The sequence below is a fragment of the Telopea speciosissima genome, chromosome 4, assembly GCF_018873765.1.
Source record: "Telopea speciosissima isolate NSW1024214 ecotype Mountain lineage chromosome 4, Tspe_v1, whole genome shotgun sequence".
Lineage (NCBI taxonomy): Eukaryota > Viridiplantae > Streptophyta > Magnoliopsida > Proteales > Proteaceae > Telopea > Telopea speciosissima.
Window position 1 is genome coordinate 52887865 of NC_057919.1, and position 72089 is coordinate 52959953.

Consider the following 72089-nt stretch of genomic DNA (forward strand, 5'->3'; position numbering starts at 1 on the left):
CTAATGGATAATTCTTATCTTTTATTATTCAATAAAAGATAATTCCTATGAAATTTAATTCAAAATCCTCATTAAGATAGACACTAAGTTACGTTGCTTTATTGTAAGGACAATGAGAGACATTGCATGTTTAATAGATTTACTACGGCTACTACCAAAAAATGAGATATGAGGCATCAAAACTAGATAAATATTAGCATGACTATAGAGAAGCAACCATATGCAATTTCTCCCAAAATCATCACTAGTAATCCTACCCGTTTTAATATCCCAATGTGGTTATATAGTAATAAGTATACCACTATTGAAGAAAGCCAAATCAATCTTGCTTTCTTTCCACCCTTCATATTTAAGAATGTTTGTAAGATATCAGTGATGTTCTCATCATAATCAAATTTTAACTAATAGGGAAAAGGTTCTCTGAGCAGCTGGGGGAAGGTATGCTTGCACCCTCTATGTCTGTGTCACTCTTCCTCATATGAAATGACCTTGCTACCATACAACATAGATCATATTAGGAGTTAAGGTGCATTAGACAATTAAAGAAATTTTAAGGCTTAAATATCTTCCTCACCATATCAATAAGAGGGGTGATGTTCTCTTCTTAGAAATCCCAAAGAGACTTCTCTTCCCGCTTTTGTTGAGATTGGTTTACATTTTTTATCCCTCAAATTGCCTTTTATTTTCTTTCATTCTTTTATTTGAAATAATAATTTTCCTAAATGATGAAGTTTCTATTTAGTTTAGATAAAAAAAACTTCTCAATAGCTAGAGATATTTATGTATAAAAATAAGATAAAGATTCCTAAATTATGTAAAGTCTTTTAGATCAAGTAGAAAAATATTGAGAAACACCACATTATTGAAGGCATCTTGACCTTAGTAATGGATGCCTTGGATTGGCTTACCAACTAGATTGCTTTGTGGGCATAGCCTGTTGTAAGAATTGTTGGAATTTTTATTTTATTTTATTTTTTTTTGGAGGGGGGGGGGTGGGGGGGCTAAAGGGCTGGATACTCTAGAGCTAGACATTACTGTAGTAGGTAAAATATGGTATTAAATGCTAGCACGGCACCAGCCACAACCTATCATAATCCACAATTTCTTTTGGATTCAGGCCAAGATTGGCCCCATCAGGAAATAACAAGCCTAATGATGGGTTTGGGCTTGCCATGAACCTCCTTTTGTAAAAACTGTGTCAGTAATATGAAGTAGACATCTTATATATGATATTTTATTATCATCCTAGTGTAGCATACAATTAGATTGTCTTTCATTTTGCCTTCTGACTTGCTAAAATGTTTCACAAAAAAAAAAAAAACTTGTTAAAATGATCTTTTTTGTTCTCATTCGATATAATTTGTTCTGGATTTGTTTTATAGAGTAGAAATGTGCCAAAACTTGGCAAATGCATTACAAGCTAGGCATGAGATGGAGGATGACTGTTTCGAAAGGATTATGAAGGATGAAGGAAAATATGGAAAGCTATACAATCGGATCAATGATTTACCAGGTATGTTACATGGGATTTCAATCTTTGTTATGCTTCCTTAAGGGAATAAAAATCAATCTTATACAATTGGACCTAGCCATTGACTTACCCAATCCACCTAGTTATTTCTTAGGTGAGCGTACGAATTAACCTATGAAATGGCCGAGTTTGATGGGGGATTAAATTCCTCTGCAATTCCTTCATCTTGTGGTGCCTTGTAGTTCGTGTCTGAGAGCTTGACACATGAAAGATGCTTCATCCAATGGTGCGAGCTCGATTGACCTAGTTTTTTTTTTCTTTCTTCTCGAGCTCGGCATAATTGGTGTCGCATCTTCCATGTGTCGAGCTCTCAAACCCAAACTACAAGGCACCGCAAAATAAAGTACTATAGAGGATTTTTTTTTTTCAATTTGTTGGGTGTGTCATGTGTTTTAATGGGTGCCCATTGGATTAGGCACCGTTTGACAACGTTACTAGTGTTTCTATGACGTTTCTGACTAAAAACGTATTTTAGTATTATTCTTACTAGAATAACGTTACTGGCTTCCTGAAAGGTGTTTGATAAACCTGTTCTAGAAATCCCAAATGTACCAAAACCTGCAACTAAAATTGACTTCTTCCGTCAACTCTTCACTAATCCAAACTCCAACGTCTCTTCTTCATTACCTTTCTTGATTCTCTTTCATTTTTTGGTTTTAGTGAAACCCTAGTTTTAGCATAAGCTTTTCTCATGGAGGATTGGACTAGAACTTGATCTTTTTTATTCTTGTAGACTTTTCTTTGAAGCTCTGGCAATGGCGAGTAGACCAGAGGAGGGGAAGGAGTGGGAGGAGATGTTGCGTAAAATGCTACCTCCAGGGGCTCCCTTGCTGGATGAAGAACACCTCGACTACTCGATCACTATTGAGTACCAGGGCCCTCCGGTCCCTCACGAGGTTCCCAGGGTCGAACCTATCGATGTAGATTCGCTTTCGATTCGAACTTCTTCTTTGGTCTCTGTTTTAGAGCTTCCTTCTTCTCTGGTCTCCAAGATTGTTGTTCCAGTCATGCCTGTGGCTTCCAATGTTTCTAGGTTTAATAGATTCTATAATGGAGGCACAGGTTCTGGCTCTATATCAGTTGGGAGCTGGAAGTCGTATTCGACCTCGAGAATGCAAATTGAATCTCACTCCTGCATTTTTTGTCCAAATAATGAACTTGACGAAAGAGGGGTTGTAAAATTACAGTTCCTTAGGGATTTGTAGCGCACAAGGAGAGGGAAAGAGGGGGTTTTTTCTCTGTTTCTAACCTTTTCCATAGGTTACTACTTCTCCGGACATGCACAGTCAGTTCCACCATGAACGACGTGGATCACAGTCCATGAGCACCATGAATGAGAGAGAGAGAGAGAGATTTACCTAGATGGTGGAGGGACAACAACAAAGATCTCGAGCTTGAGGTGAGGACGATGACAGAAGCAAGAGAGAGATGAACGAGAGAGAGGAGAGTTGCAGGCTGCTGCCTAGGGTTTTCGAGGGTTTGCTATGCTCGAATGGTGCCTTTCTGCCATAGGTTGAGCGAGAATTTGGACATATGGTTCGCGTATTGCAAGGTTTTATCGAGTAACAGTTTTTGATACAAGACACAAAATTGTAAAATCAAGAAAAAGTTGTTATTACAAAAATGTTATTTTGGCCAGAAATTGTTATAAATTTCGATTTTTGTTATCAAAAACACCTGAAACAAAATAGGTTTATCAAACGTTTTTTCTGTGCCATTTGTGTGCTGGGAACATTACCATCACAGAAACAAAACGTTGTCAAACGGTGCCTTAATGCAATGAATATGTTCTTCACTCACTCAATGTTAAGAAGTTGGTTTTTCTTTTAGCCTCTAAACATTAAAAAAAATAAAAAAAGCGATAATGATCAATTGTCCATGAAATTAATGATGTTTAGGGATATATTTATATTGTAGATAATCTCAGTGTAAAAAGGTTCAAAATAATGAAGCTCAAAATAATCCTAGTATTGCTTATCAATTGCACAGAACCAAATAGTAGTAATGATATTGATGGTCAATGAGGAGGTAAATCCCCCAAGCCCTTGGAATTTGATTTGAACCTTGAACCTCCTGAGGAGGTTAACACGAATAACATGCAAACTGAGAACGTGCAAAATAACAAAGAGAAGATATCATCCTGGGGGTATTCTATGAACCCCGACCAATTGTGGTTTACAACTCAAGAATAATCTTAGATTAGTGAGTCCACACACACAAGGAAGATCTAGATTTAGATTTATTGGCTGATGATGGCTTCTATTTCCTTTGCTGATGGCATTGGCGAAGGCGAAGGTGATGGGGTCTTGTGAGGGTTACTCTGCTGATGGCCATGTCGAAGTTGGATCAACTCTCAATTTATTTTTTAGCGAAAAAAGATTAATGAGTCCAGCCACGATGATGGGAAATATATAATCCTCAGCTAAAGCTGGGTTTGAATTGAAGGAAAATGGATTTGCTTGCAAGTTTCAGGTTTTCTTTTAAATGGGCATATGTTTAATTAATTTGAAGAACTTGACAATAATATTGGAAGTAGTTCCTTCTCTTTCTTAGCATCTCTATCAGGTTGATTTACTTGAAATCCACAACCTTATTTCATTCCTTCTAGTTATAGCTAAGACTGGCAGTTGACTACAATGGAAAAAATTTCGCTGTTACACCTGTAGTAGGAATTTTTCTGGTAGAAGGCTGGCAGCCTAAATGGAATAATTCACTTTCCCTTTGGGTTCATAAATACCCTCCTAGGTTTTAGTATTTTCTAAAATAATACCCTTTAAGATCCCATTTCCTTGGCTGCCACCCTCCTGCTACAAGTGTAGCAGCAAAATTTCGTCCAATAACTAAATAACCCAGTGTGGGCAGAATGGGTACAACAAAACTCTTGCAACTAGCCCAACTAGAGATGAGGCCAGTAGATCATAGTAGCATTCCATATTCTTGAATTACTATGATGCAGATACACTGATTACATCGGAGGGCGAACTTACAGGCAGACGCTTAAGAAAGAACAAACCACCCTTCCATACCTTTCCGACGAAATCATCCTCACCAACATCCTTCATAGGGCACAAGCTCAAACCAATTTTAATGGTTTTAGGCTTGGATGCAAACTTTGGTCTAAGAAAATCTCTGAACCACTTTTTATTGAGAAATAACTTCATCATTCTGAACCTGGCTTGATCATAGAAAAGGTCACAGAAGACTTTGAGACTGTTACACAGTTAATAGAGGTCACAGAGGATGGAAACTTTGTGGTTTAGTGCTTTTACAGGATGTGTGGAATGAACCACTTATTGTAGAATTTTATGTCACCATTCCTATCACATGAAATGGGAAAAGCTTCCACTACATATCGAATCAGAAAGTATCAAATCCGGGTTGGCGTTTGATTCGTCCACAAAGAAATTCCAAGTGGCATGTATATATTCCTGGAATATGAGCAGCAACAGCAGATCCATTAAATGTGAGATTCTAACCCTGGGCTGTGTTGATGAACCTGATGGTAAATGGAGAGAAGTTGAAGTTCCTTATGTGGAAAGGGAATGGGTACTTCAGTCACCAATTTCAGTTAATGGGGTTTTCTATTGGGATCTGAAGTCATAGAACTATATTGGTTCCTTGGTTGTTAGTGTTATTGGTGAAGCCTGATCTTAGTCCAGAACAAGTTGTAGTGATTCTTTGGCAGGCCGTTTCCACCAGAATGGCCAAAAAATACATATATCATAGGCGCTAATACTTGTAGAGCTCGTCAAGATCTTCAATTTAATATGTATTTTGTCCTATGTTGGTTCAGGTCCGAACCAGACCAGGTGGATTTCTAGGGGCAGTTCTATACTTTTTGGGTTAGGGTTTTCGTATATAATGTTGTTATCTCTTTGAGAGATGTGTGAGCGAGGGTTTGTATTTTGTTTCACACAAATAGTGGAATCATTCTATCGCTCGACCGTGGATGTAGTCTTCCTTCTTGGGGTGAATCACGTAAATCTATCTTGTGTGCTTATTCTTCTCTTTCTCTTCGTTTTTCTATTGCAAAATCGTCAGTTTGGGTGTTGTTTTTCTAACAGTTAGTAATGAGAAGTTTCATTGGATATTCTCCCAGATATATCTATAAGGTTTGGCAACATTGTAGATATCGGAGGCTCTCTGGCACTTGTTTATAACCTATCCCCTTATCAGATTGATGTATGGATTTTGAAAGATTCTCAAAAATCCAAATGGAGAAGACCACATACCATTATTTTGCCATTGCCATTGGAGGGGTATCTATATAATTTTGTTTACCATTCCTTTGGCAATTTTAAAGAATGGTGAGTGATGTATTTTCTCGAGCAAGGGGGACAATTTTTGTTAGGTTATGATATCAAGCGAAGACAGGTAAGATTGCTTGAATGATTAGCAGAGAGGAGCGCCTAGAATTCTGTTACTATTAGAACTTCATTGGGGTTTTCAATCGGAGAAGATAAGGATGCCACCGCCGGTGGGGATGAGAAGGGAAAAACGAGGGTTACTTAGGGTTTTTCATTGACAAGGATTGACCCATTCCTTTTTCTGCGTGCCACGGGAGGTAGGTCGATGAATTGGATTTGCAAGTTAGGGCTGAGTTGAGAGGTTTTGGAAGGTAGAAGATGACGACAGGATTGGGATTCAGTTAGCAATCATTAAGGGCAAAAAGGTAACTTCCTAAATGTAGGTATTTTTCTAAGGTCAATAAAAAATCATTTTTCAAATTTAGCCGTTAACTAACTTTAAAATACTAACGGATTGGGGTTAAGTGATATGAAGTTTGTACAGTAGGGGAGTTTTGAGTAATTGTCAAAAATGAAGGGGAGATTTACGTATTTGTCAAGGTTGGGTGAGTACTTTACTCAAAGAATAAGTATAGTTTTCATCATCCTTTGATAATATCTTTGCCCAACCTGTTTCTTCAATTTCCTTCTTAAAATTTGCACAAGTAACAAAGATTAAGTGACAATCTTGTGGGCTTAAACTATGGATAACTTGCGACAATTATCTTTATAGAGGTTATGTTACTTCTTTGTATTTCACAGATAAACAAATTGTATCGAAGCAAGGACAATTAGTTTGATCTTGGGTCAAGAATTATTACTAACAAGCGCTATAGCGTGACTGTGTACTTGCGCCTAGACATAGTCACGTATGAAATAATCGGTGCATCCTTGGGTCTTTTTGCCTTTCCAAGGTGATGCGTCGATCATTTCGTGCGTAGCTGTGCGTGAGCGCAGGTACACGCCACACTACAACATTGGTTAGTATTCTTTCTTCCTTAGGAATAAATATAATAAAAAAATAATGAAAAAAAATAAAATGCAAACCACCCAACAAATAAATCAGATGATGTTGAATCTTTATCCATTTAGACTATATGATATTCTACTAGATGGTGGGTTCTTACTTCTTATCCAAACCTTACAATAATTTATCGATAATCCAAACAACCAATAAGAATCCTATACTTCTTCCTAAGGGTGTCAAGCACAAATCGAAATCCAATAGTATCATTTAAATTAGAATTGATAAACTATTTATTAATCGGTCCAAATATAGTTTTAAAAAGTAAAAAAGTATTTATTAAACGATTGAGTTTGATTTTCAACCGATTAAAACCAATATGCTATTGAACCAATTATACATACTACACTGATTAGTCCTGGTCATTTATATTTAATCTATTTTTATTTCTTACATCACAAGTTGAACTTAAATGTCTCTTCAAACTGAAAAATAGTAGGTCCATTCTTAATTGGGCCCAAAATTGATAATTCCAATCGAAAACAAAACAAAAATTGAAACCAATAAAATCGTTTAACGAGAACCATTGAGTACTTGATTTTGAGTTGGGATATTAGAATCGTATAATAAATGGCTCGGTTATGATTTCTACCTTTTATACTTGGAAATAAAAAAATAAAAAAAAAAACCAAACGGATTAATTAGAACCAAACCGGTTCCTTTGAAAACCATATATTTCTCGATACCCAAACGCAGAGCTTAAAAATGAAGACACATATCACTTTTGGACGTGGAAAATCGAATAAAAAAGATTGTCACGCATATCACGTTATTGAAATGGCTCTACTTTACCTCTTGGGACACGAGTTGCGGGTGATACCACAGCTGTGAACGGCTGGGATCTACTGTTTTGCGGGACCCACTCATTACGGAGATGTCAAACATAAATCCCAACCCATTCACACAGTTCACATGTAAGTGGATAATGTGATTTATCTGTCAAAGAACCAAAGAAGATCTTCAAACTGGGGCCCACTGCTTGGGTAAACGTTTCTTACTTATACTTTTTAGACGGTCTTAATTAAGTTACATATGCCACGTGTCAGTATATTACTAGAAGTTTACAATTTTAAAGTCCACCACAGTCGTACCTAAGGAAAATTGCGGCGCCTCGCTCCACTCCATATCAACCACTCCGGTACCACAACTCGCGCACAATGAGATACCTTAAATGACAAAAACGACCTTATATCTTTTATATAATCACGCTTTTTTTTTTTTTTTTTTTGGTAGATATATAATCACGCTTTACAACCTAGATTCCTTTACTCCCCAGGACCCCAACCACAAAAATAAAATCACAAAACGACAAAGTTAAGCATCTTATTAGATGGCATTATGGTCATTATAAACCAGCAAATTTTGTAATTATTAACCTAATTCAGGGGGTCAATAGTAAATTCGTTTGGAAAATGTTGAACTAGGAAGGGGACCCATTTTCGTTTCCTTCTCCACCACCCCTTCATTTTTATTTGTTATTTTTTAGAATTATTTATTAATTATTCCCAGCCTTGTTTTCTTCTTCCTTTCTTCTGCGGGAATTGGCGCTAATGGCGAGAGCAGAAATCTAGTTCTCTTCTGTCTTTCGATATTTACCTTCCCCCCCCCAAAAAATTTATTTCTTCACCTGCATTGCTGATCAGAAGCTTCATTTTTATTCTTTTTTCTCCAATCGATATTGCTTTGCAGTGATGTTCATGTTCGTCAGCGTAGATGGTGAGTTTGATCTCTCTATCGTTTTTCTGTTTTAATTTTGAAGATATGGCTTGTTTCGAATGGAGAGTTTCGATTAGTCCCCTCAGGATTCGGGGATTCTTCTTAGAATCGGAATGCAGGAGGAGTTTTTTCCGAATGCTCGTTTTGCTTTCGGTTTTATGCTAGTTTAATCTTCTGTTGACTTTTGTTGGTTTTTTTTTCTTCTGTTGAATTGGATCCTTCATTCATTACAGCTCAATTGAAAAATAATTCGATTTGGTTCGTCGGAACATTAATTCTTTAAGAAAATATTTTTCTTTCTTTTGATGATCTCTTTTGTTTTGCTTTTACATTGTTCAAAATTTTGGGATTTTAGAGGAAATTCTGTTTGGAAAATGAGTCAGTTGTTTTCTGATGGTGTAACATAAAGTATTAATTGTTGGAATCTTGAATTCCTGGTCTTAATAGTTGAGGTATGTTTCACTCTTGTTGCAATGCAATAAAAATCAATTTTGTTGGAGGTCTGAGATAGTTTTTATTTGTGTTTTGAGGGGGCTTTCTTAATACGGTCATAAATTATTGTATGGTCTGGAAACCCCAATGATCCTTCTGAGTTCTGATTGGGAGTTCTTATGGTAATGCTATAGACATCCTAGAACTGTTTAGAATCTTTTGATCATTATGCTCTTATTGTTTCCATCTAAAGGATTTTGTAATTTCCATGTGAAAGGTGTAGGCTTGTAGAGTTATATTGATGCATATTCTCACTTTTCACAGTTCAGTCGCCCAAGTTTTTGAGAGGTGGTCACTTCCCAAAGTAGATGGATCAGATATACATCAACGATTTGAATTTTCTGTGGATGAAATTGAACGTTTCCCCTATTGGAGCTTTTCTAGTTGTGTTGTGGATACCACTGGTTTCTTGTAGATGATATCAATTGATTGCAGCATATAAAGGCTGCACCTAAGCATGTCGATCATCTTTTGGGTGATATTTAATCACTCACACCGTGAACAGTTTGCTTTTCAGAACATCTTATATTTCATGTTACAGTTTATCTGTAATATCTACTTAAAATCAATTGAAAGACACAGCATTGCCACTGTGAAGCCTTGTGTCTGGAGGTCACTAGAAGTTCACTGAGGCATTGCCATTTGTTACTGGATCCATATCTAATAATGGAAAGGTGAATTATTAATTTCCTGGAAATTCTTTTAATTGGATTTTCTGCAGTTTGTCTTTGGTGGATTTACAGATGTCTTGCTAACAATGGGTTTCAGATATAAACTTATGAAAGAGCTTGGAGATGGGACCTGTGGAAGTGTATATAAGGCCCTCAATCTAGAGACAAATGAAATTGTGAGTATTGGGCACCCCAAAGTAGTAAGAAATGATGGTTCATATGCAACTTTGGAGTTCAAATTAAAACCATTCCTGATATGTTTTTTAAGCACAAGCGCTCTAGACCATATTCCATGATGAGCTTTCATACTCCTTGACCTGTAACCATTGGCCTACATGAAGAGGAAAGTGTTTGAAACTACGCGCTAGATTAAAATTTACAGGATTAAATCTAGTCTTACCGCTACCCCTATAGCGTGTAATACAGAAATATGTGATTATGACATATTTTATATTTATAGATGAATTTCCGGCAAGGGTGGACCTTGGTACAAGTAAGGTTGCTCCATTGTGGCCAAGTGGTCATGGGTTCGAGTCTCACAAAACAGCCTCTCCGCAAAGCGGGGGTAAGGCTGTGTACATTATGACCCTCACCAGACCCCGTAGTGGTGGGAGCCTTGTGCACTGGGCACGCCCCTTTTTAGATGAATTTCCGGCCCTCTATAGTAATATAGTTGATCATATGCTTCACTAGTAATTCTATGTGTTCAATCAAACTCAATAAATTTTTTTTTTTGGCTTTTCTTAAACACCAAGCAAGCCCTCACTAATTTTATGTGATTGTGGTTATCTTTTCTGCACCCTTTCCCTTCTATATTCTTTTGAGTACAGAATATCAAATAGTACTTATAGTTCTGGGAGTTCACTTTTAAACTGATGCATGCACTTTGTTCAAAGGTTGCTGTCAAGAAAATGAAGAGAAAATTCTACTTCTGGGAGGAGTGCATGAATCTTCGTGAAGTTAAGGTATGATAGTAAATTATTCTTCTATATTATTAATGCACAAGGCACTCCATGTCTCCCGTTATCATGATAAAGGATATCTTTGACTTTTACAGTCCCTCTGCAAATTGAATCACCCAAATATTGTCAAGTTGAAGGAGATCGTTAGAGAAAACCATGAGCTTTTCTTCATCTTTGAATACATGGTGAGGGCTTAGAAATGAAAATTTCCCCAACTTCCTCTGCAGAATGGATTCATATCGTTGATTCTATGCTCTGTTCATGTGTTCTCTTAGTTTTGATCAATCCCAGGTTTGACAGAAACTTGGAATGTTGAAATTCTAACTCAATGTAGTTTATGTAATGTACAATAGAATGTATTTGGAATAAGCTTATTTACATGATGATTGGCTGATATTTTTGGCCGATACAAGAGATATGTAGAAAATTAAGTTTGTGCAAATAGTAGGGCTTGTATGTGTTTAATGCAAGAATATGATATGGTGGCACAACTAAACCTTGTATGTGTGAGTGTGGCTATTTTCACGTACAAAATCTACATTTGGACTGCTAAAAAGTACAAAGGAAAGAGTCAAATACATTGACGGCACAAAATTTGGCATGTGGCCATAAAGAGGATTATTGATCATGAGGTTGTAATAGCTTAATCAGCCCTCCCTGTGGCTCAAATCAAGCTGCATAACCTATCAAGATGACCGTCTAGAAGAAACTTCTATCCATATGAAAGACCATTGAAACCATGGTATCAGAAACCACCCAGTTTGAGGAGGAAGGGAAAAAGATTGCAAACCTTTGGTTAGATGAAGCTTTTGTCATGGTCCATCCATAGGTTAGATGATACGAGATATGGGAATGGGGTACCTGTTTTCAGCCTGTTTACCTGCCTGCTTGGTCCTAATGTAGTCCTAGATTGGTAGAAGACCAACTAGGAGCCAGTAAACCAGGATCTGTTATGAACAAGTGAATCGGCTAGGTCAAAATAGGGTTTTTGGTGAAATGATTGTTAGGGTTTGGTTAGGGTTAGGGTTTGATGTATGGGTTATGTCAAGTTAAGGTAAGGGAGTCTATCAGTGAAGGTCCTGAGATGTATTAATGGATGGAGGTGTGTAAACTTGATTTAACAGCAATATAGGGTTAGGGTTTTTGGGTTTTTGAAAAAGGAATATTAGTGGATTTTAGGGTTTAGGATGGGAGTTTAGGGTTGGGACTTGGATCGAGTTTCCCTAGTGGGGAATGGGACACTTGGCCAAGTTATGGTCCTATGGAAGGGTTTTGATGGTGGGAATAGACTGGGCAGGAATTAGGGTTTATGGGGTTTTAATAGAAGTGGGGTTTTCTAAGGTTTGAGTGGAGGATGGAGCCGCAAAGTGGATCGAGTCCCTCTATGGGGTGGGGGAGTACTCGATCAAAAGATGGGCAGATTGTGATGTTGGGTTTGGCCTGTGCAGGGTTTAGGTTTTGGGAAAATAAAAAACAAAAGGGGGAAAGCTAGGGTTGGGGCTGTAGAGGATTAGAAGAATTAGGATGGGGGTGGGGAATGATTTGAACTCTCTGTAGTGGTAGAATTCTTTTGGCAGCAGCTTGAATGTTGTAGAACTTGAATGTAAATCAGATCTGGAACTTGAACTTGAAAAAAAGAACTTCAAAAACTTGAAGGAGAACTTCAAAAGAACCACCTGGGCTTTGCACCGCAAGGTGTCGATTGGATCAAACACCAATCCCACCAGTCTTGATCACACACAAGACAATCTTCAGCAATGAAGAGCAAGTTGCAGAGCAGCAGCTCAAAAGAGAGATTTTTCAAAATTCAGAGGTGAGAATAACCCCCCACCGAATTGTTTTATTTACAGTGGCCATAGGCCATATTCCTAATCAGCCTAGGAGTGTAAAAGCTCCTAGCCGAATCTAATTACACTTCACAACCTCTCTCAAATTCGTGGAGAGGTGTGGACCCAACTTATAATGAAATAAAATAAAAGAAAGGTGACTCAAGTCACTTAAATTGAACCACTGGTTCAAACTAGTTTTGGACTAGTTAAATTTAAAACACTAAAACATGAAAATATACTAAGTATAGAAGCTAATCCTGTATGGAACCTATTTACCCTTACTTTAGGTCCATAAAAGTGACCTATTACATTGAAAACCTATGGGACCAAAGGCCCAACATGTATATAATCTAACCCTAGACTTATTCCCATCAAAATAAGCCTCTTTTGGTGATGTATTTGCATCAGGTCCATTGTTCCAAATTATTTAATCTGACACCTAGTCTTAAACATCATTGACCACATATCAAAGCCACCAATTTGCCTCAAATTTTCATATCCTATAGCACCAGGATGGAGTTGGAGACCATATAGCTTTGGGGGCTTGGTGTATCCAACCATCGACTTCCTCTAGTCATTAAGGACGACAGTGATGTACGGAATGCCTGGGCTACTGTCTATAATACTAATGTAGAATAGCAAGGCTGCAACCAATTCTACAGGAGGATCGTATACTCTTCAATGAAGTGCAGCATCCACAGGGTATTTGAAACTTTCTTCAATCAGAAACTATGAAATCTTCTATTGAATTAATAAATCTCATCAGTAGTTTGGAACCTAGGTTGATCTCAGATTTGCAGGGAATTGAAATAAAAACCAAAATAGAAACAAAGAAGAAAATAGAAAACAAAGAAGGATAGATTGGATCGAGTATCCCACTCTCTCCCGGGTCTTTCACCCACGGCCTCTCGCCGTACCTGTCTCTCACAGGAGCTGTCTCACAGCCATGAATGGCTTTAACCAAGCTCATTCTTTTCTCCAACTTGATTTGGCTGTTCAGCCCTTTTTTCTTTATTTATGAACTTCAAATCAATTACAGCATTATAGACTTTTCCTAATTAAAAACAATTACAAAGTAAACCCTATCCCAACTAATTAGCTAACAAACAAAAAAACCTAAAAATAGAAACTATTGGACTGCTAATAAACCCCTACGCTAGAAGCTATAATGCCCTAAATTATAGGATGATTGCAAGCTGTCATAACCCTCCAAAGGCTTCTCCACGCAATGGCCATGGGGCCCACCAAAATCTGAAGAATATTTTCTCGTAGGCTGTATGATGGCTAATATTTGGCAAAATTCGATTCTATAGATATCTCTTCAAATAAGGTTGGTCGATATGGCCAATCACTTCCCAAAAAGAAAGCTGGTTGATCCCTATTATGTAGGCAGAATATTGGCTTGACATGCTGGATAATATCTTGATGTAGCCTAGGTGAATTAAATCTCACTTAGGACCAGGTTCTGTCTTAGGGCTGGCCGAATGGACAGATTAGGGTTACTAGGGCAGAAGTTAGGGTTAGGAATGGGAGATTGAGTTAGGGTTTATTGGATAATGGTCTGCAGGTTTTTAGGAGTCTATTAGTATAGGATCTAACTAGGTTTAAATAAGAAATAGAAATTCAGAATATTAGGGTCAGCGTTTTGGGTTTTAGGACTAAAGAGGATAAAGATCTAGGGTTTCTAGAGGGAATCAGGCCAAGAGCTTCTGGCCGAGTGTCACAGAGGTAGGGAATAGGGTTTGGCTGAAGTATGGGATGATTTGGATGGCTGGTTAGGTCTAGGCAGGTTTAGGGTTGTTGGGGTGTAATGGAGAAGAGAGGAAATTAGGGTTTAGTTGTTGAGATGAAGGCTGCAGGTTAGGTCGAGTGGAAGGTCTGCTGTGAGGGATCTGTGGTTAGAAGTTTAATGAAAACTGATGGTCAGATCTGTAGTTACGAAGGAATCCTAGTTAAAATAGGAGTTGCAGATTTAATGGGGTTGAGGGTTATGGAAATTGATAGAGGATGAAGGGCTGGGTTAGGGAATAAGAAGGAACTAATTAATTGCAAAATTCTGTAACAGCTTACTTGTAATAGAAGAACTTCAATGGCAGCAACTCGAAGAGCTTGATTGAAGAAGAAGAAGAACCTCCCGATCTGCGAGATGCAAGGAGTCGCTGGATTTCTCCAACCCTAGCCCTTGATATAACTGACAAGGGGTCTTGATATGACACACAAGACAGAGAAGCAGCAGCAGCAAGAAGAAACAAAATTTCAAACATAATAGGTGGGGGAGCCTCCCACGATTCTACTATTTATAATAATAAAGGGGGGCCAAAAGGCCTTACAAATAATCAACCTAAAGCAATCCTAATCAGATTAGGAGTTGGGATTCCTAATCTGAATCCTAATTATAAAACATAGAATAGACTTATACTCTAAATAGGAGTATAAGTGTAAACAACTAAAACAAATAAAATAAAATACTAATCCCTCTAAAATCGTGGAGGGGAACTAAGAAGATAAACCATGAAAAAGACTGTTTTAACCCTAGGCTAAAAGAACAAACAAATAAAAAGGCTCCAACGAAAAATCAAAGAACAGCCAAATTAATCTTGGTTTCGGCTTCTGCATCATATCTTCTCAAATCTGGAAATATGCTAACTCAAAATCTATTTAAATATGAAGATAATCTTCCACAAAATATGCTGGACAATAGGTGATGCAGGTGCACTGCCTTGGACCGACCCAAAACCATTTGGGTATCCATGTGAAGATGAACCAGGTCCAATTGGGTTTTTAGGTTCGGTAGGATATATAGGAATTATTTTATTTGGGAAATGTCTGTAATCTTTTATTTGGGTAGCAATTAGGGAAATTTCCAATTTGAGTTTTATTTAGTCTCTTATTTTATTAGTCTAGGTTTTAGGAAGTAATTAGGAAGTAGATTTTTTGTTATAGACTTCAATTAGGACACTTAATTTCTTTTTATATAAATATGCTTGTAAACAATTTGTTGGGCAGATTTGAGTGAATGAATGTTTGAGTTGTTTTGTTACCGGATTGGTACGAACAATGCTTGTGTGACCATCTCTTCCCCCCCCCCCTCCTTTGTGCGATTTCTTCTTCTATTCTCCTTTTCTGTTTTTCCCTGTTCCAGCGGTACTTTGGTTTTCCCAAACTCAGATTTGATCAGTTCCTCCCCTATTCTGTTCTCCCTCATATTTTGGGAGTGTTCTCACCTGCCCCAGGCGACTCTAACCCCAGAGTTTCACTCTCAAAATCCTCTTCTGTTGCGAGATACTTACCAGCACCCATACCTGAACTTGCAACTCTTGGTGGCTTCGATTTCAGAGGAGTTGTTCACTTGTTCCAGTTCTTTGGATGCTGGATCTACCGGATATTGGGGTGAGGACAAGGGAGCCCTTATGCTATACCTGGCTGAGAGCTACAGGCCCATCTAAGGCCATTCTCGAAATCCCCCAGTTGAACTCTACTTCCTCAGTGACCCTGGTTCGATTTCTGGAGGTTGAAGACAACCTTTTGGTGATATATTAAACTCTTTTATGGTTCTTTCTGATATTACCCTTCCTTCGTTGAACTATTACCCTCTATCCCTATTTTTATTTTATTTCCTAGTGTACCCTTTCCACTAGCACGTTACAAATCCATTGCTTTTGGGAGTTCTGTTTATTTACGATTCTGCCATCCCTTTTATGAGCTTCAATTTATTTACAAAATTACCATCATCCTCTAGACATTGAATTATTTACTATTCCACCACTAGAACTTGGATTTGAGTGTTTCCTTGCTTGGGTGGGCCCATAAGCAACCCAATAAGGGTTATTCCAACCCGGGTTTGCATCAATAGGGAGGATGAACCTGGACAGGTTCTTGCTCATTCCTTATGATATATTGATATGCTCCTCAAAATTAGAAATCTGGTCTGCTGGAACATGCTCCATCGAACCAACTAAGAACCAGGCCACATCAGACCAGGCTGTCTCCCACAGCTGCTGAATCCCACATCGATTCTGGACTGGTTTTTGGACCTTATTCCTGCAGCTACATCTGTGCTGGAACCTGTGATCTGCATGAAATACCTTCCAAAATAGGCCTTGTTGAAATGTATGGTGTATACTGTGGGGGTATACATGGGATTTTACTATGTAAGTCCCTCTTTGGTTATGTTTCCTTTTTTCCTTCTCTAATGACCCTAAATAGTAGAGTTAGTTAGAGTAGGGGTAGCAGTGTAATTTTCCCTTTGAAGCTTTCTTTATAAATAGAAGCTTGGCTGATCTAATCGATCATTCAAGCATTACAGTCCAAAAGATTGTTCTTCTCTTGTTCTAACATGGTATCAAAGCATCTCTGATCTAGGGATTAGAACAGTCCTATTTTCCATCGTCTCTCTCCTTCTTACAGTTTTCTTCCCTTCTTCCATGCTCTTCCTCTTCTTTCCTTCTTCATCTTCTTCTCTTTTTTCTCTTCTTGGTTCGAAACCTGCACTAGGGGCAGCATCCATGAGGTGATCATTCGATCGTATGCTGCCCTCTATTCACCTCAAATATCCCATGTTATAGAAGTGTTCTTCGATTGGTAGCTGCTGGCCACCAAGTCTGCAATATTTGGTTCTTCTCCTTCTGAAGGTTGATCGATTTTCCCTCAATAGATCAAGCCTTTCATCTTTGGAAGTCCATACCCACAGCAATAGGACAGCTTCTATCATCTCTCCTACACCCAAGAGGAACCAGTTGCAGAAATCGATCTCAACTGTTTCCCTAATCGATTTAGGGTTCCCTTTGTCTGCTGCTGCTGAGATTTTGTGAGGAGTTCTTCACTGATTAGAGGAGTACTCAATCAACTTTTGGGCATAGTATAAGATTTCGCGATATATCGGTATCTTGGGCCTACCGAGTAATGTAGCCTAGGTAGGACAAAGCCCACTAGGAACCAGGGTTATGTAATAGAGCTGGCCGGATGGACAGGTTTAGGTAATTAGGGCAAAAACTAGGGTTAGGGTTAGGGTTTCGAGCTAGGGTTTATTTGGTAATGATGTGCAGGTTTTTATGAGTCTAATGGTATAAGTTGGATCGAATTTGGATGAGGTTGGAAATCTAGGGTTTCGGGTAGGATGCCTTATGAAAATGGACTGTTTGTGCGATCTAGGGTTTAGGGGCAGATTTTAGGAAAGGGGCTTATAGGGTTTTAATATGCAGGTTTAGGGGATCCTAATGATGTAAAGAAGTTAGGGTTTGTATAGGTTTTCAAATTCTGCTGTAGGGGGCAGAATTAAGTTGCAGGTTTAATGGAGGTCGAATGTGATGGAAGAAGGTAAATAGATCAGATCTGTATAAGAGGGAGCAAAGGGCAGCAGGTTACTTACTGTAATGCAGAGGTAAAAGCAGCAGCTTGAAGATTGGTAGAACCTCCTGACCTTCACAGTGCAAGGAGTCGCAGGAATCACCCACCCTTCACCACCTTGAGTCCACAAGGATGCAAGCTCGCAGAGGAGCAGAGGCAGCAGCACGCAGGCAGCAATTCCAGATTGAAGACAAGAAATTTTTATGCAGAAAAGTAGTGGGGGAGCCTGCCCACGATCCATCTATTTATAATAAAAAAGAGGACCAAAGGCCTTACACAAATAACCAGATTTGAACTAGGAATCCCAGTTCCAAATCCTAAATCCAATCCTAGTCAGATTAGGACTAATGGTTCCTAACCTGAATCCTAATAACAAGACATAAAAAAACATAGCAGACTTATACTCTAAATAGGAGTATAAGTTTAAACAAATAAAACACTCATCCCTCTAAAATCGGGGAGGGGAATAAAAGTAAAAGACTGTTTTAACCTTACTAATTAAAACACACAAAAAAAACTAAAGAAAAGAAAAGGCTCCAACGAAATAAGCCTAGTCAAGGCTCTTCTTCTTCTTTCGCATGCTTGGACCTGCATCAGCTCTCCCCGGCTTAGAAACATTCATCTCCGATGAATGGGTGAATGCCATGTAGCGATCATATAATTCCGGATCAAGCCTCTTGAAGTCATCAGCATGTATCCAAGTGCTGTCCTAGCGTGGGCGACCTTTCCACTTGACAAGGAAGGAGTGGTAACCGGCGCCTTGACGAGTCGTCTTATGCATATCATCCAGAACCTCTTCAATCACATCTTCCGTGGGTGGCTTCAGTTGGGGCAGTCGCAACATGTGCTCTGAATCGCCATCATCTGAATGATGCCCTGTATACAAGTATAGATCAGCCACGTTGAAAACAGTGCTTATGCCCATATCATCAGGCAACTCTAGAACATAAGCATTAGGCCCAATACGTTTCAGCACCTTGTATGGACCCATCTTCTTTGGATGTAGCTTACTGTTGACACCCGGTTGGTGTCTCTCTGGATTCACCCGTACCATTACCATGTCTCCCGGCTTGAACTCTACGAACCGGCGATGCTTGTCGGCAGTGGACTTGTAGTAATCAGTACTGAGTGCAATCTTGCGTCGAACATCTGCATGCACTTCGGTGATATGGCGGATGAATTCATCGGCTTCAACACTACAAAATTCGAGGACGAATTTTTTCAAGCTGGGGAGAGTTGATGCAGATTTATCGCCAAACTGGGCTTCTTTTATTAGGAATAAGTCTAGGGTTGGGTAACATACATGTTGGGCCTTTGATCCCATGGGTTTCTAATGTAATATGCCACTTTTATGGGCCTAAAATATGGGTAAATAGGTTGCATACGGGATTAGCTCCCATACTTAGTTTTATTTCCATACTTAGCTTTTTATTTGGTGTTTTAAATTGAACCGGTTCAACCAATGGTTCAATTTAAGTGATTTTATTAGTTTTTTTTTTTAGTTGTTTAGTTAGGCTGGATTAAGACTCTATTTTGAGTCAATTTCAGTTTCCTAGTCAATTTAAGTTCGCTAATAGGTTAAGGACTGGGTTAGGCCATTCCTTTTTAGTGTCTAATTCTATTTTTGAGTCTTCTATATAAGTTTGTAAGGGAGGCCAGCATTGGATACGAATTTAATTAATAAAAATTAGCTTTATGCTTGCTGCCATTGCTGCTGCTGCTCTTTGTGAGTGTATATCCTTGTGGATCTCAAGGTGGAAGGGATTGGTGGATCTCCAATCGACTCCTTGCATCGTGAAGATCGGGAGGGCTGCTACTTATCTCCTTGCATCGTGAAGATCGGGAGACCCCATTGTTCATCTTCAAAGCTGCTGCCATTGAAGACCTACAACAAGTAAGAAATTCTGCAACTATTCTTCTTCCTTCTAGAAGGTCACATATAAGGTGATTTTCGTGAGAATTCTGCCCAGCCAAATCTAACCATTAGAACCTGCTAAAAATTTGATCGAGTCTTCCTCAAACCCTAAGAGAGACTCGATTCAAATTTCAGCACCATCCACCCAGCCGATTGTCTGAAATTACAGTTTTACCCCTCCTTCTACTAGGAAACCTCCATAACTTCGAATCTGTCCATCAGTTTCAAACCAAACTTTTAGCATACATCCCTTACATCATTGTTGACACTCGATCCAAGTTTCAGCCCCAAACTCCCACTCTAATCCCTTCATCTCCTTGTTCCATTAAAACCCTAAAATTCAATTCTGCCCAAAATTGCAGAATTTCAAAACTCATCTAAACCCTAACCTTTTTATACCATATTGACTCCCTAGACTTGCCCATTAATACCCTATAAACCCCTTTCCCAATATCCAACCTAAACCCTAGGAATTGACCTAAATCCTAGTGCTGCCATTCGAACCAGCAACCCCTTTTATTATTTGATCTTGTTGTTTGGCTCCTAGTAGGTCTCCTACCTATCTAGGATTACATTACTGAGATATCCGAAATATCCCGAAATTTCCGAAATTTTGCCGAAATACTGCATTTTTTCTGCCATATTTCGGCAGTCCATCTCGGTGGGTTTTTGGCCATATCAAGGGCTGATACTTCATGGACACCCTTATTTAAGCTAAATAAACACATTTAAACCTTCATATTGTAAAAAAAAAGAACTCAAAGTGGTGTTTTGGGTTTGCACCCTTGATTGATAGTATACGGTCGCCGACCCTAATGTATAAATAGTTAAATAGACATTGATTAGGCAGTAAAAGACATAAAAGAAATTTAAACAAACTAATGAAAACTCATAAGACATAAGTCATAAATCATAACTCATAAACTCCATAATAGTTAAAGACTCAATAGTCAATAACTCAATACACAAAGTCACAAGTTCACAAATCACAACTTACAAGTTACAAGTTACAACTTACAAGAGTGCAAGACTCACAAGACTCACAAGTCACAACTGGCATACAAGTATAAAAGTTTAAAACTAATCCTGGTAATAATTGCTATGCCTTCCTGGATCGACCCCACTCATGCTCCACTGGAGTCGACGTCCATTGCTCTCTGTTTGAAAGACATATGTGGACCACGGTATAGTTTGGGAGAAGAAACGAGTGTAGTTATCCACAATTGCCATGTAAATGGAGTCATCAACATACTGAAGGTAACCTATCCTAGGATATGGGTTAGGGACGGGGTTACCAATCGGTCCTTCCTGTTTCCGGCGACAATCTGTAAAAAATGAGCTTCAACAAGGCTTGGATGATGCTTAGAAGAGAGGAAGAAGAGCAAAAAATGAAGAACTTTGAGCTTTCAGCAGGTCTCGGTCGATATATCGATTGAGACTTGTGAAATATGGCATTTAAAACAAGTGTCACGTGACACTTTAAGTCAAAAAACAGTATTTTGACGATATTTCGTGGGCTCACGAAATATCGTCGAGTTTTGATACTTTTTCATTTTGAGCTACCATTTTGTCTCGGTAGGCTCGAAATATCCGAAATATTTCGATATATCACCGATATATTGCAAAATCTTGTACCATGCTTTTGGGCCCTTTTCTCCAAGTATTTCTGCAGATTTCAGCATTTCTCCTCTCAGCTGTCGATTTCAGCCTACAAGACCCTAGCTGCTCCTTCGACTTAAAGTTCTCCTTCTCAGATTTGTGTGAAAGTTTGAAGACTTCTTCCATCATCTTTGAAGAATACTCGACCTAGCTTTCAGCCTATTTCGTTGGAGATTCTTCGAGCTACTGCTGCTTCTCCTCTCAGCCTTGCTTCTGCACTGCTGCCTCTTCAACTGACTGGTTCAGGTGCTACTTCAGCCTCCTCTGATGGACAGTCCTGGTTGGACTACCTTCCATTTGCTGCTCCGATCAAACTTGACAGCACCAACTACTTGATGTGGTCCAAATCTACCTACTTGACCATTGCAGGCTGAGGTCTTACTGGACACATCATTGGCATTACTGTGAAACCAGGTGATGAAGGTCCTGCTTAAGAGAGATGGATTTCCAATGACTCTATGGTGATGTCCTACTTGATTCACTCTATGCAACCTAACCTTGCTGGCGGGTACTTGTTGCTTGATACTGCTGCCCATATCTAGAGCGCTACGAAGGAGACATGTGGTCGGGTTGGGAATGATGCCCAAGTGTATGAACTTCGTAAGAAGGTTAATGACACCATGCAGAAGGAACTGATAGTCTCTGAGTACTATGCTACCCTCCGAGGCTTATGGTAGAAACTTGATCATTGTTCTGACTACCAGCCCACCACTGCTGTGGACATTGCTGCTTACTGTAAACATGTGGACATGATACGGGTGTATGACTTCCTTGCTGGTTTGAATGTCGAATATGATCAGATTCGAGTTCAGGTTTTTAACAGATCCCCTTTTCCCACCTTGGAACAATCCTATGCCTTGGTCCATACAGAGGAGATTCGCCAGGCTGGTATGTTGCATACTCCCGCTGTTGTGAGATCAGCTCTCCAAGCTAAGTCCAGCCCTACACCCATCATTAAGGGTTCCTCCAACTTGGGCAGTTCTTCAAAGGAACCTGTTCGATGTGAACATTGCAACAAGCCTTACCACACTAAGGCTACTTGTTCAAAGCTATATGGGAAGCCGGCTGATTTTGAGGCCAAGTGAGCCTCTAAAGGGAAGTCCAAGACCAAGCCCAACCACACTGAGACAGTTTCCACAGCACCAGAGTCCTCTCCAGACCTGACCAGCCTGATCCATGAAGAGCTACAGGGTATCCGTCGTATGCTGACAACATCATCTACCTTTGTTGCGTCCTCCACTGCCTCTGCTCCAGTTTCTTCAGGTTCCCATTTTGCTCAGTCAGGTATTCCTTTCGGTGGTCATTGTGCAGCGGTTGTTTCCACTCCATGGATCACAGACTTCGGTGCCACTGACCACATGGCAGGTTCATCCAATTTATTTCATAAGTATTTCCCTTCATTTGGTAAAGACATAGTTCGAGTAGTAGATTGATCCCTCTCTTCTGTATCTGGGAAGGGCTCCATAAGCTGCTCTCCCTCCCTTACCTTGTCTTTCGTACTACATATTCTTAACTTTACTACTAATCTTCCTTCTATTAGTAGTTTGACCTGAGATTTGAACTGCAAAGTAACCTTTTTTTCCTAATCATTGTGTCTTCCAGGTTTTGGCGCATGGGAGGACGATTGGATTGAGTAGGGTGCATAGTGGTCTCTACTTGCTTGAGGACGCTTCTACTCCAACAACCTTGCCTTCTCAGCTTCATTTGGCTCCTCCTCAGCTTCTGTCTGCATCTCTACTACTTTGTATCAATTGTACTGCCGTTTAGGTCATCTCCCCTTAGGGGTTTTATATCTTTTGTTTCCTAAACTAGTTCAAGAATGTAATCGAACTGAGTTTTTTTGTGAGGCCTGTGTTATGGCCAAACAAACTCGTTCTACTTATTCTCTTATTAATTAAAGAAGTAGTATTGTTTTTAACATGATTCATACTTATCTGTGGGGTCCCTCTCGTCGTACTTCCATTTCTGGTCATCGTTGGTTTGTCACTTTTATAGATTGCCATTCTCGTCTTACTTGGGTTTATATGATGCAACATAAAAGTGAAGTATTTCGTTGTTTTCAGCTATTTCATAAAATGGTTCAGACCCAGTACTAGGCTGGCATTAAAATTCTTAGGAGTAATAATGGTACTGAGTACACCGAGGGCCACTTCCAACAATACCTAGCTGATCATGGCATTGTTCACCAAACCAGCTGTGTTGACACCCCTGCCCAAAATGGGGTAGCCGAATGAAAGAACCGCCACCTCTTGGAAGTGACTTGTGTTCTCATGTTTGCTCATCATGTTCCTTCCCAATACTGGAGTAATGCTATCCTTACTGCTGCTTATCTCATCAACTGCATGCCTACTCGGTTTTTGGGTGCTCAATCTCCTATTGAGATACTGGAGGAGTCTTCCTCTTTTATTGTTCCCCCACACGCTTTTGGTTATGTCTGTTATGTCCGTGACACACATTCTCCTGGCAAGTTTGAACCCCGTGGGTTGCGGTGTATTTTCCTTGGGTATTCTCCAACACAGAAGGGTTACAGGTGTTACTTTCCTCCTACTCGCTGTACTATGGTGAGTATGGATGTTATCTTTTATGAGTCAGTTTCCTACTATTCCCCGCCTCATCTTTAGTGGGAGAGTACTAGTGAAGATGTGGCTGTTCAGAAACCCTTTCTCCCTATCAATGTTGTGGACACTGAGATTACGGCACAGGGGGAGCCTACTTCTTAGGTTAAAAAGAAGTTGATAGATGATCCCTACCACGACAACACCTGAACTTGTTCAATTGGAGTCCCTTGAGCCAGAACCACCAAGCTCAACTAGTAATCCCTCTTCTCCTCAACCTTCTCTTGATCTTGATTTACCTATTGCTCATTGTAAAGGCACTAGGTCTTGCACTCAACACCTCATATCTCATGTTGTTTCTTATGCTTCATTATCTACTTCCTATCGTACATTTGTTTCTCTCTTTCTTTTGTTGGCATTCCACACAATTGGTAGGAGGCTCTTGCATATTCGAAGTGGAAAGCAGCCATGGTAGAAGAAATGAATGCCTTAAAGAAAAACAACACATGGGACATTGTAGCTCTTCCTCCAGGAAAGAAACCAGTTGGGTGCAAGGGTGCTTGTGGTCAAGCAGAAAGTTGATGGTAGTGTGGGCATATATAAGGCAAGACTTGTGGCTAAATGGTTCACTCAAACCTATGGGATTGATTACCAGGAGACCTTTGCCCCAGTTGCCAAACTGAATACAGTGAGAGTTTTGTTGTCATGTGTTGTGAATTTAGGGTGGGATCTACAACAACTTGATGTGAAAAATGCTTTCCTTCATGGAGAGCTTGATGAGGAAGTATACATGGAAGTTCCTCCTGGTTTTTCATCTAACACAACCAGTGGCCAAGTTTACAAGTTGAAGCATGCTCTATATGTCCTCAAATAGTCTCCAAGAGCTTGGTTTGGCAGATTTCATAAGGCCATGACCACTGTGGGGTTCAAACAGAGCAATGTTGATTATACTTTGTTCATCAAATGTTATGATGACAAGGTCATAATCCTTATTGTATATGTAGATGATATAGTTGTGACTGGAAATGACAGTGAGGAGATGAATCATCTCAAGGAGTTTCTCGGACGTGAGTTTGAGATCAAGGATCTAGGAAGACTTAGGTATTTTCTTGGAATTGAAGTTGCCAAATCTTCAAAAGGCATCTATCTTTCCCAGAGGAAATGCATCCTAGACCTTTTATCCGAGACAGGGCTGCTGGGCTGTCATCCAAGTGAAACTCCACTTGAAGCTAACACCTGGCTGAAGGAATGCGATGGGGAACCAGTTGACAAGGGTCATTATTAGAGGTTGGTGGGAAAGCTGATCTACTTATCTCACACACGACCCGACATTGACTTTGCTGTGAGCCTGGTAAGCCAGTTCATGCATGATCCCTATTCTACTCATATGGAGGTTGTTCTTCGCATTTTTCGCTACTTGAAAGCGGCTCCAGGAAAGGGAATTCTTTTATCTCCACATGATCACTTGAGGGTTGAAGCCTATACAGGTGATGATTGGGGTGGCTCTTCAGACCATAAGTCTGTTACAGGATATTGCACCTTTGTTGGAGGCAATTTAGTTACATGGCGCAGCAATAAGCAAAATCTGGTGGCTAGATCAAGTGCCGAAGCTGAATTTCGTGCAATGGCCCAAGGAATTTGTGAATTGTTATGGCTTCGAGGATTACTTTAAGACATTGGTGTTCCTACTTCTCTTCCGGTGATGCTATATTGTGACAACAAGGCTGCAATTAGCATAGCTCACAACCAGTTCAACATGATCGTACTAAACATGTGGAGATTGACAGACATTTTATTAAAGAAAAGCTTGAGAGTGGTGTTGTTTGTGTTTCCTTTGTGAAGTCTGAAGATCAGCTCGCTGATGTGTTCACTAAGGGGCTGTGTGGGAAGTTCTTTCATCCTTTTGTATCCAAGTTGGGCATGATTGATATTTATGCTCCAACTTGAGGGGGAGTGTTGAAATGTATGGTGTATACCGTGGGGGTATACATAGGGATTTTTTTTTTGGAATTGGGAGCTTATATATATTTTACTGTGGGGGACGGGAGGCCCCAAGGAGAGTAGATCTTATGACCTCTTTTGTTATATTTCTTTTTTTCCCTCTCCAATGACCCTAAATAGTAGAGTCAGTTAGAGTAGGGGTAGCAGTGTAATTTTTCATTTGAAGCTTTCTTTATAAATAGAAGCTTGGCTGATCTAATTGATCATTCAAGCATCACAGCCCAAAGGATTGTTCTTCTCTTCTTCTAACAGGCCTTATGTCTAGTAAAGACAAATGGAAATCAACTCTGCTTGAGTCATCATAGGAGCTATTCCTTTGGCCCTTACCGCTTCCCTTTCTATTAGTTCTCTTGAACCTAGTGTAGACATTGTTAAACTATGTTCTAATCAAATTCAACTGACTTGCGTTTCTGCTGGAATATGTCTCTTTGGGATACTACACCAATCCCATCCCTCTTTTTTGTAATGGTTAATATTGAAAAGCTGGAAGGCCTAATACGCTTTACATGGTTTATATTCTGTAGAAAGTGATACAAAAAAGGGAAAAGAGCTCATCACTTCCGAAAAAAAATCTCCAACTTCTCTAATATCCATGGTTATTTAACCCCTGATTCCTTCCATATTGAAGCATAAAAAATATTTAGGTGCCTCTTATAGACACCCTGTAGGACATCTTAAACATAAACAACCCAATTATTTCTTTTTTCCCAGATATTACAACTTGCTGCTACTGGGATTGAAGCTCACAATCTCTTCTCCTTTCTACTCAAACTGTGTTCTCCTCACTTCTACAACAAACTTGGGATGTCCTTTGCCATTTTCTGGCAGAAATCAAACTCCTTGAAAATCACTCCACAGTTATTGTCAAGTTCTAAGACAAAGCGTGCTAGCTATTTGAGAGATACTGAATTAGAATATGCAGCACAGAGCTTCCTTCAAGCAACTAAGACAGATACTGTCAAACTCTCTTGTAACATTATGGATTAATTTCCATTGTGGTGCATGTGTCTTGCACTTTATTTTTTGGATCAGTAATGGGGAAATATACTAACTTCCAAATGTAAGAAATCTGAAAGAGCAGGGATGAGGTTGGATATAATTCTAAGGTTTATAGAACACTAACTCAAATTTACTCTTGTTTTAGTTAACAGATCCTTGATTTTTTATTGCTTCTCATACATCCAGGAATATAACCTATATCAGATCATGAGAGACCGGCAAAGCCCATTTGCAGAGGCAGAGATACGAAGCCTTATGTCTCAAGTGTTACAGGGACTTGCATATATGCATAAAAATGGATATTTTCATCGGGACCTAAAACCTGGTATTGGAGTCCTTTCCATAAATCATTATTGCATTCTTTGTTTTATGCAGAAAGCTGTTTTCACTTATTCATGAAGAATACTTAGTGTACATTGTAATGATATTTGATTAAACATTCCTTCTACCGTTCAGAGAATCTGCTGGTCACAAATGATGTTATAACGATAGCTGATTTTGGATTAGCAAGAGAAGTGACATCAAGGCCTCCATATACTGATTATGTTTCTACACGGTGGTGAGTTTCATTCAATGCATCACCCTACTCTCTTTAATTTCCTAAACTGCTTATTCAGATGACTTTGCATGTTTAATGGGTGATTTATTGTGTTTTACAAATGTGTTATATACTTATGCAAGGTACCGGGCACCAGAGGTTTTGCTGCAATCATCGTCATACACGCCAGCAATAGGTAAGCGTTCTCTTTTTCAGTGTATGAATGCACAAGATGCTTAGTTTTCATGGCAATTTAGAAATAGTGATGTGATGTAGACAAGCACTACAACAAGCACTACAGCCGCAGGCCTAAGAAGAACCAGGCCCATGGTTCTTCAACTGGACCTTTTTTGTCAGGCCAGACCAAGCCCATGGTCTGGGTGTTAGTTGGTTCACTAAAACCAGAATTGTCGGGTGGTTTAAGTAGTTTCTATTTAAGGCATCGACGCCAGCACGCCATGGCGTCCTGGCGCTGGAGAGGCTGCATGGCGACCACGCCATGGCGACCCTCTTTGATTTCTTCTTCCGACTCTCTTTCCTCTTCGATTTCTTCTTCCTGTCTTCGATTTCTTCTTCCCTCTTCGATTTCTTCTTTCCATCTTCAATTTCTTTCGATTTCTTCTTCGATTTCTTCTTCCTGTCTTCTTTCCCTCTTCGATTTCTTCTTCCTGTCTTCTTTCCTCTTCGATTTCTTTCGATTTCTTCTTTCCCTCTTCGATTTCTTTTGATTTCTGAATTTTCTTCTTAAAACTTGAGAAACAATAGAGAAAAATAAAACATGGCTTGAGTATACATCTATTAACACATTAAAAATAGAGAAAATAAAAATAAAACATGGTCGACATGCTCGCCATGGCAACGCCATGGCGGGCGACATGTCGATATATCGACGTGACACCCCTCCACCGACTTGGATCGCCGTGACGCCGTGACAACTATGATTTAAGGTTTTAGTAGATACTACTTAGATATTAGTGTATCTTTCCTTTATTTCAGTTTCTTATTGTACTAGATATCCACTACATGCGTGGACCTCTTTCCCTTTCTATTTTTCTGTTTTTATTTCTAGAGTTGCTACAAGCATCTATATAATGTAAGGGCCATGGTGCCTACACCCACAATTTGAATAAATGAATGAAGATTGGCTCGTGCCATTGTTACTGCTGTGATATACTGTTGAGTAGTGAGATGCCCTTGTGGTTAGTGAGAGAATGACCAAGGCCATAGGTGAGAGACCTTGGTCAGACCCTCTCGCTTCTTCTTCTTGGTTTCTATTTTCGTTACTGTTACAAGTCCTGTTCTGTGACGCATCGACTCCTTGAAGCATCAGTGCTGTTGCTGTTTTACCAGTGCTGTTGCTGTTTTACCAAGTTGAAGGAGAGATCTCATCAACCCAGTACCAAGATCAGAGCCTGACAGCTTCATCCTTACCTGTGGCACTGTTCTGTTGGAGTTCTAATGCAGCAGGTCTCAGTCCTTCAACTTCTGTTCTGGCCAACAGATTCATCCCGTAGTTTGAGAGTGTAGTTCCCTCATTGGGTTCTTCTTTCAACTGTACTCTTGGCCACATCCAGTGGCTGGATTTTCCTGTGGTCTGTAAGTGGTTATTTTCTCTTTAGTTTCTAATTTTGTTTTCATAGGTTGTTGCACCACATCTAGCCATTAGACCTTGGTGCTTCTCTGAAGTGTTAAGCTACATACCAAGCCCTTCCATCGACTTGAATTGCTACTCGATCTACTGTTTCCATCAGCTGGTGCTGTAGGTTTTAATATTTAGTAACTACTTGCTATTTCTGGTTTAGCTTGTAACTTGTGATCCAACCATCTACTGACTGTGGTAATTAAAGGATCTCTTGTGAAATTCCTACATCTGATTTAAGTTTGAGGGTATTCTACCTTAAGTTCTGTGAGTCGCCCACAGTTACTAATTCTGGAATATCAGAATTTCCATTTATTTCTGTTGAAGAGTACCTATTTATGTGTTTCTATTTAATAGTTTTAGATAGTCTAGGATTCTCTATTTCCTTCTTTGAGTCTGTTTTAGACTCCTCCATTTACTTCTGTTGAAGAGTACCAATTTATGTGTTTCTATTTAATAGTTTTAGATAGTCTAGGATTCTTTATTTCCTTCTTTGAGTCTGTTTTAGACTCCTACTATAAGTTGTACTCTTTCTATATTTATATGGTCATAGGGTGAGCTCATAGACTCACCGGCTCTGCTTCCTTTCTTTTTGCAGAGTTCCTTTAACTTCTTCTCTCTTACTTCTGTCACTTGTTACCGGTTTATTAATCTCTATATTGTTAAACTTGAATCTGCTATTACTATCAATCCAACCGTTGGACTGCCGCCTTCAATCTGCTATTACTATCAATTCTATGGAAAATGGTTTACTGTTTAGTGAGCATAGCCCTATTATAAATACAAGGTACTAAAGCTCGGAACTTGACCCCAACTCGAGTTGAGTTTTAGATTAGGTAAGCAAGCAATAGGGAGGAAGAAGATGGAGAAGGAAGAAGAAGAGAGAAGGGAGAAGTTTGGAGACAAGAGGAAGAGAAGGAGAATGATTCGGTTGTAATATGTTGTGTGTGAGAGAGATCTCTCCACACCTATATTGCTTCACTAATAGAAATAATAGAATTACATACACCTCCCTAAGGAGGTAAAGAGTAAAAAGGTAAAAAGATAGAAATTACATATTAGGGCAACTAGTCAACAGGCTAGTTCCCAAACTACCCTTAGAACATAACTTCTAGTAACTCTAACACTCCCCCTCAAGCTGGAGAATATATATCATGCATTCCCAGCTTGCTTAAGAGAGTACTAAACTAAGGAAAAGCAAGAGCCTTGGTGAAGATGTCTGCCAGTTGATCACCAGTCTGCACAAAAGGAGTACAAATGTAGCCAGAGTCTATCTTCTCCTTAATGAAGTGCCTATCAACCTCAATGTGATTAGTTTGGTCATATTGGACTGGATTATGGGCAATACTGATGGCAACCTTGTTGTCACAGTAGAGTCTCATAGGGTCTTCAGTATCAAATCCCAGTTCCTGAACAAGCCTTTTCAATCATATGAGTTCACAAACACCATGAGCCATAGCTCGAAATTTTGCCTCTGCACTGGATCTGGCTACAACATGTTGTTTTTTGCTTCTCCAAGTAACCAAATTACCTCCCACAAAGGTACAATAGCCGGAGGTAGATCTCCTATCTGTAATGGAGCCAGCCCAATCAGCATCAGTGAAGCCTTCCACTCTCAAGGGATTGTGTCTGGCATACAACAGTACTTTCCCTGGAGAAGATTTCAAATACCTAAGAATGCGATACACAGCATCCAAGTGGCCACTCTTGGGAGCATGCATGAATTGGCTCACCACTCCCACTGCATAGGAGATATCTGGGTGAGTCATAGCAAGATAGATAAGCTTCCCCACTAGCCTTTGGTACTTTCCCGCATCAACTAGAGGAGAACCACAATCTTCTCCCAGTTTATGATTCTGCTCAATGGGAGAATTTGCTGGTTTGCAGCCTAACATCCTTGTCTCTGTCAACAAATCAAGAACAAACTTCCTTTGACATATGTTGATTCCTTTCTTGGTCCTTGATACTTCAATTCCTAAGAAGTACCTTAAGGGGCCCAGATCTTTGATCTCAAACTGCTATGCCAGGTAGTTTTTCAGTTTACCTATCTCAATTATATCGTCCCCTGTGACCACAATATCATCAACATAGACAATGAGGGCTGTGATGGTACCATTGCCCCACTTGGTAAAGAGAGTGTGATCAGCTTGACTCTGGGAATACCCATTCTTCAGAATGGCCTGTCCGAAGCGCTCAAACTATGCCTTTGGTGATTGTTTGAGACCATATAGTGCCTTCTTGAGGAGGCACACTTTCCCTTCAGTTGAAGGCATTTTGAAGCCTGGAGGGGTTTGCATGTACACTTCTTCTTCCAAGTCACCATAAAGAAAAGCATTCTTCACATCTAACTGATATAATGGTCAATCATTATTGGCAGCCAAAGATAAGAGGACTCTTATAGAATTGTGCTTGGCTACAGGAGCAAATGTCTCTTGATAGTCAGTCAATCCCATAGACTTGACTGTACCCCTTGGCAACCAACCTTGCTTTGTATCTTTCAACACTGCCATCAGATTTATACTTGATTGTATAGACCCATCTGCATCCAATTGGGACACGTCCCTTGGGAAGGTCCACCAATTGCCAAGTACTATTCTTCTCAAGGGCCATCATCTCCTCAGACATAGCTTGTCTCCACTTTGGGTCAGACATAGCATCAGTAACATTCCTGGGAATAGAAGCTGTAGAGAGAGCAGTAATAAAGGCAATACTTATGGGAGAAAGAGCATCATAGGAGACAAACTGGGCTATGGGATTAGTACAAGCTCTTTTCCCCTTTCTAACATCAATAGGAAGATATAAATCAGATGGAGGAGAAGGGATGTCACCTGATTGAGAAGAATGAATCTCAAGATGTGGATCTGGATCCAAAGAGGACTCTTGGTAGGTCTGCTTTCCTTGGTTATGCAAGCCTTCACACTTTTAGTATGTAATGTGGTAATCTTTCTCCTTACCAGAACCACTTTCAACCACCAATTTTGTATGCTCACCTGATTGATCACCAGTATTTACCACATCCACAGTCTTGTGTGTTCCAATGTCAAATAGAAAAGGAGAGATAGGGAGAGGAGAATGAAGGAATTCAGCAGCCTGTTCGCTTCCACACTTCTCCCTCTGAAGAGGATGCTGAGAAGGGGCAAAGAAAGGAACAGATTCAAGGAAGGTGACATCCTTAGAAATAAGACACCGACGGGAAGAAGGGTGATAGCACTTGTAACCCTTGGTAGTAGAAGAATACCCAAGGAATAGACACTTGAGGGCTTTGGGGTCAAGTTTAGTGCGTGCTGATTTGTGGACATGCACATAACAAACTCACCCAAAGACTTTAGGAGGAAGAGAGAAAGCAGAAACCTTGGGAGTTAAGATGTCCAAGGGAGATTTGAAATCAAGAAGTTTGGTAGGCATGCGATTGATGAGAAAGGAGGCAGTGAGAAGGGCAGCAGACCAGAAGGTCTTGGGAACATGCATGCCAAATAGGAGGCTACAGGTGACTTCCTATAAATGGCGATTTTTCCTCTCAGCAACCCCATTTTGTTGGGGTGTGTCAACACACGCTAGCTGATGGATAATGCCATTATTAGCAAAGAAGGTTTGGAGACCACCAAACATGTATTCTCCCTCTTTATCAGACCGAACAATTTTGATCCGGGTGTCAAACTGAGTAAGAATCATTTGATAAAAGGTCTTAAAAGCCTCACAAACATCACTTTTATGCTTCATAAGAACAGTCCAAGTAGCACGAGAAAAATCATCAACAAATGACACAAAGTAACGATGGCCAAATAAAGAGGTAGTAGGGGAAGGTCCCCAAACATCAGTATGCACAATATGGAAAGGAGCAACAGTTCTATTACCATGATATGGATAAGAAGAACGACAATGTTTGGCAAACATACATGGTTCACATTGAAAAACATGAGAAGAAGCAACAGAAGAAAATAAGTGAGGTAATTGTTTCCTCATTACAACAAAAGATAGGTGGCCAAGACGACGATGCCATAACATAACAAACTCCACAGAACTACAATTAGTACTTCCACACACATAAGACTGAGCTGTGGGCAAATAAGGGTAAAAAAGATAAAGGCCTTGTTCTTCACGTCCACTGCCAATAATCCTCTTTGTCACCAAATCCTGAAAAAGACAGTGAGAAGGGAAAAAAGTGACACAACAGTTCAAAGATTTAGTCAGGTGACTCACAGATAAAAGATTAACTGCAAGGTTAGGGACATGAAGAACTGAAGTAAGAGAAATAGAAGAGGTGACAGGAATGTTACCCTTACCAGATATGGAGGATAGGGAGCCATCAGCTATCCTAACCTTATCCTTACCAGAGCAAATGGTATAGGTATCATAATTATGGGACGTACCAGTCATGTGGTCAGTGGCACCAGAGTCAATGACCCAAGATTGGGCTGTAGTAGAGGCTGAGGTGGAGACTTGTAAGGCTGAGGATGATGAGGAGCTGGCTGTAGTAGATGTAGGAGATGTGCTAAGCTATGACATGACCTTGCAGACCACTATATCCATAAAGGTGGAGTCATCCTGTGTAGTATCTGTCTCAGTCATCACTGAATGAGCTCGAGCTCCCCCTCTATAGCCACCACGACCACGTGTGCCAGGAGGACGACCATGAAGAGACCAACACCTATCCTTGTTATGTCCAGTTCTCCCACAATGATCACATTTAAACCTGTCCCTACCAACTCCATTGGCACCAACTGTCTCCACTGTGTTGGCTACCTCACGGTTAGGCCCTTGGCCTCTACCACCTCCATGGGTGTCTCTGGAAGAACTGGAGTTGAGAGCTGACCTCTCAAGAGAGGATACTGGAGCTGGTTCCATAGCAACACGCCGAGTCTCCTCACTCTGTAAGTAACTACACACCTCACTAGGAGATGGAAAGGGAGACCGGCCTAAGATCTGAAGCCTGATGGGTTCATAGTCAGGGTTCAGACCACCAAGCAGAGTGAAGACACACTCCTTTTCAAGAGTCCGGTATACCTTAGCTTCATCCTCTGGATCCTTCAAATGGAGATCCCTGTAGTGGTCATATTCTTCCAACAGGGTAAGAAAGGCATTGTAGTACTCAGAAATGGTCCTGTTACCCTGCCTCATGGAGTTAATCTTCTGGTGAAGCTGATAGACCTTGGCAGAGTCACCCACTCTGTCAAAAGTCTGGGAGACACTGTCCCAGATTACCTTGGCAATTTCCTTTCTGATAAACCTTCGTCCAATCTCAGGAGTCATGGAGAAGATTAACCATGTCATGACTGTAGAATTGTCGGCCTCCCATTGATCATAGGTAGGTGAACCAGGCGCTGGAGCTGTAATGGTGCCTGTAATGTATCCCAGTTTTCTTTTACTCTTGAGTGATAGCCTCACAGAGTGTGACCAGTCCAAGTAGTTGGCACCATCAAGCTTCACAAAGGATATCTGTGTAGGTATGCTCTCATAAACAACTGGAGGAGCTGTGGGAAGGGGCTGTGAAGCAGCCGAACCAAGCTCAGATGTGGCTGTATCAACCATATTATATGGGAAAGAGCACCTGACCATAAAACAGATAACAAACAGCAGTTGGGGAGTACACAGTCAACCCAAATAGAAGAGTCCAATACCAAACAGAAAATCCAGCAAGGAAGAACACAGATATAGGCTGGTCCTTAACACTTTCCTAGAGGTAATACAAACTTAAAAAAGCTCCAAGATCTCAAACAAGATGGCCATTATCATTCTTCAACCAAGAAAGCAGCATAGGGCAGCCCAAATACCAAACACACAGAAGAAGTGCAGTCTCAGTTTACCTGGGCAGAACAGAGGTTCCATAAAAAACTGAAAAAGTTCCAATAGATTCTTCAAGCTGCAAGAAGGGACTTAAGGGGCCTGATAAGCACCCTTGGGCGATTCCAAAGAGCCATTCCAAGGCTGAAACCCATCTGAAATGAGAGAGAAACAAGGACTGCAACTTCTGGCTGGCGGAAATTTCTGCAGTGGCTGTAAGAGCTACAAAACCATAAGGGAGCTGCTACAGAGTTCCAACAGCAGCTTCAACCACACAAATAGGTCAAATCGAACCTATTCCATGCTCTTTCAGTAATCCTTTTACATAGGGATCTTCTCCTTGAACCCCTTTGTATCCTAGGGTTGTAAAGAGAAGAAAAAGAATAGGAGAAAGGGGCTAAAACATGACTCTCAAACCTGCTCTGATACCAAGTTGAGTTTTAGATTAAGTAAACAAGTAATAGGGAAGAAGAAGATGGAGAAGGAAGAAGAAGAGAGAAGGAGAAGTTTGGAGACAAGAGGAAGAGAAGGAGAATGATTCGGTTGTAATATGTTGTGTGTGAGAGAGATCTCTCAACACCTATATTGCTTCACTAATAGAAATAATAGAATTACATACACCTCCCTAAGGAGGTAAAGAGTAAAAAGGTTAAAAGATAAAAATTACATATTAGGGCAACTAGTCAACAGGCTAGTTCCCAAACTACCCTTAGAACATAACTTCTAGTAACTCTAACAACTCGACCCTGGGAAAAACCGAGATCTCGGTCGAGTTGGTGCATTTTTTTTTTCAACTCGAAACCTCAACTCGGTGGGTTTTAGACCTAGTTTGGGTCTGAAACTTGGTATTCAGCCTATTTTAGGCCAATTAAATACCATTGCATTATCAGATTTTGCAAAAACAAAGTCCAAATAGGAGTTTTACTTTGGACCTTAAGTTGGTAGGCAACGACGTACTAAAATACCCTACTCTACACATAATTTAGTAATAGAAAGCAAGCAAACATTCAATTAATAGCTAAACAACTTAGATAAGCATTAGAAATGTTAAAGTGAGACATCAAACTGTTTAACAATGTTACAAGTTACAACTATCATCACATAAACTGAGTTTGAATCAAGTATTCAGTCCCCAGTAGTGCCACATGGTGATCCCATGACATAGTGTTGCTGCACTGTTGCATATAGTGCTCCACAACAAACATATAAGAGTTGACTCCTTCAAATTTGAGCTGAATCTTGAAGATGTGTAGTTGAATCAACTCTCCCGCAGGTTACAATTTGAAATCCAGAGGTAAAATGATTCGCAACCTTCAAATGGGGAAGAAACTTGGACAGAACTCGATCGAGAAATATCGAGTTATGTCGAGTTAAATGACTTTTAAAGAAGTAGATGGGTAGAGATCTGGGTCGACCCGAGATCGATCTCGACCGAGAAAATGTAATTTGAGAACTCATATCCCAACTCGACTCGACCTCCCAAAAAAATGAGTTCTCGCGAGTTTTCGAACTATGATTATAATACTTGCTTTCTCTTGCTTTTTGAGAGTTGAGAGCGTCTCTTCATTCTTCCACAGAATTCATATGTTGAAGAGTCTCCTTGTTCATGTCTTGAATCTGTCATCATCATCATGACCATTTTGAAATGTTGTTTGAGAACCATACCATTCCTAATGTCATAAATGTGTAAATTCTTTGGAATTTGTTCATTTCATGACTATTTTTACATCCTTTTAGACTTTGCTTATTCCACTGTTTGGGTGAAAAGCAACCAAATGGTTGAGAAAGGAGTATGGTTATAAATCTAGACCCCTCAAATTGCTTGTGTCGACATTGAGATGCAGGCAGGGCAATCTTTGTCTCAGGCTGGCTCTCCTTTGACTAATACATCTTCTGAAGTGCAATTCACGAGCAAGATGCAATAAACTTCAGCCAGTGTAGAGAGACATTTACTTTGCAATAACTGGCTCTATTTGGTGCTCCCTTTGTCCACTGTGACTGTTCACTTTGGAAGTCCAAAAGTAAAGTTTCAAGTAGGGTTAGTTATAGCAATAAAGCCCTCCTCATTTTCATATTTTCCCGTCCATTGCATATCTAAACTCTCTTCAATTTAGGCAAAAAAAGAAAAAGAATTATTTGTAATCAATGAAGGGGGACATGTAGTGAACTTCATAAAATGTCATTACTGAAATCTCTGAGATGGACAGAGAGTTTGGGACAGCCAAAAAGTGAAAAAGGGAAATACTATCTTTGGGGATGGACGGAATACATTTTCCCGGTGATTATTCGATGCAGAATTCCAACAAGAAGAAGAAGAATAACCTGTCGTTCAATAGAGTAACATTTCGTTCAACATTAGCAATTCATGAATTCTTTCGTAGTCTGAAATCACAGCAAATCATGGTTTCATCGTTGATTGGTCATAAAATTTGTCTGGGGTCTTAGGTGATCATAGTTTCATTATTTATCAGTCATTTCGTAAGCTACTTTTTCAATTACAGTCCTTGCCTCAACTTCCCCATTTGATGCGTATACCTGTGAGGTGCCATTTAAGGCCTTACGGGTCCGTTCCCGCTAATTGCTCCTAAGGGCTTGGTATACGACACTGAGTCGTATGTTGGCATCAGACTTAACGTGTTCTTTCATATAATCTTTTATCATTCTGCCATAGTCTTCGCCTCAACTCCCCCTTTTGATGCATATACCTGTGATGTGCCAATTAAGGTTTGCGGGACCATTCCCATTGATTGCCCATAAGGGCTTGGTATACCATACCTTGTCGTATGTTGGCTAGAGACAGCATAAACAATCATTTCATTCATTTATTCTTTCCTATCATTCATTCATGTTCAGTCTGTGCTATGTCATGATACATTCATAATACTCTATGCGTTTCCATGATACATACATAATAGATTCATAGTTTAAACACTTGCATTTTATTTATAACATTCATCAATCCATATTTCATATATAGGTCACAAACATACGTACATCCATTCCAATCAATTACATCATTCTAAACATGTGGAATAATCGGGAGATCAATATTGTAAACTTAAAGCATTATTGAGAATCCCACTCACCTCAATTCATACAATTCAAATCACGTAGATATTCGGTCAATCAATTCCTCAAGTCAAGCATCACCTAATAGTAAAACATCACCCCAAATGGGTCATAGGCCTTAAAGAAATCAAATCCCCAAGTCCCACTATGTTCAGCCCTTCAAAACAGGCAAAACAGGGTTATCCGGATTCGCCAGATACCAACAGGATTCCTCACTGGACTCGCCGGCTTGCTCGCCGGTTGTCTTTGCCAACAAACTTTGAAAATTCTTTTGGTTCTAGAGATAACCGGAGCCCTCCGGTTCCTCAATTGGCCTGCCGGATTGCCGCTTAGCAGCGACTCTGCTTCGGTTCTCTGATCTTTCGAGGGGTTTTTGACCCTCTTCTGAGCAGATTTGGGAAATTCTTATTTCTACATAAAATGAAGATAATTGAGTCTACTTTCGTAAAAAACTGGAATCACTCAATTTGGACTTGAAACAAGAATGTTTTGCGAAACGGCAATGAACGAGGGTCAATTTGCCAAAACAAAGTTCCAGCTTGAATGGGGTTTCCAATCCAACTCAGCATGCATGAATTAAACCCTATTCTAACACTTTAATCCACCATCAAAATCAAGAATAGAAATCCTTAAATGAATCATAAACTCTAAACACTTCATGGTTGAGATCAATACCTTGCTAGAATAGTCTCTTCACAGGATCTAGGTTTGATTCTTCAAAACCCTTTCTCCATTCTCATCACTTGCCGTCACTTAACTTGAAAATGGTTGAATCAGTTTTTATGGTTCCAGCACCATTTCACTCAAAACCTTCCTTAGATTGCACATGTACAAGCTTCTTGGATCAACTCTCTCTCAGATCACACTCTTCTACTTCCTTTCTCTCCCCTCTGTAATTCTCAGCTCTTGCAAAGAAAAGCTTAGAAATGCTGGAGAAACTCATATAAACCTCAATTACCTAGCATTTTTGTTCAATGACACCAATGTAATATCCTCAAGACCCAATGGCATTTTAGTCATTTTCCATAAGATTCCATAGTCCACTAACCCTTTGGCCCAATAGGCACTCATGCAAAGGTACCTAAGTCTTTCACTTCCTATTTTGCCCTTGGCTAATACTTTAAATCATATGGCGGCCTTAAATTGAACCATGTTGAACCAACCCGTGGTTCCCAACATGATCCCATTAAACCTTATAACTTAAAACACATTAACATCATAATTCACCCTTATACCGCCATAAAATAATATAAAATATCCTCAATAAACCATAATTCTTAAGCATTGTCAATATCATTAAAATAATAATAGATTGACCTCATAATTCAATTAATGGCCATATAATCCAATCGCTAAACAAATCATCATATAAGTCATAGGCATATTGGAAACATACCCTATATTCTCATAGACATCAAACTGAAGAACTGACATCCTTTTGTCTACCTCGATCATCCTGTCAGTCCAATGATTAAATAATCATTAATCAAATGGTCCTAGGTGTGGGGTAGTATATGAGAGTCCATTACACCCCGCTGGTGTGTACATCATTTCCATAAGAAATTTAGGAAACCCATATGTATTGTAGGGAGAATCTCTTACAACTTAAGTGTCCTTAAAAATAAAACTATTCTAGAATTTTAACAAAATAGAGACTAGGGGCTGGAATGTAGAACACCTGTTCAGCCTTCTAGAAACACTACTAAGATAAAGAATACGACTTACTAAAATAGAAACTAACACTAATCCTACGTAGTACTCAAATGCCTCTTATTTGGGCTTTACAGAATTGGCCCATTACAATAGTAAGCCTGAAAATACTAAGCTAATGGCCCATATAGCTCATTTGACACTCAAAATTGGTGGAGGTCCAATGAGTGAACGGGAAAATCTCTGGACTGGAAACTCAATGTTGCAGGGTAAAAAGGAAATATCCATGATAACAGTTGGACACATACGCCACAACGTACTCAAATCTATTTCTTTTTTTTTTTTGTTTTCATTCTAAAAACGGAGTTTGTTGGTTACAAGCATGTAAAGAGAAGAAACAAACAAAAACTCCTTACTACAATGTAAAACCCAAACTAACTCAAACTCTGTCTCCTATTTCCTATGTAATCTATTCAAAGAAAAACATGATAATATAATGGGGTCGGCTACATGGAAAACCCAAACTAACTCAAACTCAGCCTTATCCCAACTTAATGGGGTTGGCTACATGGATCCAACAAAACAAAGTAGGGAAAACTAAGGTCTAAACAAGAAAAAGAGGATGAAGAGATGGGAAAGAGGGATGAGGAATGAGATGAGAAATAAAAAAAAGGAAAATAACAAATGAAAGATGGAAAATAATAGCAAATTGAAAGATGAAAGTAAGAGGAAGGAGGCACAACCCAGCAAGTCAAAAGAATCTCAGCTAAATGGGGTGTACAACATGGATCCTTACCCTCCAACAGGCTTTATCCCAGGCATACTTGGTACAAGACCCAGACAACGTATGTCCTTCCTCCTTACTACTCCGATGGTCATTTTAGGCTTGCCCCTAGCTCTTTTAGCTCTTTCAGTTGGAATCATATCACTCCTCCTTATTGGACCATCCCTAGGTCTCCGTTGAACATGAACGTACCATCTCAAACGACTCTCTCAGAGCTTGTCATTGATCGGTGCAACTTCCAATTCAGCTCTAATACGATTATTCCTTACTTTATCTGCGCATCTATCTTAATATCCTCATCTCTACTACACATAGCTTGTCAATATAACATATCTTAACTGCCCAACATTCTGCCTCATACATCATTGCCGGTTGTACAACAGTTCTATAGAACTTTTCTTTAAGCTTTAAAGGAATACGTCGGTCACATAGTACTTCGGACGCACCTCTCCACTTCATCCATCCCACTTTAATTCTCTTTGAAACATCATCCTCTATGTCACCTTATTTATTTATGATTGTCCCTAGATATCTAAAATAGTCACTTTGCGGTATCTTTCTTTCCTCAATTCGCACCATGTCAATATCCATCATAGTGTGACTAAAATTACACATCATATACTCCGTCTTCGTTCTACTAATCTTAAAGCCTCTTGTTTCCAAGGTTGATCTCCATAGTTCTAACTTAGCATTAATCCCTTCTTTTGTCTCATCCACCAAAATAATATCAACGGTGAAGAGCATACACCATGGGACCTCATCTTGAATGTTCTTGGTTAGGCCGTCCATGATAAGTGCAAATAGATAAGGGCTTAAGGTTGATCCCTGATGTAACCCAATTGTAATTGGGAATTCCTTGCCCCGACTTCCCACAGATCTTACGCTAGTCACCACGCCCTCATACATATCTTTAATTACATCCACATATTTATTCGACACGCCTCTTCACAAGAATATGCCGGATTAAATCTCTAGGGACTTGGTCATATGCTTTTTCCAGTTCAATAAAGACCATATGGAGATCCTTTGCGCTATCTCTATATCTTTCTATGAGCCTCCTCAATAATAGCTTCTGTCGTGGATCTACTTGGCATAAAGCCAAACTGGTTCAGTGAGACATAAGTCTTTCTTCTCAAACGGGCTTCAATAACCTTCTCCCAAAGTTTCATAGTGTGATTCATTAGCTTTATGCTTCTATAGTTATTGAAACTATGTATATCACCTTCTCCCAAAACATGATAATAATATAGAATAAATAAAAAAAAAGACAATAAACTAAATCAGTGCCATCTTCTATTAAACCAAAACCCAGTTCAGCTCGGTTCCATTTGGGTTTGAGTTTCCAAAGCTGGTCATATTGGTTCAAACACTCTAGAGCCACTGCTTCAAAAATTAAACACTGGGTCCATTCTTGGTCCAATCCAATGGTATGGTTTACTGGTGGCCTTCTTGTTCTTCGGAACTGCATCAGTTCTTCATCCTTAACAGCTTACTCAATCAGATTTCTGGCCATATCAAGCTTGTTTTGCTCCTGTTTAATTAAATCTCTTTTTTCTGTCACTGTGATTCTGGTTTATTGGTGTTCTGAACCCTAATGACCAGGCGACTAAGCGACTTGGAATACCGTCATTATTATTTTCAAAAGAGAGATTCATTCTCGGTAGACATGGTAGGAGATGACATATTTTTCTTAATAAATAAATTCACCCAGTTTACTCGAGGAAAGAGTAGTATCCTCCAAAAGCTTAAAAGCTGATAGGTTAATTCCCTTGGATTATTTGGGAACTGCAGTTACATCAATTCATTCTGACATTCTTTTGTAAAATTGTTTTGCTTTTAATGACTAACAAAGTGCAAGTTCTTGCAGACATGTGGGCCATTGGTGCAATATTAGCTGAGCTTTTCACATTGTACCCTATTTTTCCTGGTGAAAGGTAAAATTCATCATCCCAAGTCCAAAATTCTTAGTTCCTGATAGGAAAAGATGAAATTGTAAATAATTCTTTCTCAATTGATGATATACTTCAACACAAAGCTGCACATGTGCACTTATCACATGAGAGAAGCTTCATACTATATAGACTTTGATTAGGTGGACTGCTGAGAAGTTTTGCTACTGCAGTGTCTTAAAAGTTAAAACCCATATTTGGCAAGTTTTATGTCACTGTAGCTCTCTTCTTCTACTTATCCCCCTCCCCCCTCTACCTCTTTTTTTGAATAAAGCTTAGTGTATTGATATCAATAGGAAGAAAAGAATTTCGGGCCAGTTAGACTCTTTACCTATAGCAGCTCGCCTAGGCGTCCAGGCTCTTTCTTGGGTCCTAGGAGACAACATACCTTGTTGTCACTTCATGAATAATTTACATTGATTTATGTTTATTGCTTTATTTTTTGTTTTTTTATGAAGATATCTATGCTTTGTTTATTATATGTTTGTTTTCTCATATTGGATCATTACTAGCATATTTGTATCATATTGCATTGATATGTCCTCTATGTTGAATATAAGTATAATTATGTAAAATTATCATTGCTATATCACATATGGTCATATATTGCATGCCTATGCGACGCTTAGTCAAGGGCCTTGTTGCCTAGGTGCCTTTCCAACGCCTTGGGTTGCCTAGTCGCCTTGACTACTATGGATCTGGGCGTCATAGCGATTATTGCTTGTTTGGAATCTTTTTAAAGAGGGAGATGTAACAATACCTGCTCCTTGATTATTTGATGCATTTGTTAATTCCTTTTTAATAGACAATAGCATCTTCAATGTTTTAAATACTTAGCTACCTTCATGAAACTATGAAAAAGGATTTGTAAGTTGTAAATGTATGATGTTGTCCCTTTGTAATGATTTCCATTTCTGAAGCAGGATAAGATAATAAGATTAACAAATTTATATTTACTTCTAGTATGATGTTTTTGTTTCTTGTTTCTTCTTTGAGCAGTGAAACGGACCAGCTTTACAAAATATGCTGTGTTCTTGGTACCCCAGATTGGAACACTTTTCCTGAAGGGATGAATGTTTCACGCCTAATCAATTTTAGTTTTTCCAAGGTAAGGTTTCTTTCAGATAGATTATTGAGATTTTTGTGGTATTTTTATCGTTTGTAACAACTCTTTTTCTGTAGATTGAGCCTGCCAATCTTTCAGATATCATTTGTAATGCTAGCTTGGAAGCGATTGATTTGATCACGGTGAGTGGTGTCAATGCAGCAGTCTGTTTCGCTTAGTTTTATAGTTGTCACAGTGTCTAGGCAACCCAATGCATTTGAGGGGGCTTGGACCCAAGGTGACACCAATAAGGGGACCAAGGTGCCCGGACGCCTAGGCAAAGCCTTGACAACTATGCTTAGTTTTATGATCATGGTTAATTCCCTCCTGATTATTCACATTTGGGTAAATTGTGTTGCCTATTTACCATTTTTTTCTTTAGCAACTATGCTTGTGGGACCCACAAAGGAGACCGACTGCAGAGCAAGCTCTTCAGCATCCATTTTTCCATGTAATATACTTTTCCAAGTTGTTTTGAGCATTCTTTATGGCGATTACTCTAGTTTGTTTTGAGCATTCTTTATGTTGATTACACTACCTGACTTGTATTATTGGAATAGGTGGGAATGTGGGTTCCTTACCCACTCCGGGACCCTTTTCAACCAAATCCAAGCCACATGGGTGAGTTTCTTTTGAGTGCATTAGGAATCCCTACATTTATATGGTCCAATATGCTTTGAATTGTTCTTTGCTTAATGGAGCTAATTTCTCTCTTTTCTCTCATATTATTTTTTGACCTTAGTAGGATCCGAACCGAAGCTTGAGTTGAATCTGTGGGACTTTGGCACTGAACCAGATGATTGCTTCCTTGGCTTGACCCTGGCAGTGAAGCCCAGTGTCTCAAACTTAGGTAATGAACAAATTTATCAGTATTTGGCTTTAGACTGAGAGGAAAGTTGTGATGTTTTGTTCATAGTTGACCTCGGATCAGGCAGCTTTTATTGTCTGAGTGCTTTGACATAGAACATCAGTTTTTGAGTAAAATTCTGTGAATGAATACATATATTGATCAAGATCCAACCCTGCAGAACAGGGAGCAAATAATGACAGAATAACAAGTAGAATAGATGGGAATGGAGGGGAAGAAAGAGGGAGAAAACAAAACCAATCTAAGGAACTAATGGTTGTTGGAATACAACCCAAAACAGAAATTAGGATAGGACAACAGAAACTGTAGGGAAGAAATTAGGGTAGAAACCTGCAGGAAAAAAATTGTAGACAATAGATATAATAAAGATAACAATATAAGACTAAAAAAGAAGTGGATTATACCTAGAGATAGCCATGGTAGAAGGGGAAGGTGGTTGCTGGAAAATTAACAGAACCAAAGGAAAGACGAAGGAAAAGAAAGAGATGGGAAAGAGAGTTGGGGGGGGGGGGGGCGATATTGTCTGGTTTCACCACCAAGATCTAGGTTAGGCTTCACCATCCACACTCCTAGGTTTCACCGCCTTGGTTGCTGCCTACTTCATCATATGAGCTATTGCTTCATTGAGGAAGACTCACTTTGTTTTCCAAAATCATGGGCGGAGTCTCCTTCTTCCATTTATTTTGAATAGAAGTATCAAAAAAAAAAAAACCTTGGCTACCATACCATGTAGCCTGCAATCAAATAAAATAGAAACCCCTGGATACTAAGTAGCTAACAATAAAAAATAGTAACTTCTAATGACTTCAACTAATTAGGAAAAGAATTACATTGGAAATATAAACTATGAAAGTAGATATTCCCAACATGGGACCACAATACATGTCCAGCAACTCCCCCAACCTGTGGCCGATTAGGAGACAAAATATGGGCCATAATATTGTGTAACCAAATGGTCTGTAATGGGGTTAAGTGATGGACTATGATGGGCTTAAGTTATAACCACAATAGGGGCCTAAGTGTGGGCTTAAGTGTGCTGGTTATAACTTAGACCATTGGACCTCAAACAGGGGCCTGTTGGGCCTGTTTCTTCTTTCTACACTGCTGCATCCTTAGCTCTGCATCAGGGTGGCCCATTCTATATTGTATCATTTCATACCTACTTAAAAGAGATATTGAGAATAAAATATTCATAGAACATTGATGAAGAGTTTTCTTTTCTTCAAAGAGATATTGAGAATAACATATTCATAGATCATATGGATAGTCTGGCCCTTAAAGTTTATTTGGTTAGATACATCCATTTTTAATTTGTATCCTCTTGGCTTGCCTACTAAATATATATTTTCATGCTTGGGATTTTCTGAGTAATCAGACTGAATGTACACATTTCTCCCGGTCTTTGTTTTCCTTTTTTCCATTGAAATAGATTTTACGCTTAAACACAAATGGAAACTGTAGAGAAACATGTACCTGTATCTTTCATGGTACTTCATGATGGGTCCTTGTGTTTGGATTTGTGGCATCTTGCATTTATTCCTGATGCTGTGTGCTGAATTTACATTCGAGTACTATGCCAATGTTAATGTGTTAGTCTTCGCCTAAAATATATTTCATGCTGTCTGATTATGGCTTCATTCCATGCAGAAATGGTTCATCAGACCTCTCAAAATGCTAGAAAGGTGAGTCTGCGGTTGCTGTAGGCATACAGCTTGTAGGTTTAGTTATGTAGATTGTGTGTTCACCACCGATGTCTTCTATACTGTAGATATTCAGAAGCAAAAACTAAGTTATTCTGCTAAACTGAAATTAGTACTTCTTCAATGCAGGACATTTTTTATTGTTCTGGTTATCAGAATCATTCGGATCAGTCAGGTAACATTTTTACCCATTCGCTCCTTACTTTTTTAGGAAATAGAAAAACAGCTGTTGTATAACTGGCAAAAGAGGGATGCTGCTGTATCATTTTTTTTATGTAAATGAAATTAATTTAAAAGGAAGATAAAATTACAGGAGTGCCCTTTTGAGAAATGTCTAGTTCTCTTTGTACTCTCAGTGAGGGCAGAAAAAGCTAAACGATGCAACATGTCTATGATTTTAGCATCCTCAAAACATGTAAAGGTAGTACTAGTAAAGTTTGCTATAAGATCAGCTAGTTCTAACAATTTTGGAAGAGGGGTCCAGGAAAACTTGGTAGAGTCAGGGAAGAGAAGGAGGTTGATCAGATCTTTGTTTTTACTCCTCACTTCCATGGTTTTGATATTTGATTGGGCTGCATATTTCCATCCCTGAAGGAGCCCAGTGAGTTCTGCTTCCAAAACATCCTGTGAGTTGAGACAACCTGCAGAGGTTAGAACAGCCTACCCAACTATCACATTGCAAAAAGCCCAACTTGTTAATCTTAGTTGAGGTTCAAAAAGGCCTGCACAAATTAAAACAGGACAGCTATTCTCATAGTTAGCAAAGGGATATAGTGAAAAATAAGTAGGTGTCATGTAGTTACTATGGGGGGCGGGGCGGGGCGGGGCGGGGGGGGGGGGGGGGAAGGGAAGATAGGGTGGGGGGGGGGGGGTGATGTTTAAATCGTGAATCCATTTAGTTACAGACCACATCACATACTGGGGATCAGCTGTGGCTGACTCATGGATTACTTTATTCCTTACATCCCAAACGAAATAAGTAGTTATAATAAAAACAGAACAAAACCAAAGAGAAGATTGTTTATCCAAATTTCTGGAGAGGAAAAGGGAACGACACAGTTGTGCCAATAAAGGGCAGGAGAGAAGCTTTGTTCTCAATCCTAGGGGGCCAGATGCCCAGAAGCCCCAGATACGCTTAGTCCAATCACAAAATAGAAAGAGATGCCACATGGACTCATCACAAGAACCACACAGGACACAAGTAGAATCGATCACCATCCATTTTGATAGAGCTGCCTTGATGGGCAATCCTGCATTTAAGACATGCCAAAAGAACATTTTAAACTTTGGATGGATATTAATTTTCCAGAAAAATCTCCAGCATTTTTTAGTATCATTGATTCTCTCGAACCAATCTCAATATGTAGTATGCAACCAGTGGAGATGGTGTTTCATGCTGTTACTCCAATGCTGTTGCGTCCCCATCTTAACTTTAAAATTAAAATTCCAAACATTTGCCATATTCCGTTTAGGAAAAATGTTTTCTGATATGGCAAGATTAAAGAGTTTCCTCTAGTCCGATCGATAACCAGTTTTTCCATGTGGAAGGGTGATGTGGCAATTTTGACTGTATTGATATCTAGGAAATAGTCTCGTCGCGAAGCAGGAGTAAGGCTGCGTACATTATGACCCTCCCTAGACCCCGTAGTGGTGGGAATCTCGTACATTGGGTATGCCTTTTTTAATATCTAGGAAAAGGTCTAGGTAGGCCACATGCCAAATTTCAAACCCAAATTCAATCATACAATATCCCATTTGTTTATAGGAAAGCTTCATTTTGTCACATGACCAACTCCATTTTGGCTGAAACTTGATATGTGAGCAGGGGCCTTTAAGGTCTACCTGTCTACAAAATTTCAGTTCAATCCAATCTGCCACGTGGTATATATTGGTGCCGTACTAGAGAAACTCTCTAGTCTTGCCAGACTAGAAAAACCTTTCCATTTAAGGTGAATTATGTTTTCAGCCAACTGCAGAGATGGCTAATATTAAACCCCAGTTCTAGGAAGTTTGTTTTACTCTCTCTCCCCACCCCGCACCAAAAAAAAATAGTGCTAATTTGTTGTGGATTTTTTTGGTCTTTTAGTGTTGTGGCCCCTGCTCTCTCTGAATCAAAGTGGAGATGACATACCAGCGATGTCTTCGTTACCATCGCCATACATGGTTAGCAGGTGAATACCATTCCATCTGTTTGGATTTTTTTTTCGGGTTTGCTCTGTTTGCACTTCTTCGCTGTCGTGAACATATTACATCATTGTGACTGTTGGAATGGTAAATGTCGTTGCAATGACTTCCCCAAAACATTAATACTAGGGGAGTTTCTTATGAACTCTTGCTTTGATCACCCCTTATTCACCATTTTAATGCTGAGCCTGAAACTGTGTGCAATGAAAAAAATTGTGTGAGAAGAACCTATTTTCTTGTCTTTTTTCTCTTCCTTTCCTATAGTGCATAGGGAAATAAATGAAATAGTTCCTACGAGAGTAGGCTTATTTGCATTTTGAGTTCTAGCTTAGTTTGAGATGGTTTTGACCATAGTTATCAAGGCGTCGCCATGGCGTCCAGGCTCCTTGGTCGCCTTGGACGCCTAGGTGGTGTTGCCCTGCTTTTTGACCCTCTAAAACACCATGGTCGCCTCCCCACCTTGATAACTAGGGTTTTGACAGACACTGGATCATAATCCATCAAATTAAGTTGTCCGTTTCGATGCTGAATCTTCCACAAATGTGGTGGTGCCCAAGGTCTATTTCCTAAATATGTATGTGATGTCATGACCTTTGTTTACTGTGGTCGCAGTCAAGTTTCTTGTCCAACAATTGGGGTTCCGCAGCCGACAGGATTCACAATGGCGTCTCTGCAGCCTAACATCCTAGACTGTTCACCACTGGTCGGCGTCTCCTCACCATTCCAGCTGGCTCACTACCTTTGAGCAAGTGCCGTGAAAAGTAGTTTGTGCTATTGGGGTGAAGCAGGTGAAGATTCTTTTGAACTCATAAATTGTTGAAGATGGCTCAAGAAAACGGGTAACAAGTGGATATTCCTACTAGTGCTTCATTCATGAGTTCTACCAATGTACCTTTTTAGCTTGTTGCCACTAAAATGACTTAAAATGCTACACCTAACTCATGTAACAAGTTGCAACTTGCAAACCCTCAGTTTCCAACACCATCTTTTGTGGGATCATTCACAAAAAAAAGGGGGGAGGGGGGGGAGGTGGCGGGGGGAGGAGGGGGTTGGAATTAACCCTGTTCTCCCAGATTAAGAAAGAATTGAGGTTCTATGTTTTATGATGTAAAATATATATTTTTTTTTGTAAGATACATATGATGTAAAATATTGAAAATGTTTTTCATTTTTTTTCTTTTATGGAAAAAATATTTGTCAAAGACTGCACGGCCTTTTTGTTTTGTTTTTGAAAAAGAAAAACGTTCAGAGAAAACTAAGGTACAAATAGTGTTTATGCTCTCTTTCTTGCTACCAGAGAGCTTAAAAGACCTAAAGTAGCAAAACTAAGGGCTAGACTTACATGTAATCTACTTTATAATTACTGGCCGAGAAGATTTAAGAAGTAATTGAATAGCTGATAGTAAGGTAAACAAAATCCAGTATCAGTTTTTTTTTTTTTTTTTTTTAGGTCCATCAAAAGGCCTTTTGGCCCAAACAAATTTATTCAAAACACGCAGCAAAGTCCCTCCTCTTTAGAAGAGAAGGATTTACAACAAAGCTAGGAGGGTTAACCCACCACACAGAAGAAAGAGATAACAGGGAAGCCCCTCTAGCTAACACATGGGCTTCCTTGTTTAACAACCTGAGCATATACATGAAAACAACAGAGGAAAATTCACCAACTAATTCTCTAATATCCGATACCACCATCACTGATGCCCAATCAAGAGAAGTGGGCATTATTCAGGTGAGCAATTATTGTCTTACAATCTGAAAAAATCGAAATACAGTCTAGTTTAATACTACGTGCGAGCAGGAGAGCATCCCTTATCGCCTCAGCCTTCATTGCCATTGCAGAATTGCTACAGCCATGCTTGCACTTTGCCGCCACAAATTTTCCTTTATAGTTGCGAACCATGACACCTCTACCACCTAAACAAGAGACAGAGTTCCAAGCACCATCAGTGTAAATTTTATATCGACAAGTATTAGTAGCTGGTAACACAATATTTAATGGAACAGGAGGGTCAAGAGGCTTAGACTTCTCTCCACTTATTCCCAGCCTTCCTTCTTGAACACACCAATAGAAACCCTGTATGGTATCATACAAAGAGAGATTAGTATGTCGAAATATAAATTGATTCCTAGCCTTCCAGATCTGCCACACCAGCGTTACCCATTGAATAATGGCATCTACTTTATCAGGAAAAGATGGAGCTAGCTTCAGAAAATTCATAAACATATCCTTAAAAGGATGACCCAGCTACGGACTGAGTGCAAAGCCTAAACATCAGCAGCAAAGTTACAATGAAACAACGCATGAATCACAGTTTCATCTGCAGAATTGCATATGGGACATTTTCCATTAGACACAATATTACGCTTCACAAGAAGAGAACGAACTGCCAGAGCATCTGAGCAACATTTCGAAATAAAGTGTTTCAACTTAGGCAGCACTGGCAAATTCCACAACTTTTTCCAAACCTCACCACTTGATACAGAAGAGTTAGCAGAGTCAGAAGCCACATTTGATAAAGCCAAATAATAGGCAGACTTTACAGTAAACAAGCCATCTTTGGTACGACTCCAAAACCAATCATCCTCTTTAGAGGATATACAAATAGGAATTCTCAGAATAGCTTGAGCTTCAGTTTGGTTAAAGATTTGTCTAATTAGAGCAGCATTCCATTGATGGGTATTAGGCTGAATCAAGTCAGAAACATACAGCACATTATCTCTACTTGACTCCATATACGACCATTAATTAACGAAGGAACCCAAGAATCTTTAAAAATTTCAATAGTTCTCTCATTACCCACCCTCTTTCTAAGTCCCGTCAGCAGTAGTTCACGCCCCTTTAGAATACTTTTCCACCCCCAAGTACTCACCTGACTAGGTTTGGCATCTAAAAAGTGGCATGAAGGAAAATACTTCCCTTTCAACACCCGGACCCAAAGGGCTGTAGGGTTATGCGACACTCACCAAGCTTGCCGGGCAAGTAAAGCCTGGTTAAAACATTTAAAGTCTCTAAATCCCATCCCTCCCTCTCTTTTACTGTTACAGAGATGCTCCCATTTTCTCCAAAAAACCCCTCTCTCTTCACCATCTTTCCACCAAAACCTGTTTACCAAACGAGTCAATTCAACATAGATATCATTTGGGAGACTAAACATCGACATTACATAAGATGGAAGGCTGGTTGCTACTGCTTTAATTAAGATTTCTTTCCCTGCTTGGGTTAAGAGAGAACTCTTCCATCCAGCCAGCTTGGTTTGAAGCCGAGCCATGATATCAACAACAAGAGATTTTTTTGATCTCCCAAAAGTAGTAGGGATACCCAAGTACTTCCCCAAATCAGAAACTTCAACAAGGTTAAACTCCCTACACACATCAGCATGGGCAGCATTATTGGTAATATGGCTAAATGTAATATAAGACTTACGAAAATTAACCTCTTGCCCCGAAGCACCTTAGAAATGGCATGACAGTCACTAACCTTAGCTCTAGAAAATAGTAAGCAATCATCGCCAAAAAACAAATGAGAAATGCTAGGACCCATTCTACTTACTTTCACACCCAAAAACTCATGAGTAGCTTCAGCCTGAGATATGGCACAGGACAAGGATTCTTGACACAATATGAACAAATATGGGCTTACTGGGCATCCCTGCCTTAAACCCTTAAAAGGTTTAAAATGACCAATCACCCCCCCCCATTAAATTTGACAAAATACTCCACAGTAGTGACACATTGCATTACCCAATTAATCCACATGTCATCAAAGCCCAAACAGCCAAGTAATTTCTCTAAAAATATCTACTCCACTCTATCATAAGCTTTACTAAGGTCCATTTTCAAAGCCATTAACCCATCCCTCCTTTTAGAGTGCCTCATATGCAATAAAACTTCGTGAGCAACATAGATGTTATCCGAAATGGCACGGGAAGGAATGAATGCACTTTGGAAAGGGCTGACTAATGAATTTAGAGTGGGCTTTAACCTATTCGCTAAGCATTTGGCAATGACCTTGTAGACAAAAGAGCAAAGACTGATTGATCTAAATTGACTAGGTTCATCCGGGCAGCTTTGTTTAGGGATTAGAACTATGGCAGTTTTATTAAATTCTTTAAGCATAAACCCAGTCCTAAAAAAATGTTGTACTACCCTAACCACATCTACACCAACCGGGTTCCAATTAGCTTGGAAAAATCTTCCCGACAGTCCATCCAACCCTGGGGCCTTGAAGGCTCCAATCTGGAAAACAGCACTCCTAATCTCATAAGGAGAAAATGGTGCACATAGCTCACTGTTTTGCCCAGCAGTTACCCTAGGGGAGATATTTTGAAGAAATTCATCAATATGTTTAGGCTGGGCTGAGGAGTAGGCCCCTTGAAAAAATAAGATACAATTAAAGAATGTAAGTCATTAATTTCATTAATCCAATTACCATTTCGATCCTTGAGTCTGGTTATCCTATTAAAATGTCTTCTTCTAGCATTAGTGGTATGAAAGAAGGAGGTATTCCTATCTCCAGCTATCAACCACTTAACCCTAGACCTTTGAGCCCAAAAGGACTCTTCTTGTTTCAATAAATTCTCAAGCTTATAGGCAAGTTGGGCTTCCTCTCTCCAAAGGTTTGCCCGACCAGGATCATTTTGGATTTTCTCTAACTCTTCCCTCACTTTACAGATTTCTATCCTAGCATTACCAAAGACTTTTTTGCTCCAACCTCTAAGATGATCCCTACATTTTCTCATTTTCTTATACAACTTGAAAGAATCATGGAGCCAAGCTTTTTTAATTACACTCCCCAGCTCAGGATTGTCTTCCCATTTTGCCTCATACTTAAAGCAATACAGATGCCTATATGCATTAGTCTGTGTCAACAGCCTTGGAATTAATGCTTAGATGATTTGATCGATCACCCCAGCCTCTTATTTATAATAAAAACAAATTACAGCAAAGATAGGAATCCCCCCCAATCCTATTCCTACTAGAAATTCCCACTATAACTAGGAATCCCAAATAGGAATCGTATAGGGAAGAAAAACAGGGAAAAACAATTAAAAACTAATCAAACTAAAATAAGAAAGGAAAGCCAACTAGGACTAGGTTACCCCTAGTGGGTAACGTAGCTTTATCTCAACACTCCCCCTCAAGTTGGAGCAAAGATGTCGATCATGCCCAACTTGACTAGATTGGGATGAAACGACTTCCCAAATAATCCCTTAGTGAAGATATCGCAAGTTGATCGAGAGGCGTCACAAAGGGAATGCAAATCAACCCTTCTTCTAACTTCTCTTTGATGAAATGCCTATCCACCTCAACATGCTTGGTACGATCATGTTTGTCTTGGGTTGTGTGCGATCGATTGCGACCTTGTTGTCGAAGACAACATCATGGGAAGACGAATAGGAACACCAAGATCTTGTAGCAGCCATTTAAGTCGAGTAACTCACAAATCCCTTGTGCCATAGCTCGAAACTCAGCTTCGGCACTAGAACGAGCAACAACAATTTGCTTCTTACTACACCACGTGACAAGATTTCCACCTACAAAGGAGCAATACCCAGAAATAGACTTGCGATCTGCAGAACCTGCCCAATCAGCATCAGTATATGCTTCAATCCGTAGATGACCATGCATAGATAAAAGAATTCCCTTTCCAGGAGCTGACTTCAAATAATGCAAGATACAAAGAACAGCCTCCATATGTGAAGAGTAGGGATCATGCATAAACTGGCTCACAGTACTCATGGCGACAGCAATGTCAGGACGAGTGTGTGAAAGATAAATCAACTTCCTTACAAGTCTTTGGTACTGGCCTTTATCAACAGGCTCACCCCTCTTTCTCCTTGAGTCGAACAGTAGGGTCCATAGGAGTATCTAAAGGATGACAGCCAAGCAACCCGGTCTCAACCAATAAATCTAGGACATACTTCCTCTGGGAGAGAAAAATGCCTTTAGAAGATCTGGCTACTTCAATCCCAAGAAAGTATCGTAGTTTCCCTAGATCCTTAATCTCAAATTCTTGTCCAAGGAAGGTCTTCAACCGTCTGATCTCATCACCATCATTGCTCGTAACCACTATATCATCAACGTAGACTATAAGAACAGTGAGTTTTTCACCAACCCTCTTTATAAAGAGTGTATGATCAGCATTACTCTACTTATAGCCCACAAAAATCATGGCCTTGTGGAACCGCCCAAACCATGCTCGAGGTGACTGCTTCAGCCCATAAAGTATACGCTTTAATTTACATACTTTTCCTTGGTTTCTGTCACAAGAGAATCCTGGTGGAATGTCTATATACACCTCCTCATCCAGTGTTCCATTTAGAAAGGCATTTTTTACATCTAGCTGCTACAAATCTCATCTAAGGTTGACTGCACAAGATAATAACACACAAACAATATTTAACTTGGCAACAGGTGCAAAAGTTTTCTGGTAATCAATGCGGTATGTCTGAGTGAACCATTTGGCCACGAGTCGTGCCTTATACCTATCCACAGTGCCATCCACCTTCTGTTTCACCACAAACACCCATTTGCATCCAACGGTTTTCTTCCCAGGTGGAAGAACCACAAGCTCCCATGTGTTATTTTTTTTCAGGGCTTCCATTTCTTCCATCATAGCTGCCTTCCACTTTCCATCTGATAAAGCTTCCTACCAATTGTTAGGAATACAAACAGAAGAAAGAGAGGAAACAAAGGCACGAAAGGATGGGGAAAAAGAATCATAAGAAACAACATAAGATATCGGATGCTGAGTGCAAGATCTGACACCTTTGCGAAGAGCAATAGGTAAATCAGGAACATTACCAGGTGGAGAGGCAGGTTCTGGATCTGGGTTCGGCAATTGGATGGGTACTGGAGCAACAGTTGATTGGACCTGCTTATGTTTCCTTGCATAGGTCTTCATATTACTGGCATCAATCCTCCTCTGAAATTCACTAATAGTCCTCTGGACAGGAGTCTGGACCGGGGTAGCTTGCTCCCCCTGAATAGAAATGGTCTCCCCCTATATAGGAACCTCTCCTCTTGACTCAGGGGGAGTACCAAGGGTAGGCCGAACTGGTTCAGACTCATGGTAAACAGACTGAAGTGGAGGTGGAGAGTCAATAGTTAGCACATCTTCACTAACACTCTCCCCCTGAAGAGGTAGGGACACATAATATGGAACATTTTCATGAAAGACAACATCCATGCTGACAAAAGTCCTGCGGGATGGAGGGTAGTAACATTTGTACCCTTTTTGGGTAGCAGAGTATCCCAAGAAAATGCAGCAGAGGCTACGTGGGTCAAGTTTACCAGGGGACCTTGTATCCCTGGCATAACAAACGCAGCCAAAAACTTTAGGTGGGACTATAAAGGAAAAAGAGCCAAGTAATAGCTCAATAGGGGCTTACGAAAGAAGAACCCGACTGGGTAACTTATTAATTAAATAGGCTGCAGTAAGGACAACATCCCCCCAATAAAGGGAAGGGACATTGCGAGCAAATATAAAAGCCCTAGCCACCTCCAAGAGGTGGCGGTTTTTTCTCTCAGCCACACCATTTTGGGCTGGAGTATCGACACAGCTGGTCTGATGGAGGATTCCATGTGCAGCAAGGTATTTTTGGAACTGACCTTCCATATACTCTTTCCCATTGTCACTCCTTAAAATTTGAAGAGTGGCATTAAATTGGGTCTTAATCATTTGATGAAAGTGCTGAAAACATAAAAAAACTTCACTTTTTGTGTGCATAAGGTATACCCAAGTGAACCTAGAATAGCAGTCAATAAAAGTGACATACCACCGATGGCCAGTCAGGGAAGCTTTTCTACTAGGCCCCCACACATCAGTATGAACAATATGGAATAAGGAAGAGGATCTTTTATTAGAAATAGGGTAAGTTGAACGTGTCTGTTTAGCCAAGACACAAGGCTCACAAAAAAAGTCTTCCTTATTACAGTCTTTAACTAATGCAGGAAATAAATTGGATAAAGTACCTAAGGGGGGATGGCCTAATCTAGAGTGCCATTTATGTAAGTCAGAGGAGAAAGATGCCGAAGGTAAAGTCTGAGTATGTTTAGGATCGCCATCAAGTAGGTACAATCCATCATGCACTTTACCCGATCCAATCGTCTTCCCCTGGTCCAGTTCCTGAAAGACACAGTGAGTGGGAAAAAAAATCACTTTACAATTTAGGGATTTAGTGATACTGCTAATGGAAAGAAGGTTAGTTGTAAATTTGGGAATATGCAACACAGATGACAGTGTAAGAGAAGGAGAACAACCAATGGATCCTTTCCCTGAGATGGAGGAGAGGGACCCATCAGCAATTTTAACTTTATCCTTACCAGAAGCAGGAGAATATGTATTAAAAAGACTGGAAGAACCTGTCATGTGATCAGTAGCACCAGAGTCTATGATCCATGGAGTGGATGCTACTGATGCACAATGACCAGCAAAGAAAATACTTGTACGGACAAAGAAGGAACCTGAATTGGCAGCAGATGTGTTCAACATACGACGTAGATCTTGGAATTCTTCCTAGGAGAACCCGATGTCAGCAGTGGGAGTTGGAGCTACACTTTCAGTGTGATTGACTTTGTTTTTAGATTTAGCACGACCACGTTTAGCCTCAAAATCAGCTGGCTTCCCATGTAATTTCCAACACTGAACCTTAGTGTGATATGGTTTGTGATAATGCTCACACTTAACAGGCTTTTTGATAGTAATAGTAGAAGTAGCAACACTGTCAGCAGAAGCAACAGGAGTGGAACCAGCAGTCTGGAAGGCTGATCTCTCAACTTTGGGAGTAATCATCATGGCAGTCCTGACTATCTCTTCACTGTGAACATAAGAAAAGGTCTCCTCTAGAGTAGGGAAAGGAACCCGTCCAAGGACTTGCACCCGAATAGGGTCATAGTCATCATTGAGGCCAGCCAGGAAATCATAGACATGGAATTGGTCTACATAGGTGTGGTAGGTAGTAATATCAGTAGCAGTAGTAGGCTGAAACCGAGCATAATGATCCAATTGTTGCCATAAACACTTGAGGGTAGCATAGTATTTGGTGACAGACATCTCCTTCTGAGTAGTGTTTTGGAGTGTCTTCCTAATTTCATAAACCTGAGCACCACTACCTGAACGACCATAAGTGCCCTTGACAGCTGTCCATATTTGTGTAGCAGTGTCAAGGAGAAGATACTGGCTAGAGAGGTCAGTGGTCATAGAGTTTAGAATAAAGGACATTACCATTGCATCATTGGCAGTCCATTTAGTACGAGCAGCCCCTTCTTCAGTAGGTTGTTTGGTGGTGCCAGTAAGATGGCTAGTGAGTCCCCTTCCAGCCACTGTTAGGGATAATGATCTATCCCAAATTAAGTAGTTTGTACCATCAAGCTTGATGGCAGCAGCATAAGGGAGAAAATTAGACCTTTTTTGATCCCTTTAGAAGTAGCAGTAGTCATCTCTGAGTCACCCATGATTCAGCCAAGCAGTAGTAAAAATCAGATCTTCAAAAAACCTAATTCGAGTATGAATAATGGGCTTTGAAATTGTAGAATTTTTAGCCTGCAGAATGGGCTGAAACTGATGTTGAGTTTCCCTCTAATAGCAGGGAAGATATCTGCCAAAAATTAGCTCTTTCTAATAAGCCAATAAAAAGCCCTAAATTTTTGCCAAATTTAGGAATAAAATCCGATTGCGAAACCACGATTGCGGGGAAAAAGATCTGAGAAAAAATGCGATTGGATCTAAACCAATGCTGCAGTCTTCAAACAAGGCTGGTGCAGACCAATAATAGCAGGAACCAAACTCCATAAGTGCAGAAATCAAACTCCAGTTGAAAAATAGTTCGATCTCCAAGGATGGAAAAAATCTACCGGTAGAAATAGGTCACACCTCTGTTCTTTGATCTTCAATGAGGTGACATTGAGGGCAGCAACTAAATTTGCATTCTATCATCTCATAGTTGCTGCCCTGATGGAGAGAAAGAGGCCGAGAGTGGTGGAGAGGAAGAAAAAAAGAAAAAACTGAGAAATAAGAGAGGGGAGAGAACTAGAAATCGAGAGTAGCTGTTCCTAGATCAGATTAGGCTTTGATACCATGTAAACAGTCTTGGAATTAATGCTTAGATGATCTGATCAATCATCCCAACCTCTTATTTATAATAAAAACAAATTACAGCAAAGGTAGAAATCCCCCCCAATCCTATTCCTACTAGGAATTCCCACTATAACTAGGAATCCCAAATAGGAATCGTATAGGGGAGAAAAACAGGGAAAAACAATTAAAAACTAATCAAACTAAAATAAGAAAGGAATGCCAACTAGGACTAGGTTACCCATAGTGGGTAATGTAGCCTTATCTCAACAGTCTGAAAATTAACTGAAACTGGAGTGTGGTCAATCCTAACATTGCATGCCGATGCACACTAACATTGTCAAAAGCACAGGAAAAAGCACTATTACCCAAGCATTTATCTATACTAGACATGATTAAATCCTCTCCACTTCTTTTATTAGACCAAGAGAAAGCTAGACCCGAAAAAGGCAGTTCAAACAAATTACAAGCAATAACAACCTCACAAAAATCAACTAATTGAGCAAAAGTTTTAGATATACCTCCAACCTTCTCACCTGGTTTAAGCACCTCGTTAAAATCTCCCAAACAGAGCCACAGACTATCCACTGTTGACCCCAACTGCACCAGCTCTCTCCAAACCAGACTCCTCCTGTCACGATTAGGCTCCCCATACACAAAGGTCAGTCGCAAAGTACAAACCAAAAAGCTAGCATTAATAGAAAAATCAAAAAAATTATTTTTTGTTGAAAGAATATTAACTGTAACACAAGAGGAAAAGAAGAGTGCAAAACCTCCAGATCTTCCACTAGGATCCATACACCACATATGGGAGAACCCCAGTTTCCTTCTCAACTTTTCAATATAGGGCCTCTGCTGCTTTGTTTCCAGAAGAAATAGTAAGCTAGGTCGGGTAGTAGAGCATACACAGATCAGGTAATGAATTGTCATGGCCCAACCACTCCCTTGACAATTTCAAAATAAAAGACTCATGGCCCCTGCGGTGGCTGGTTCAGGGCAGCCACCCAATCCCTATAGTTACCATCCGGGGAAGAGCTAGAAGATGTATCTTGAATGCAGAGGATGCGACGCCTAGCTGGCTGTTTCTAACGAGTACTCATAGGATACCCAACAATCGCTCCAGGTACAAATGACGGCAGAGGTGGTTCAGGTTCAGCATGGGAAATTCGAAGTCTCTTAAAGTTCTTCAGAAAAGGACTATTCAACAACTCAGAATTCCTCTTATTGCCATATATATTAGCATGTCTTATAGTCTTCATTTCCTCAATGACAATCGAAGACACTTTTTGGGGGGATTGCAGTTTGCTGCCTTCAGAGATAAGTATAATCTTCTTAACAGGCGCAATAGCAGAACCCACTATTGTTTCACCCACAAGAGTCCTAACCCCCATAGGGTCCTTGGCAACATCAGAACAAACCAGAATCCCCTCGTCAGAGGTTTTATTTACAATCGTTTCACCATCAAACACATTAGGACCTCCCTGCAGTAGCTGGACTTGTTTATTCCTAATCTCAGATGACAAAACTAGGGGGGCTTTCCCCCTTTCCGCCACCATATAGGTATCACTTGGCACCAACTTACTAGGCAGATTTTTAGACCTTCCTATATTCTGCTGATTAGCCCTCTCTTTCATTGAGGACGTGGAGGAATCAAGCAAAGTTTCTTTCGGGTTAGGCCACAATACAGATGGTTGACTCCCAGCCTTACCACACCGCTTCTTACTTAGCAGAAATGGCAGCTCTACATTTCGGGCATTAAAGCTAGCTCCAGGATTTAGGAAATGGTCTACTAGGCCAACCAGGTGGTCGCTCCACTCTTTTACAGAATTAAAAGACTCTTCCCCTTCTTTCATCGGACTATATAATTCAGCATTTAAAGTTGCTAATATGGAGTCCCCATGTAACAAGGGATCAGAGTTAGGGAACAGATAATGGAACACTCGACTCCTATCAATCATTATGGCCTTAGCCATAAGCCTCATCTGGTATAAGGTTGGGGGTCGGGCTACAGAACCACCCAACCTCATCCATTCACCGTAAACAGCTTCAAAGCAGTAGGACCGAGAATGGGGAGCCAGGGATCGAAATAATGTAATGCCAAACTCCAAAGCCCCCCTACGCTTCTCCCTACAACTACACATCTCGTGACCTAACATCCCACAGAAGAAGCAGAATATTGGTATCTTAGCGTAAACGAACTCAACCCACAACGGGAAGGTTCCCGGACGGTTTAGGCGAATCCCTGTTCTAAACGGGTGACTCAGGGGAATTCCTACCCTAAAGGATCAGTTTAGATCAGACAGGGAAGATGGAAGCCGAGCTTCTCTAAAATAACCAAACTTACCCACAATCTGTTGAGCAACCTCAACGTTATAGAGATGCATTGGTAGTCCAAATAAATGGATACAGAAATCCACAGCATGGAATCGAAGAAACTGCGGCAGGGTTTCATGGCTCCACGGAAGCAACGCCAACAAATACTGTTTAACAAGCAAGGGTCCTCGCTCCAGCGCAACTTCTTTGATCTCCGCTGATTCGGCTTGGATAAGGAAAAGTTTATTCGCTATTTGTTGCACCTTTACTGCAGTTTTGATGCCCCAAGCCATAGTTAAGCAGCTTGAGATTGTTGCACTGGAGATTCTTTTTGCCGCAAATATCTTTCCCACCAGCATTAACGACCAGTCGATCAGCCTTACATTTTCCACATTAGTCATGAGATCAAGATCACTACCATCTGATCCTGTAGAGAACTCAGGATCCTCATCAGCAAAGCTATCCTCATTCGCATTTTCTGACATCTGTAGCCACTCTGCCATGGTTACCTACCTGCAATTACATCACAGTCGATTGTTACACAATTATCTACAGTATCTTAATCCAGAATTAGTAATCTGTAAAAGGGACACAAGGCCGATAACCACAAATGCACAGTCACCTCCTACACACACATCTAGATTTACAAACCAAAATTTTCCAAGAAACCTCAATTTTAAACAAGAACTACTGATGAGCTACAAAGCACAAAAAATAGTTCAAGAACCACAAACTTAACAACCGCAAGAACCACAACTTTAACATCAAGAGACCACTTAATTACCTGACACACAAACTGCTCAACCACAACTCTACAAGATGGAAAGAGCTAATAGTCTACTGTAATGCAAGAAACTCTCCAAGAACCTTAAACATAGTAAACGAGCAGCACAAAATACAACGTACTACAAGAACTTCTTGGCTAAACGCACAACGCTACTCAACCACAGATCTGCAAAATAGAAATTTCTATAGATTATGCCAACAAGAAATCCAAGACCAGCTCCTGTAGCATTCAAAACAACTAATTCAAACCCTAGACTAACCAACACTTAATCCAGCGAATCGCAAAAACATTCCACCAAGAATCGCTAAGCACAATCACGACCTCACACACCAGCAGGGATGATCTGCACCAAGCCACCACACGCCTCACAGGAAGGATACCTCACACCAAGGAATGCCAAACCGCAGAGCCAATGGTAACAAAACCCTAAAGGTAAGAAACCTCAGACCTCGAAGAGAGTGAAAAGCAAACCCTCATCCCGAGGGAAATCGCGTCTTCTAGCTAGAGCAACGCATTTTCGGATATCATATCAGCTACTAGCAACGATGTTATAATTTTTGCAAAGCAAGCCTTTGCATTATTTCCCCAGTATCAGTTCTTGGTTTGATCAGACTGGAACCAAAATTCCATTTGACCAGAGTTTGTCCAGATTTCTATTTCTATGTACTCAATGCCTTTCCCTGCTGCATCTTTTAGGTTCTTGTTCAATTGCTTTCCTTTCAACTTTGACTGTTGAACCTAGCAAACCATAATCAGATAATATGAATATATTATTATTTCCAAAAAAATGGACAAGATGCCATCTTGCTTCCTTGATTTGCTGTAAGAGAAGCTACCATTAGTGATGCTAAGTTTATGACCACATGCGCGCTGGTTTTCATTGGATCGGATCAGCTTGACAAAGTGAATAGGCATTGATTCAACAGTTTGGTGGAAGTGACATGAAATGTAAGGAAAAAGAATACTCGTTATTTATTTTCTTAATTTATTAAATCTTACTGTTGCGATAAGATTCAATTTGGTGAGACATGCACTCTAATTAGGAAACCCCTATGAATGGTAGGTTTCTTCCTCGGCTTTCTTCGATCCTTATCCTCTGATTCAGCTGTGCATCCTTGGGGGGTTTTTGGAACCGACTGGATATTTCTTCGGCGAGCTTCTGGTTATTGGTAGGTTTTCTTTGCTTGCATGGTCACGCATGTTTCGTCTATGGCGGTACATATTGCATTTAATGTTCTTAGCCTTCTATTCGCTGTTTTTTGGTGATTCTCCATCCTTGCACGCCTTCCTTCTTGCTTTCTTTAAGATTTTCCTTTTAGGGTGTTCTGCTGGTTTTGAGGTGGTTATTGTTGGTTGGGCCTTTCCCGCTAAGTGCTTCTTTGTTTAGATTTGCTCCTCATGTTTTTTTGTTGCGATCATTTATGTGTGCGTGTTCCTCTTGAGTTTTGGCTTGCTCCTCATCATTTCTGGTGAGTATGCTCTCCTCCCCCTGATCTTCTCGGGCTGCAAGTTGTGGTTTTGGATGACGCTGTTCTGGGTTTTCTGGCCATCTGGCTGTTGGGTGATGGTGGTATTGGTGACTTCTTTTGGTGATTGGGTATCTCGGTCGATGGTAACCTCCAGGGGCCTTTGGCTCTAGGTGCTCCGGAGTTCTCCTCTTCCTTCTTCTCGTCTCTCTACTGGCTCTCTGTCTATATATATGGTTGGGTCCTAGAAGGGTGTTTGGTGTTCCACAGTCCCTTATCTTGTGCTAGGTCGACTGAGTAACATCTGGGTACGTGGGTGTTTGTTTAGATTCTGGTTTCAGTATTGTGAAGGTGGTCCTATTCTCCTTTATGGATCCTATGTCTTCGGCTATTGTCGCATCTTCTTCCACCTTGTTGGAGGAGGCTAGGATAACCCTGTGATCGTAGCTAAGCGTCTGGCCTCAGGTTTTACTACCAAACTGGAGTTACCTGTGTTGCCTGTTAGTACTGTTACTATCTCGGAGCAAAAAATTCAGTTCGTGAAACACCAACATCGCTTCTGCCTTGTGGGGTGGGTGTGTGACCAGGTTCCTCTGAATATTTTCGAGTTACGTGAGATGTTTGCCAAAGCATGGAATCCCCGGTCTGTGAAAGCTGAGATCCACTTGGTTGAAGAGGCCCCTGACCTTTTTGTGGTGAAATACATGTAGTGCTCTTTTCCCAATCGTGGATCTTCCATGGTCATCTGGTCATCCTTAAGCCGTGGGACCCTTTGATTGCTGCCGATAAGCAGATTTTCCACTTCGCAATTTTTTGGGTCCAAATCCTGAAGCTACACTGGATGTTGCATGATTACCATATCCTGGCCAATATATTCTCTAAGGTGGGTAGATGGCTTGACATTGAGTGGCCAGCTGGGACTATTAGTCCCTCCATTTCCCATTCAGATGGCCGGTGTCCGTTGTTCGCCTTGAGATGGGTTCTTCGATGATGCAGGAGGTTATCCTCGCTTATGAACATCATCCTGAGATCATCTGTCCTAACTGCGTTCGTATTGGGCATCGAGCTGTAGACTGCCCTTTCAGGTCTACAGATGAGTTCCTTCATGCTCTTGCTCTTAAAGGAGTGTCTCTGGAAGAGATGAGGTTACCAAAGGCAGCCATTCCACCTCGTAGGGCCAATCTTCTTGCGGAAGTCTATAGGGTCTATGATGAAGTGTTTCTCGGTGTGCGCCGGGATAGTGCGACTAAGCCTCAATCATCAACCATGAACACCTAGCAGGTGCCAGCAGTGCCTTACTCCCAGCGTCGAAAGAGTGAGCTTCTTCAAGCATTCTTACATCTGGTTGTGGCCTATGAGATGGAGTTACCTCGATAGCAGCATGGGATGCAGGCGAATATTACCAATGCTATTATGCGACCTCTGGCTATTCGGTACTCCAAATGGTGAGCCCCCATCACCAGGGGTGTTGATTCCCAGGCTGGTCCATCCAATTCCCAGGGGACGACTGTCTATTAACCCTGCTATTCACAAGAATTAACCTCAGCAGGGCGGTTGCACGCTCAACCTTAATGTCAATCCGCAAGCGGGGGTATTCTTGGTTCATCTCCATTTTCGGTGGTGTACACGGCCGCGGGTCCTGAGAGAGCATCATTACCTTTTGTGGTTTACTCTAACACATAATCTGAAGGTTTGTAGGAAATCCAGTTTATTCCTTTGGCGACTGGTCATGAAACAGCCCCTTCACAAGCAAGCTTCACGACCTATAAACGGCATACTTATGTTCGTGATGGCGAAGGCTCGGGTGGGAGTGGGACTGAGGATGGAAATGACCGGAAGAGAACTCGAGTTGATCTTTCTGATGATCCTGCTTCTGAGGCTGTGGTGACTGGCCGTTTGCAGTCACCCGGGGGGGGGGGGGGGGGTTATGAATCTCCTTTCACTCAATTGTCGGGGCCTTGGTCCAACTCCGATAAAGAGAGAAATTCGTGACCTGGTTTTGAGGCATAGGCCTTGGTTGCTCTTTCTTTCTGAAACCAAGAGTGCTTGTACGAGCAGGGACTCCTTTTGTCATTTTCTGTCCTTTGATTACTATGTGTGTATTCCTGCAGTTTGTAGTGTTGGGGGTCTCTTGTTGTTCTGGTTAGAAACGATTAGAGTTCAAGTGGTGTGGCAGGCTTCTTTTTGTTTACACACTGTAATTAACTTTCCATCAGATAATAGTAACTGCTGCATCTTTTGTGTACTTGAGCTCTCACTTTGCCACCAGAGTGACCCAATGGAACTCTATTTCTCAGTTGTCTGACTTTAATCGGCCAAGTTGGATTCTTATTGGTGATTGGAATGCTTACTTGGATAGCAGTGACAAGCTAGGTGGCTGCCCTATTAATCTCAATCACTCCTCTACCTTTTTAGAATTCCTTGATACTAATGCATTAGTGCAAATACCCGCGGCAGGCTATCCGTTTACTTGGTCTGATAAGCGTAGGGGAGGATCAAGGATTGAGGCTCGACTGGATAGGCCTTGGGTAACTCCAACTGGTTTGAAGCCTATCCGCGTGCTCAAGTTTCACACCTGTTCTGTGCCACCTCTGATCATCGTGCTATCTTATTGTGCACTAGCCCTATTTCTGACTGGTCCCCGAGGCCTTTTAGGTTTGAGGCATGTTGGCTGTCGGAGCCGCGTTTTTTGGAGGTTATGAAATAGTCTTGGCATGCTATGTCGCGTGGTTCTCCATCGTTTAAGCTTATGTCTAATCTCTATGCACTCCAACAATCTTTGAGGAAATGGAACCGAGAGGAGGTAGGCAATGTCTTCCAGCTTGAAGCAACTACGAGGAGATCCCTTAATGCTTTATATGAAGTGGCCTGGAATCGTAGGGATAAGGATTGGTTTGTACTGGAATCTCAGTTGGTGCAACAACTTAATCGTTTGTTAAATCAGATGGAAATAATTTGGCAGCAGAAATTGAGGGCGAATTGGATTATTTCTGGGGATAGAAACTCCAAGTTTTTCCACCTTTCGACCATCAAGAGGAGGACAAGGAATTCTATCAGAGGGCTTCATCATCAGGGCCTTTATTTCACTGACAGACCTATCTTGGGAAATATTATTAATGAGTACTTTAAAGGCATTTTTACTTCTTCCTCCCCTGTGCTAGACGACAATTATTTCAGGCATGTTACTGGAAGGGTGTCTTCTATTGACAATGCGGCTTTACTGGCCCCAGTTACAGAGGACTTGATTTATACAACAGTCATGAAGATGCCTGCGGCAAAAGCATCGGGACCAGATGGGTTTTCAGGCATGTTTTTCTAGAATTCTTGGGATGTTGTGGGGCCAGATATTGTGCATATGGTACAACACTTCTTTCTTGAAGGTACCTTTACTACGCATATTAACTGCACCTTTATTACTCTCATTCCTAAAGTCCAACTCCCTTATTCCATTGGTATTTTCGGCCAATCAGTTTGTGCAATTTTGTCTATAAAATCATCTCGAGAATTATAGTGGATAGGTTGAGGCTTATTTTGTATAAGATGATCTCCTTCAATTAGAATGGTTTTATCAAAGGACGGCATATTTAGGACAATGTACTCATCTGTCACGAACTAATGCATAAAATTCGTGCTCAGAAATGAGGGCGATTGGGACTCATGGCAGTGAAACTTGACATGAGTAAAGCCTATGACAGATTGGAGTGGACCTTCCTCAGGAGAGCCTTGCATCATTATGGGTTTCATCCTACATGGATTGACTGAATTATGTTCTGTGTTGAATCAACTCAATTGTCTATCTTGCTCAATGGTTCTCCACTGGAGTTCTTCTCTCCTAAAAGAGGTCTTCGGCAGGGGATCCCCTCTCACCTTATCTTTTTGTTCTGTGTGCTGAGGTGCTTTCTACTCACTTGAATGCTACTCTAGCACAAAGTACCATAAAGGGTATTAAAATCTCTAGAGGAGGGGAAAGTATATCCCATATGGCCTTTGCAAATGACCTTATTCTTTTTGGTCAAGCTAATGCCAGGGAGGTCCAAATGTTCACTTCTGTCTTGGAAGACTGTTCAAAATCAGGTCAGAGCATTAATCTTGCTAAGTCCAGAGCTCATTACAGTCCTGTGGTAAATGCTTCTCTAAAAAGGGATCTCTCCAGTCGCTTCAACATCAGACCAACTTCAAAATTGGACATCTATCTTGGGATTCCCCTGATTGCAGGGAAGCTTTGAAAGGGGCACTGTACTTCCTTAGTGCAGAGGGTAAACGCTAAGCTTCTATCATGGAAATCAAGGTTTCTCAGCCCTGCTGGGAAGCAAGTGCTTATCCAATCTTCCTTGTCAACGATGCCTAGCTATTATATGTTCTACTTTTTGCTCCCGAGTTCAATCCATCAGCAGCTTGACTTAGTTTATAGGCAGTTCTTTTGGGCCAATGGGGATAAGTCTTTGGTTCCAACTATTGGCTGGGACGTTATTTTTCAACCTAAACGGAATGGTGGTTTGAATCTGAAGCACTCTGAGCCGTTCAATTTGGCTTTGCTGATGAAGAAAGCGTGGGAACTTCTTACTCCACAGAACTCCTTTTGGGGTAAGGAGATCAAGTGTAAATAATTCCCTCACACAGATTTCATGCATGCATCGACTCCCTCGGCGGCGGCGTGGGGGTGGAAGTCTCTTATCAAGGCAAGATCACTTTTACAGCATGGCCTTTTTTACGGCTTTATGTGCCTATGGTTTTCGGCACTCAACTACGGATCACTCTTTATTTAGTCTCCATAAAGGCAACGCGGCAGCTTTTGTTCTCCTCTATGTTGATGATGTTGTTATCACTGGCTCTAATGCATGTTTAATCCAAGAAGTATAGGACATGCTCCATAGCCAGTTTCATATTAATGACCTTGGCTAGCTGAAGTATTTTCTAGGGATTGAGGTTGCCCGCTCTAAAGAAGGCTTGTACCTCTGTCAGCGCAAGTATGTTCTTGATATTTTGGACGACTCCGGCTACACTGGTGCCCGCTCGACAAAAACACCTATGGAACAAAATTTGAAATTATCCAGTGATGACGGTGAAGTCCTTGTCGATCCAACTAGCTATCATCGTCTAGTTGGGCGATTGATCTATCTCACAGTTACTCGCCCAGACATTGTTCACAGTGTTAACATTTTAAGCCAGTTCATGCACTAGCCAAGACAGCCACACCTTGATGTTGCACACCGGCTGTTACGGTATCTCAAGAGCACTCCAGGCCAAGGCATACATTACCCATCTGATGGCACCCTGGATCTCAAGGTATATTGTGATTCCGACTAGGCCAGTTGTCCTATGACTAGATGCTCCACCACTGGATATTGTGTCTTGCTAGGGTCCAGTTTGGTTTCATGGAAGACAAAGAAGCAACAGACTATTTCTCGCTCTTCCACCGAGGCTGAGTATCGTGCAATGGCTGTTGCCACTTGCGAACTCATATGGTTAACTTATTTACTATGAGATATCGGCCTCTCATACCATACCCCAATTCCATTATATTGTGACAATCAGGCAGCCCTGTATATTGTTGCAAACCCAGTTTTTCACGAAAGAACAAAACACATAGAGATCGATTGTCACCTTGTTCGAGAATGCCAGCAGCAAGGCCTCATTGCTCCAAGTAAAATCGCTTCCCATCACCAGCTTGCTGATTTGTTTACAAAGGCCTTTGGACATGAGCACTTCCAGCACTTACTTTCCAAGTTAAGCGTTCGTAATCTCCACGCTCTAATTTGAGGGGGAGTCTTACCATATATCGCTCATGCGATCTCCATGCAATCCGCCATCTCCATTATTCCTCATTATTTTGTATTATCTTGTATTCCATAATTATTCTTTATCTTTCCTTGTAATTAGGAATAGATTTAGTCCATTCTTTATGTATATATATCTTGTAATTGGAATAGAGAATTAAGTGATTTCATCCACATTGGATAATCACGTTTAACAGATTGATTCATTCACGAAAGGAGTGAAACGATTCAGTCTCTCCCACTCCTCTAAATAGAAAACGTGTTCTCCTTCCAACAGAGAGAAGTTCATTTTACTCCCTCTCTCTCACGGTGATTGAATGAAAAGAATAGGGTTCTAAGAAAACATGATTGGGGGAGTTACTTAAACTCTATTTAGTAGGGATTTTTGGATTAGAGATAGAGATTGATTAATTCATGAAAGGAGTGAAATGATTCAGTCTCTCCCACTCCTCTAAATAGAAAACGTGCTCTCCTTCAAAGAGAGAGAAGTTCATTTTACTCCCACTCTCTCATGGTGATTGAATGAAAAGAATAGGGTTCTAAGAAAACCAGATCGGTGTGGAGGAGCTTGCACAAGGGAACACAAAGCGTTGTGTGTGGGAAGGACTCAATTGGTGTGTGAAGCTTTAGGTATCGATCGAAATCTACTCTTTCAGTGGCATCAGAGCCTCCCTACCAATGGGGAGACTTTCGAGGCAAGGGGAAACCTTTGATTATTTTAATGGCTATGTATTTGATCCGTTTTAATTTATTTCATTATTAAAATAAAAAAATTACCACTCTGAGCACTACCGTTCTGCTTGTGCAGACCAAAAGGTCCACTTCATAGTTTCAGGAGCCTTACACACGAGAGACAAGCCACAGCCACGTGGCTACATCTGAGACAAACATCTGAGACAAACCCAGGCCCTTGCGGCCATGCACACAACACCCCAGCCATCGCTGTTGCACTCAACCTTGCGACCTAGGCTGCTCTCTCGACTATGTACCATGGGCAGATCTGTACCCTCCTAGCACCTGCTGCTTTACGACATCATGACCTCTATTGGCCTGCTACTGCTTTGTCTTTTCCTCATGCATCTGGCCTTGGCTGGCAACAACCAGTCTTGGTCAGTCAAGTAACATTAAAAGAAAAAAAGAAAGGACCAGCAAAGGTTGCTGTATTGTGCGGCTGCAAGAAGAGAGAGGAAGATGAAGAGAGGGTTTTGAAAAACCTTCTTGAAATGACCGTGCTATCCCTTTTTTTGAAATTTTTTATTTTTGGTAAAATACGATTTTATTGAAGAGTGAGACACAAAACTTCATTTACATAGAGAGTATGAAGCTAAGGAGTGGAATTCGGCCAATCTGTCGTGTCACTCATTGACAAGGCCTCCCGAGCCAAGGTATGAGCTCCAATCTGACCCTCTATATTAAGCTATGGGGATAGTACTTGTTGAGTCAGAAATCCTGTTGGAGCGAGTTCTTCCTGCAAGACAGAGATTAGTAGAGAGTACCAGGCGTCGCTGGTGATCTCACTCTGATGCTTACGTTAGATCTCTGAGCAATAGTCAATTCAATGAGTGTTCAGATGGGTTAGGCGTGTGTTACCTCCTGTATTTAAGGTGGTTGAGAGTTTGAGTTATGCTTGAATTGGAAAGCTGGAATTCCAGAGTGGAGTGAGACCGTTGGAGAGTGTAATTTGGAGATAACGTTTATCTGTTACTTCCCACGCGCCTGATTAGGCGTGACGTGGGCGAAAGTCTAGGACCCTGTTGGTCCATGATAGACTCATGGTGCCCTACGTAAGCCGTAGGGGTTATTCTTCTTACTGTTATTCCAAGATGACGAGTTACGCGCCCCCAGCGCAAGGCGGGGTGCGTGTTCACGATTCGACAAGCTCGAGGCCCTGGCTTGGCTTGATGACCACAATAGCTCGTTCTTATAGAGCCCGTTTCCATATCCCAACACGAGCCCCCTACTCCCCTGAACATGGACATTCAGGGGGGTCAAGTTTATTTTGCTTTATGACAATTACCCTGGCGCACGTGTCTCGATAATTGGGCATCTAAGTGTGATTTGTCACTCTAGCGGCTTTTTGTCACGTGTCTAAAACCCTAGAGGTGTCTCGATTCGAGGCGACGCTCGACGTTCCTTCTTTGTATTGACACATGGCCGTAGGCATTATGATCTCTGGGCTAGACCTACCATCGATTGATTCTTGTCACGCTAAGCCCCCCATTGCGTTTCAGCCACGTGGATTGAGCTTTAATTACCTCGAGCCATCCCAAACGTTGGCTACCTTCAGCCATTCGAGGGGTCGCGTCCCTGGGCCACTGGATTGGGAAGCGTTTCTTCTTCTTTATAATCTGGAACTTCACTTTTTTACAGCAATCTTTTACTATCTTTCGTTCATTTTGGGGATTTTTACTCTCGGTGCTTCCTATTGTCGCCGCTGCGTTTATTCTGGCGATTATCACGTCCAAGGATCCTTTCTCTCTTCTGGTGGAGTTCCTCCTTCACGAACATTCATCACGTGCTCCGATCTTATTGCATCCTCCGCTCTCAATCTCTACCACCCTTTATCACTAAGTTACTCTTCAGTCATGCCTTCTCCTTCGTCAGAGTCTGCCAGGGGTTCTGGCAATGCTGCTGAATCGAGTGGGGGTTCTGACCCCGAAGTGAGTTCCGAGGGGACCCAAGAGGGGCGTTCTGCACTCTTTGGGTCCAAGAGGTTTCCTGCCCGGGCCCAACGTCTGACCCGGGGCTCCGCCGCTGGGTCCAGTGGCGGGCTAGTGTCGGATGAAGAGGAGGAGGTCCTAGTGAGACCTACCAGTGTGGTAGCCTTTGAGAGTACCATGACTGTGGAGTCCCTGGCTGCTCTTCGCACTCAGTACAGCTTTCCCCTATGGGTGGAGACATGGGTTCCTACAAGAGTCGAGAGGGCGAACAACCCACGGTCGAACACTATATACTTGTACGAGGTCGCCTTTCAATGCGGCTTACGCTTCCCTGTCCACTGTTTTATGCTAGAAGTGTTAGACCGCTTTCAGATTTCTCTAGGCCGGTTAGTGGCGAATGCCTGGAAGCACCTCCTTGGCTTCTACATGTACTTTGCCCAGCTTGGCCATAAGGCCTCTTGGGCGCTTTTTCTTTACTACTACCACCTGAAACCGACCGGTGGTGAGTGGTTCGACCTGGCCCTGCGTAGTACAACGGGGTCATATAGACCTAAGGCTTTTGTTTCCCATATGCCCGAATCTGCGAAGAAGTGGAAGGATCATTTTTTCTTTGCACATATCGAGGGCAATCCCTCAGAGCACAGTGGAGACCTGTACAACTCTGATCAGTGAACCAGGTCCCCATGCTGAGCTCATACAATTAGCGGTCTCTCGAGCTTACGGTACAGGGCACAGCCTTCGACGTGCGTGGTTTGGCA

The 72089-nt window shown here is 40.7% G+C and overlaps 2 protein-coding genes across 3 annotated transcripts; one reads left to right on the forward strand and one right to left on the reverse strand.

Annotated features, from left to right (window-relative positions):
- Window positions 1–8398: 8398 nt before the first annotated feature.
- Window positions 8399–49421, forward strand: LOC122659720 (serine/threonine-protein kinase MHK-like). 2 transcript variants are annotated; one of them, XM_043854828.1, is made up of 18 exons: window positions 8399–8557; window positions 9314–9723; window positions 9818–9896; window positions 10617–10685; window positions 10778–10867; window positions 27173–27311; window positions 27443–27545; window positions 27668–27720; window positions 42315–42381; window positions 43396–43504; window positions 43579–43644; window positions 43884–43952; window positions 44062–44122; window positions 44244–44351; window positions 46017–46051; window positions 46199–46244; window positions 48156–48240; window positions 48866–49421. In XM_043854828.1, exons 2-18 carry the CDS (start codon window positions 9716–9718, stop codon window positions 48996–48998), a joined length of 1320 nt encoding a protein of 439 aa, XP_043710763.1. In that variant the 5' UTR covers window positions 8399–8557; window positions 9314–9715; the 3' UTR covers window positions 48999–49421. The 2 variants fall into 2 exon arrangements, with proteins under 2 accessions (XP_043710763.1, XP_043710764.1); XM_043854829.1 differs by having other exon boundaries at window positions 44247–44351.
- Window positions 49422–49958: 537 nt separating this feature from the next.
- LOC122659402 lies at window positions 49959–50477 on the reverse strand. Its single transcript, XM_043854516.1, has one exon. It carries the CDS (start codon window positions 50475–50477, stop codon window positions 49959–49961), a length of 519 nt encoding a protein of 172 aa, XP_043710451.1.
- Between the last annotated feature and the right edge of the window lie 21612 nt (window positions 50478–72089).

Bases quoted from the DNA above. Each gene is read 5' to 3' on its own strand.
- LOC122659720 (XM_043854828.1), top strand. The intron at 10,868-27,172 runs GTGAGGGCTTAG...TCATACATCCAG, and splicing joins TCTTCATCTTTGAATACATG to GAATATAACCTATATCAGAT. The intron at 27,546-27,667 runs GTGAGTTTCATT...TACTTATGCAAG, and splicing joins GATTATGTTTCTACACGGTG to GTACCGGGCACCAGAGGTTT.
- LOC122659402 (XM_043854516.1), bottom strand. From the start codon at position 50,477: ATGTTTATGAATTTTCTGAAGCTAGCTCCATCTTTTCCTGATAAAGTA.